At 40.5% G+C, this 72089-nt stretch overlaps 1 protein-coding gene across 1 annotated transcript; it reads left to right on the forward strand.

Moving 5' to 3' along the window:
* Positions 1–5732: 5732 nt before the first annotated feature.
* TXLNB (taxilin beta) lies at positions 5733–55198 on the forward strand. Its single transcript, XM_047101719.1, has 9 exons — positions 5733–6181; positions 15654–15745; positions 21491–21661; positions 29320–29514; positions 31337–31456; positions 35831–35905; positions 42741–42833; positions 53082–53177; positions 54404–55198. Exons 1-9 carry the CDS (start codon positions 5755–5757, stop codon positions 55196–55198), a joined length of 2064 nt encoding a protein of 687 aa, XP_046957675.1. The 5' UTR covers positions 5733–5754.
* Positions 55199–72089: the final 16891 nt, after the last annotated feature.

A 72089-nucleotide genomic window follows, 5' to 3' on the forward strand; every position in this document is an offset into this window, starting at 1 on the left:
AATGTTATTTTCAAAAAATATATATTTCTTACAATAGCTCAAAAGTTTATTTTATAATAAAACACTCAGCTCTATTTATTTGTTTTCTTTACCTTCCCAGTTCTTTGGGCCTCTACCAGGCCACAGAAGGATTCTAGAGAGCTACAAGTTTGTGTGTTTGTATTCATTTCAATAATAATTGAAAATGTATAAGCCTATTCTGGATCGTCTGGATAACTGTCATTTTGGTGCCATCACTATTCTATTATGTGCACATCTAATCAACTTAGCTCCAAGTAGCACTACTTTTTTTTTAAGTTTTTATTTTAATTCCATTTCATTAACATAGACTGTAATATTAGTTTCAGGTGTATGATATTGTCATTTAAAACTTCCATACAATGCCCTTGCTCATCACAAGGGCACTCTTTAATCCTCATCACCTATGTGACCCAATCCCCCCACCACCCACATCTCCTTTGGTAACCATCAGTTTGTTCTCCATAGTTAAGAGTCTGTTTCTTGGTTTGCCTCTCCCTTTCTTTTTTTTTTTTTTCCACTGTGCCCATGTGTTTTGTTTCTTAAATTCCACCAATGAGTGAAATCATATACTGACTGACTTATTTAGCTCAGCATAATACTCTCTAGCTCCATCCATGTCATTGCAAATAGCTAGATTTCATTTTTTTATGGCTGAGTAATATTCCATCCTTTTTTTTTTTTGTATTTTTTCTCAGATCTAGGGTTAGGGTTTTCTCAGATCTTAGGGTTAGGGTTATGGCCCAGGTGAGGGTATATAAGTAGCACTACTTTAATAATTGCAAGAAAATGAGGGGCGCCTGAGTGGCTCAGTTTGTTGAACATCTGACTCTTGATTTTGGCTCAGGTTATGATCCCAGGGTCATGGGATCAAGCCCTGCATCAGGCTCTGTGCTGAGTGTGGAGCTTGCTTAAAATTGTCCCTCTCTTTTTCTCTCTCTGTCTCTCTTTCTGCCCCTCTCCCCCTCTCGTGTGCTCTCTCAATATATACGAAAAGAAAGTAAATCTTTAAAAAGAAAAATAAAATGAGAAACAGCTATAAATCATGTTAGAATCAAAGGAAGTCCAACTGAAATTATGGCAGTTAAGATCAATGAAACTTATGTAATAATTTGTTTTTTTTTTTTTTCAACGTTTATTTATTTCTGGGACAGAGAGAGACAGAGCATGAACGGGGGAGGGGCAGAGAGAGAGGGAGACACAGAATCGGAAACAGGCTCCAGGCTCTGAGCCATCAGCCCAGAGCCCGACGCGGGGCTCGAACTCACGGACCGCGAGATCGTGACCTGGCTGAAGTCGGACGCTTAACCGACTGCGCCACCCAGGTGCCCCCTTATGTAATAATTTGAATGGACCAAGTGTTGAAGAAATTGAGTCATTTCTTCAGGCACATTGTACAAGAGTGTCATGAACTCAATAGGACCAGCAGGCAGTACCATATTTGTGTTGCAAGTGGCAATTTGGGTTCAGCAAAATACCATCTGCCACATAAAAGTAATATTTTCATTTGAATTACACTTGTTCATCTCATAAGGTTCTTTAAATGATGTTCTAAAAATTGGTACCATATAATAATTATAAGCAGCAGATGTTTATATGTATTTTTATATTATTACATACTGGTACAAATGATAATACAGTAACTTAGTGCAATCACGGTGAGTTCTTTTTTTTCCTTTAAATTAATTTCATTATTAAAAATTCTGTTAAAAAATATGTACATTACTTAAATTTGAGAAGCACTGACTTACTGTTTATACTCACTGAGAATTCTAACTGGGTCAGTTTAATGCAATCCAGTATGGTATGCCGCCCAGTTCTAGGTCCTCACCAAGAACACATTAATTTAGAAAGAGGTACTTTTTTTCTCCCACCCATTTTAATTTACCAACCTTATCATCAAATGATGCAGTAAACAGCTTATTGTCTTCATTATTGTAATTTCTTTATCCTGACCCCTATTTGTTGGGAACACTCATCTAATATATAACTTATGCCTCCTCCCCCGAACTCAGAGAAGGGGGTGAGAAAATGTTTGGGGGCAGGATATTTTAGTTTTCCTTTACTAAGGTAACAATTTACCATGAATCTGATAGCACTGAAACAATACAAATTTATTATTTTATAGTTCTGGAGGTCAGGACTCCCCAATGAATTTTACTAAGCTAAAATCAGGTGTCTGCAGAATTGCATTCCTTCTGGAGGATCTAGAGAACAATCCATTTCTTTGCCTTCCCCAGCTTCGAGAAGCTTCCCAAATCCCTTGGTTTGTGGCCCCACAGCACTATGACCTCTTTTGGTGTCTTTTTCTGACACTGACCCTCCTGCTTCTTTCTTTTGTTATAAGGACCCTTGTGATTACATTGGCCCACCCAGATAATTCTGGATAATTCCCCCATCTCAAGATCCTTAATTTAATCACACCTGCAAAGTCTCTTTCATTGCAAAGTAACGAATTCACAGAGTTTCTGGGATTAGGATGTGGACATCTTTCTGGTGGCACTATTCTGCATACCACGGCAGGTGTCATTATGCCCACCCAGTCCCAGAACAGAAACTCTAATGGAGGAACACGTTCTCCAGAAACAGAAAATAAAGGGCATGGTTGTAAGTCAAGAGAAAGAGGCAGAAGGTTCTTTCTCTGAGGAGGGTTATGGAGCAAGTTGAAGACCTAAGAAGGGTGGAAAAACTTGGGAAAGCAGCAGTGGAAAAGTCTCCAACTCAAAAAGAAAAAGTGACTGCCTCCCCATAGGGTTTACCTAAAATAGATGTGAAGGCAGTGACGTCAGTAAGACGTGGGATGTGAGGCCACGCCAATTACTGTGTACGTGAAGATGCCACTAAACCCAGCTCCAGGACACCACTTCGATTTTTATTTCAAATTTTACAAACCAACCAATGACATCAGGATTTAAGGAGTTCTACCACCTCCTTTTTGTTATGCCATTGTCCGCCCCCCCCCGCCATGATTCCCATAAGAAATCTGACACTAATTAGACTAGCATAAGAAGGAAAAAAAAATAAGATGATTCATAGACCACACTGGAGATAAACCCAGAAGTAAGAAAAACTGATCTCTGCCCGAAAGAACACGGGTGAAAAATCGCTCTAACAGAGGAGCATCTAGTGAGAGTTAAATTTTTTTAAGGACAAAACACAGAGAGTTTGATAAGATATACCAGCTGCTTCTCTTTTCTCAAGACGTTTGCCCAGGAGGCAGCCACTGAAACTTGGGTGTATTTCTCTCTTGCTGTGTCACACGCTGTTCCTTTCCCTCCCCACCCCCTCGCTGCTCTCCTGCTGTGCCTGTGGGGTGTGTGTGTGTGTGTGTGTGTGTGTGTGGTTTCTCTCTCCCTTTCAAGAACACAGCCGCCTGCCTGCCTGTCTCCTGCTGTCGGGGCTCCTCTCACTAGCTTTTTGCTGCCTTTTGCCTCTTCTCTTTCTGCTTAGCTCCTTGCCTTCTGGTAAGTGCGACAAACGCTCCCCCCAAGCCCTGTGAGAAGCTGGAGGGTGCGGTTTGTGGTGTTCAAAACTTGCAACTTTGAGACTGCCAGTGAACTGTGGAAGAACTTTCCATTGTTTTATTTATAATTGAAATGTGTTGCTCAGAAAGGGATGCGTGTGATAATTGGCTGGACTACCAATACAAGTGAAAAATTCTTAGAGGAGAAAAAAATAAAGAAAACGAGGCAATAAAGTTTATTAAGAAGATAAAATTTAGAAATAATTTCTTGCTGTCAAGTTATTCATAGTGAAAGGGACAATTTAAAAGTAGCAGAGTTTCTTGAATTTGTTTTTTTCTCCCCCTTCTTGTTGATTTATCCTGAGGCTACTTTTAGGAATTGAGTTGTCTCGTGGTTTACAATGACTCAGTCAATTCTGTTTTAAAGTAAATGTGGGAGATGAGTTTAAGGGATATCCATGGAATTAATATTAAAAACATCAATGACTGTGGCCTCTGAGGAATGAAGAATAAATCAAATACAACCAAACTTTTGCATTTAGACTAACTGTATTAAAACTCCTGTGAACAGTTTTAAATTCATTGCTTTGAAGTTGGGTTTACTTTAGATTTTATTTCATCCCAAGAAGCCTCCCTAACACGTTAAAACTCACATACGTATTTAAGCCAGTAAATGTTTACTGCTTTTAGTTTTGATTTAAAAAGGATTCGCTTCCCTTGATTTTCAAAGAAGTGCCAGATGCCACGGCTACTTTTAGAAGAGCTTAAAATAACTTCTGGCTGGACAGCGGGCGCTGTGTGTCTTTCTTGGAGTTTCGGGGAGGCAGGAGTTATATATAGATGAGTGTGCCCAACAAGTAGGGGTCAGGACACAAAAAAATGCCGGTGATGGAAACATTAAGGCTGTTTACTGTATCATTTGATAATCAAGTTGGTGAATTAAAGTGGATACGAGAAAAAAGTGTTTCTTTCGAAATTAAGGAGTACTTGATGAGGGCCATAAGTAGGTGACAATGACTGTAGGTTGAATTTTTCCTGCTTGTTGGTGCTCAAGCACTTGACCTGCCCTTCCCTGAGAACAAGAGGAGGAAGCTGTGCAAGGCATGGAAGAGTATGCTTTTGTTTTTGCTCTCATCCCCCCACCACAGCAGAACCTATGCCCTAGGAGGAGCCTGTCATATTTTTATGCTAAGAATTAGCAGCATCACCATTAAATACCATTGACAAATAAAATGCACCGTAACTTAAAGGCCTAAGTCAATTCCACTGTGACCTAGAAACGGTGATATCCAGAAATCCTGGAATTCTTGACTCAACTTGTACTTCAGCACCTATTTCCAAACAGCCCCTATTATATGTCGATTATTTCCCAATAATATTGGGAACATTGCTATTTCCTAAAAATTATGAAGTTATCCTAGAGCTTCTTGACTGAGAGAAAAGATTTGCAATCTGTTTTTTTTTTTTTTCTAAAAGAAAGCCTGTTTTTACATTGGAACAAAAAAGTGTTATAGAAATTCAAGAAATTGTTATCATGACCATCACCATGGTCCCATATTAGTCTGTTGGTTAATTTATACCCTCCTTCATTCTCCATCTTATTCCAGAAATGAAGCTAGTTTGAACCTCAGAAAAAGTGTCTTCCTGATGGATAATTACGTGTTGCTCATCTGGGAAAAGGAAAATACCAGAAAAGCCAGAAAGTATTTCCTGTATGCAGTATAATAATTCATTTACATCATGTACTCATATTTATCAACTCTTCACTTATGGGTTAAAACAGAGTTTAGGACTACAATTGTTATGAATGATTTTAGTAAGTTCAGTGGCTCTTGTATTAAATGTCTTAACTTTGAAAAAATAACACCACTTTAAACATTTTTAATGTAGACATTCATGTCCTTCCAATGATTGTAAGGCTGTACAGAGTAATGTCAGAGAGAGGTAGTACAAATTGGCTTAAGCAACATGACAAATACAACCTGAAAAACAATATCTTGAATTACTCCATTAGTGTCAATAATAGGAATTTCTTCTGGAACTTAAAGACCAAAACCAAAAATATGCTAGTAGTATGACCCACTTTGGAAAAATGGCTCCCCACTGTTTCTACCTTAACTAACTGCAATATCGATGTCTTGTCAAAGTACATTCATTCTATGTTAGAAACTGTAATCAGTAGGTGCCCTTGTGGGGATACCCTTACATTTTACATGTAACTGTATTAACTACATAAAACCTGACTATGCTTACCACTAGATACTGCTCCCAGTATGGAGATGAATCAGTCTGTACAGCTCTCGGGGGAACCCCAATCAACACCTCCAGGGGACAATTCATTACCCACTCAAAATGGTCTGGAGAAGCAAGATGAGAAGGATTCCTCAACCCTACTCCAAGCACCAGAGGGGAAGGCAGGTATGCAGTCTGAACAGGGAGCTCATGATATCTCTGAGGAGCTGAACCGACAACTGGAAGACATCATCAATACATATGGGTCTGCTACTGAAAAAGAGGGTCCCACCAAAGCAAAGGAGCAGCCTGAGAACACAGAACCACCCGACCATGAGGACGGGGACTGTGATGAGGCCACTGAAGAGACCGAGAGAGAACCCACAGCTTCTGGAGAGCCAGCCACAGCCAAAGAGCCTGTCAGTAATAAAGAGCAAAAATTGGAAAAGAAAATCCTGAAAGGATTAGGCAAGTAGTTGTGTTCTAATGCATGCATGACTTTTCTTTGAGGTATTCCTAAAAAGGGACACTTCCTCCAACCTTTACTAAAAGCCACATCTCATTTTTGGCTATTACTGTAATAGCTTCCTTCAGGGTCTCCTTAAACTTCCCTTGCTATAATTGTGTTTAGCCACTTCCCCGCAAAAGAGCTAAAGCAAACTTTTCAACATGTTACTCACCTACCCTCTCTCTCCAATGGCTTCCCACTGCTCTTAGGGCAAAACCAAAATTCTTAACATGGTCTTTCAGGCCCTAATGGTCTAACCCTAACCAGTCTTCCCAGCTTTATCTCCCATCACTCTTGCCCACAACACCCCTTTTCTGAACTCTCTGCCCCTATCAGCACCACAATGAGTACTGCCTAATTGCCAATCATTCTGATCTTCTCTTTCCTTTGTTTGAACACACCATGCGCTCCATCCCCCACAAAGCCCACATACATCCTATTTCCTCTACCTAGAAATCCTTACCCATTCAGCCCTTTGGGCACTTAACTTAGTATTTAGCTTACAATCCAAATGGCATTTTCTTAGCCCAACCCTACATAAGGTCTTCTTGTTTTCTATTTCGATTGTACCATGTATCTTTCCTTCCTAGCATTTAGCAGCATTTGAGAGTGTGCATTTCCTTTTTGCCATTATGTGGTTAATGCATGTCTTCCCGGCTAGCTTTTTTCGATCAAGAACAGGGATTGTGTGTATATTCAGATGCCATTGGATGCCTAGCATCTAAGATAGTGGGTGGCACATGCTAGGTACTCAGTAAATACTTGTTACAAGGAGGAATGAGTGAGTAAATGAATGAAAGAGAAATTGTTGAAAGCAAAGCTAGTGGAATCTGGATTTAAACAAAATATAAATATAGAGATGGTTTGTACATGAAATGATCACCAATTAGATCACTTAGTACGTTCTATTACTACGTGAAATATTTTTTATTAACAAAACTCTTTAGAAATCAATCAATTATAGAATGTCAAACATTGCAGAAAACATGTTTACTCTCATTCGCTTATTGATTCAGCAAATATTTATGAATGCCTAATCCTTATGAGGTACTGCGTTAGGTACACAAAGATAAATAAGTCATTATGGACCTTTGGTTAAGGAGCTGGAGGTATGGAGAGAAAAACAGACATTTAATCTAATTGTTATATAGAAGAAGTGCTAAGAACAGGCACAGGAAAGTTGTTGGGAGGGATTTTATACCAGAAATGGCTGTGAAAAAAGAACGAAAGGGTTAAGCTTTTAGCTACTGGTAGAAGCATGTTACTATACCCAGGATAGCCCCCCTGCCTGTCTTCCTTGGTGAATTCCACTGTGACACCACAAATACCACCTCTTATATGGTACCTTCCCTGACATGCCCAGGTAGAGTTGGCATCACCTTTCTTACTCCTCCACTCAATCTTCTGAAGCAATCATTTGTTTATATACCTGCTTCCCAAGGAAGGTAGAGAATCTATCAGGAGAAGCTGTAATGTCTTATTCATTTCTGGAAGATAACGTGGCAAAGTGAAAACTCATGGGCGCTGGAGTCAGTGCGGGGTTCAGACTCCAATAACGAGCTATCTATAACCCCCCAAATATGCCAATGCGTGGGATATGACTATGATGCTTTAAACCCACTGCTGGCAATGATTTCAAGAAGGGCTGAAAGACACATTCAAATGGCGCACTTGGCCCACCCAGCATAAAGAATAAAATAACCCAAATAATACCTTGAAAATATCTACCCAGTTCCAAAGTGCAAGATTGGAATCCCTCAAGTGTTTTTGGATCTTTGGGAAAGAGAATAAAGTTGCTCTGCGTTCAAACACTGCTTTTCCTTATCTATCCAAGCCATCTCAGGAAAGTCCCTTTTGGATTAGTCCCTGTGTAACTTCCCATAAGACGACACAAAGTCACATCTCAGAGGTGAATGATTTCAAGTGTTCCTACCCAGGAAAGTTCTTTTGCTTTCTCACTCTAAAACAACTTCTATAGAGGAATGTGTCTGTGTTGTATTGAGAGGATATGAAGAAAATAGGAGTAAAGTCAAAGAAGACCAATTGTGGTTTCTTCTCTGTCTTCCAGGAGTTATTTCAAAATCCATATTAACCATTTAATTACCAAACAATCAAAACCATTTTAAAGAAAAAAATTCCACAATTCTAATCCTCCCACTATCTACAAAGTTCCCAGATTTCAACTGAGCCTGTGGTCAGAACCAATGTTTGTGAAGCAGGGTGCCCACTCGTGTCCACTCTTAACCGCACGTGTATAAACGCTGACCCTTCCATGCCATTCCCCTGAACACCATCAGTACGTTCTTCTAACCACTAGTGTTTCAGCTACGTTATGATGTTAAAAAAAAAAATTTTTAGGCTAATTGAAATAGGTAACCACCGATGTATTTTTTTTTTAAGTTTATTTTGAGAGAGTGAATAAAAGTGGGGAAGGGGCAGAGAGAGAGAGAGAGAGAGAAAGAGAGAGAGAGAGATCCCAAGCAGGCTCTGCACTGTCAGCACAGAGCCCATTGAGGGGCTCCATTTCATGAACCGTGAGCTCATGCCCTGAGCCCAAATCCAGAGTCTGATGCTCAACCAACTGAGCCACCCAAGCTCCCATTGTAACCACCATTTTAAACATTATTTCAGCCATCTGCATGTAGCGTTAGCAGGCTTATTAGCTGTTTATCAATTAAATGGCTCTGTACTATCATCTACACCAGTGGTTCTTAAACTTCATTGTGCATTAGAATTGAATACTGAATTTATAAAAAATGCTATTCCTGAGCACAGAAATTCAGAATTTGTAGGAATGGAGTGGAACCAAAGCACCCTGGGTAATTTTGATACAAACAGATTGTGGAAACAATGATTCTGATGCTTTAGAAAGTGCTTCTTCCACCCTCTTGGAGACAAAAAAAAAAAAAAAAGTGAAGTGTTGACTATGGTCTTCGTTAGAATCTATTTGGACTTTTATAGAATTTTAGTAACTCATTTGACCAGTACCTGAAAAGATATCCTTAGACTTTGCTTAGGTGCTTAATCGAAGATGACTCTCTAATTATTGCATGCTTCTCAGATAATTTTTGTTTTGTTGGTATTTTGACGTGATGAAATGTTCTGGCTCTCTAACCCAAATTTTTCCCATAGTATATATTTTGGGACATTTCAGATTTCAACAAAGCTAAAGTTTCATTACTGCCAGAATTTTCTGACCTTTAATGTATACAACAATGAAAATGTCCAATAGTGATGGGCATAGTTTACAACATTTCCTAGATTTATTGGACCAAAGAGACCCTTCTTTCCCAAACACTTTGAATATTTGGGAAATGTCTCTACAACCCAAGTATCTAGGACTTGTTTTTCCTTTAGAGACTGCATACCCCCTCACAAGCAACACACTATGCACCAAAGCAGTTGGGGAAACATTTTTAAATCTCTTTAGTTGGTAGAGTCACTTTCTCCTTGGCATTTGAACTGAAAGAAACAAGAACATATAAAACATTAGACAGCACCATGGCACGCCCTGTCAGCATCTAAGTATTCCCCCTTGCCTCCCCCACCCCATCCTCCAGACTCACATGTGTCTTAATAATCACTTGTCTGCCAACAGGACGTGGGTTGCACAAGCACCACATAGTAATAAGCACAAAACAATGACAGAATATAATGTCCATTCTGATATTTAGGTAGATAACTGATTGAGTAGGAAAGCATAGGTTTGAAGTGTAAGCCTAGGAGGAAAACAAAGCTGATCCACAGGTCCAGTCTGAGCTCAGAATACATCTGGTCAACCCACTAATTTTATAGACAGGGAAATTGAAGCTTAGAGAGTTTAAGAGTCTGCAAAAGAGGTTACTCAACTAGTTGATGCGACTGTGAGATTAGTCACAAAGAAAGCAAGGGAGCAGAATTGAAGTCACTAATATTGCAGGACTGAAGATACACAAAAACTAAATGGGGTACTGGTTGAGGAGCATTTATTAGAGCTCAGTGAATGGGTTTCATCTTTAGTTACAGGTAGACTTTCAGTTCTATCATCTAAGGACCTTGACTAGGACAATGGAGGCTGAAATGTCTTTAGAAAGTCACTTACTCTTCCTTAGAATGAGCACTTTCCCAGAAGATGTGTTTCATCCATTTTAGCTTGATTTCTAGTTTCACTGTGAAAGAGGAATAAACTTTTGCCTTGATACAAATGGTAATTTATTTATTTATTTATTTATTTATTTATTTATTTATTTTGGAAGAAATGGTAGGAGACCAGAGGAATTCAGGGGAAAGAGGAATCAGCAAAGAGTGAAAGGTTCATGAGTAGATTCACAGGAACGCTAGATCTCGGGCCAGGTCCTAAAAGGAGAGAGGGGTTTAGAGAAGTGGGTAGAATAGGATAGAAAAATACAATTTGAGCAAAATGATTAGTATTCTCTCTTGATCAGAATTAGGAATAGATGCATTCATTTTTTCCTGCTCTTTCTGGTATTTTTCTTTCATTATAAGGTTTTGTTTTGTTTTCCCTTGAGTAACCTCCTTGTTATTAGACTCTTAAAGGTTTTTCCTTTTAAGAAAGTTTTCTTTATAGTTACAGCCAAGAAATCGCTAACAGTTTAAACATATCACCGCCTGATCTAATAAGAGGTCCAGGTCCAGGGGCCCCTGGGTGGCTCAGTCATTTAAGCTTCTGACTCTTGATTTCGGCTCAAGTCATGATCTCACGGTTAGTGGGATCCAGCCCTGCGTTGGGCTCTGCGCTGTCAGCTTGAGATTCTCTCTCTCCCGCTCTCTCTGCCTCTCCCCCACTCATGCTTGCTCACTCTGTCTCTCTCTCTTACAATAAATAAACTTAAAAAGAAAGAAAGAAAGAAGTCCAGTTCCACTCCCCAACTGAATAAGAGGCCGAAGTTCCAAACACATACAACAAGGTGACTAAAAACACAAGAGAGATGAAATGTTGGCCAAATAAAAACAATGTAACAAGAAAATACAGGGCAGGTAGTATTTTCAAAGCCTTTAGGTCATTAAAACCAAGCACAACAAACAAAACCAGACTATGAGAGGAGATAATGAAGGATAAGAGAATCTTGATAAATTTTTAAAGTGGACAAAAATATTTTGGAAAGACAAATATACCATCCAAACATTGCTATTTTTGTTGTTATCTAAATTAAGCTAAAAATGGTTAAAACTACTCTAGTCATGGAATCAACAAATCCTAAGTCCTAAACTCAGAACCCATTTAGTCAACTTACTAATTTTATAGACAGGGAAATTTAGGCCCAGAGAGGTTAAGACTCTGTAAAAAGTCTCAACTGTCTGTAAGTCTGTAAAACAGACAGTCTCAACTGTCTGTAAGTCTGTAAAAAGTTACTCAACTTCTCAATGGCAGGGTGAGTTCTAGAACTCAGGTTCTAGACCTTATCCTTAGTCCAGTGTGACTACATTATCCTTTTTGTCTACATATGCAAATCTCGTTTTCTTACAAGATATCTATAGATGCTCAGGAATTATTTTTACCATACTCACTATTTTTAAATTTTGTTAGGAGACAAAATTAACATTAAAGTATGAATCTGGGGTTGGGGGGGAGCACCTGGGCAGCTCAGTCAGTTAAGTGTCCGACTTTGGTTCAAGTCATGATCTCGCGGTCCAGAAGTTTGAGCCCCGTGTCAGGCTCTGTGCTGACAGCTGGGAGTCTGGAGACTGCCTCAGATTTTATGTCTCGCTCTCTCTTTGCCCCTCCCCCACTTGCCCTCTGTCTGTCTGTCTGTCTCTCTCTCTCAAAAATAAATAAACATTAGAAAAAAAAATACGAATCTGGGTCTAACACTGAAACACAATATTCATGATCTTTTTCCAGCTTTAAGCTTCTGCCACAACACATGGAAATTAGGGAGGGGGGAGAAAGGCACATGTGTGTAACCAAGATGAAATTTTAGCCCCCAATTTCTAAAAGATAATTTTGGAAGAGAAAGAACAAGGTTTTAGACACGCATCAAATCTGCGTGAATTTAGAGGGCGCCTGGGTGGCTCAGTCGGTTAAGCGTCTGATTCTTGGTTTCGGCTCACGTCACCATCTCATGGTTCATGAGTTCAGGTTCCACATTGAGCCCTGTGCTGGCAGCACAGAGCCTGTTTGGGATTCTCTCTCTCTCTCTCTCTCTCTCTCTCTCTCTCTCCACCCCTCCCCACTCACACTGTCTCTGTCTCTCTGAATATAAATAAACTTAAAAAAATCTGTGTAGGGGCGCCTGGGTGGCGCAGTCGGTTAAGCGTCCGACTTCAGCCAGGTCACGATCTCGCGGTCCGTGAGTTCGAGCCCCGCGTCGGGCTCTGGGCTGATGGCTCAGAGCCTGGAGCCTGTTTCCCATTCTGTGTCTCCCTCTCTCTCTGCCCCTCCCCCGTTCATGCTCTGTCTCTCTCTGTCCCAAAAATAAATAAATGTTGAAAAAAAAATTAAAAAAAAAAAATCTGTGTAAATTTAGTTTAAATGGTTATCGCTATGCTGGAAGTTTAAGAAAAATCCCAGGTCATATTTATATAGCTGACTTCATTGTCTTAAGTGTTTTAATGTCTTTGATGTAAGAATCACGTCTTCATATTACAATACTCCCTCGGTCTACAACCGTGCCACAGGTGCAACACACCCGTTCTTGTTGCTGAGGCGGTCCTACCTTCCTGGGGACCGACTACTAAATGCGTACTTTGTGGAGGGGTGGCCGAATGCCCTTCACATGCCGTCCCCAGCTCGAATGGGGACTCAGGTCTGTCCCTTGCTTTCTTTATGACGAATCTCACAATCCCAGTGCTTTGGAATGACACACTGGGGGGAAAGGCAGTCATTCCCTCCCAGTAAACTGGAAAAAGTCAGTTTGTCTCTTGGGTCTGACACTATCACCAAATGACCCCATTTCTGTGGAACTGTAATTACAGCCTTTATGAGAAGCGGAGCAATCTTTGTGTCTATCCCTCCCTGCCACGGTAATCCCCCACAGCATTCTAGTCCGGCAAAACCGATGCAAGTTTACAAACTAAGCTCTCTGGTGTCACGAGTTTATTAATTCTGCACATGCTTGTCTCCACTTTCCTGGATTTGGTTGTCGTCGTTAAAGGGAGAAATCATTTGGGAAGGATAGACTGTTGCTTGCGAATGTTAACTTTCTAAGTGTTTATTTTTGAGAGAGAGCACACACAGGAGAGAGACAGAGAGAGAGAGAGAGAGAGAGAGAATGAGAGGCTCTGAAGCGGGCTCTGCGCTGAGACAGCAGAGTGCCCAGTGCCGGGCTCGAACTCATGAACGGTGAGATCATGACATGAGCCAAAGTCAGGCGCTTAACCCACTGAGCCACCCAGGCGCCCCATGAATGTTAACCTTCTACGCAAAATAACAGAATATTAGAACCGAATATTAGAAACCTCAACGGGACCGAAACAAAACAAGACAAAAACCCTCTTCTCGCAGTTAAAGAAAATAAGAAGGAAAGAAGATACTTCATGTGAAGACGAAAATGTCCCCATCTCCCCCAGATGAGACACGCAATGGTTTTACACGTCGGTACCCTTACTGAGGGGTGATCCTAGGCATACAGTAAATGTCCCAGGGGAGAGGAAGACCCATCTGTCCTCGGGTCCAGCACGAAGTTGTCTTTAGGGCACTGATCGTTTAATTTACGTGGCACTAGTGTGCACGCCTTGGCTTGGCTTTGTTCCGTTGTTACCAACCCTTCCTGAGCACTGGCCACAGAACAGACCCGTGCAGCGTCCTGGGCCAAATCTGATCTTCAGCAATCTCTTTCCTCTAACAGATGACAGAGGCTTCACGGGGGCCCCTTCCACAGACTGAAGGCAAGGGTGAAGGGATGTCCTGACCAAGGCACGTCCGTCCCTGCGGCTAGAGAAATAACTCAAAGCACAGGCGCAGTGGGGGCAGGGCGGCAGTGATGACCAGGGTAAACGCAGCACGCTAGGCCGCAGCCCATAATCGGAGAGCTGGCGGGGCCCCTCTCACACCCACCCTCTCCCCTGTCTTAAGCCACATCTCTAATCTGAACCGACTCACTGGGCAAAGATGGACAAAACCAGCTGTTAGGAATGAGGTCATGTTTTTTAAGAAGAAGTTTCTTATTATTTCTCTGGGTTTCCTGGCATCAAAATTCCACATGGGAAGGGAGTGATTTAGAGCAAGCAGACAACCCTTGGACTCAAGCCTTGGCTCTGCCAGTACCAATTATGTAACTTTGGGCTTCTCTGGGGCTTCGATTTTTAATCTACAAAATTGAACCAGTTGGCTGGATGCTCTCTAAAGTCCTTCTAGACCTAAAATTCTTTGATGCCATTAGAGTTACCAGATTCAGCAAATAAAAATACAGGAGGCCAAGGGAAATTTGAATTTCGGTAAACAATGCAAAATTCTTCAGTACAATCACGTCCCACGTCCTGTATTTCATCTGGCAAGCCTAATTCCATGATTCATACGCCTCTCCGGGATAAAAGCAGATATTCCAGCAAAAGGGAAATGCCCGTTCTTGGGGTAAGGTTGTCAGAGCTGTTAATATTCTTACATAGACTTACATCAGGAACCATGACCTCTACTGTGTGTCTTGACCTTCCTATCGTGACTAGACCGACTTATCACTCTGTTCCACCTTGACCAGACTGTTTGAAAAGATATAATCAGTGGTACCTGCAGAGCTCAGGGTCCCACTCCTCCCCACCAACACTCAGCCCAATGGCGACTTGAAAACCAGATTTCCAGGCCCACAGAAAGGCAAGTGGGAGGTTGGGCTGAAGAAGACAAAAGGAAGAACAACGAGGAAAGAGGAGAAGCTGAGGTTCACAGGCAGATAATCGTGAAGAGATGAGTCTTCAAATGTAGCATGAACTTCCACGGGGACCAGAAAAGGAGACCGCCAACAAAGATGAAGACCTGGGTGGCGGAAAGGAAGGCCCAGGAAGGCGGATCCCGTTGTCACAGCGACACAAAGAGGCCTGTGGAGAAGGTCCTCTGCCGTGTCTTGGCTCGCTTTTCCTTCTAGGTTGATCTTGACTCTTATTCTCTGCTACGTAGGAAGCATGATCAGAACACTCCCACCCAAACCTCGCGGAAAGCATTCCTGCACAAAAACAAGAGAATTGGTTCCCCCAAAAAAGAGAGAAGAGAGGGACTGAAGGAACAAAAACAAAACAAAGAAAGAAGTGGCCTACTGAACTGTCAAATTTCCGTGCTTTGGGCTGGAATTCTAAAACTGCACATCTCCAGGCCGGCAGTTTGGTGGTAGTCAGAAATTTCGATTGGTGGTTTTGCTTCTTTTTTTTAAAATTAGCCAATGCAGGGAAATGGGTGATTTATTCACATATAAAGTCAGTGTTTTTTATTCTTTTGAATATTTTCAAAATATTTAAAGCCCTTATTTTTTTAAATGTCTGTATGGCTTTTTGTTTTCTTTCAAGGCAAAGAAGGCAACCTGCTCATGCAAACACTGACCAAGCTGCAAACACCTGAAGAAAAATTTGACTTTTTATTCAAGAAGTATGCTGAATTGGTAAGATCTCTGATTAGCTCTTTTTGTCAGAAAGATTCAGGCTCCGGTTAGAGCTGAGAAAAGAAGGCCGTTCGCTTTTCCTGTACCTCACTATAGACCATAGCTGGCTATCTCACATACGCCAGAGCGGGGATCTGGAAAAGCAGAATTTTTTTTTTTTAAAGGAAAAAGAAACAAAAACTGAGGGCAAACAGCAAAATAAAAAAAGAGGACAGGGATGCCTGGGTGGCTCAGTCAGTTAAGTGGCTGACTTTGGCTCAGGTCATGATCTCACAGTTCAGGGGTTCAAGCCCCATGTTGGGCTCTGTGCTGACAGCTCAGAGCCTGGAGTCTGCTTCAGATTCTGTGTCTCCCTCTCTCTCCCCCTCCCCCCCCCCCACATGCTCTCTCTGTATCAAAAATAAATAAACATTAAAAAAGAAAGAAAGAAAGAGGATAGAGTTGGAGTCTACTCTGCCTTCAATTATATGTATAACTTGGGGGGTGGAAGAAAGAATTATAGATAATTGAAAGCTGTGGATATTTTGAAGTTCTTTTGGCTTTGTAATATAACAGAAATATACTCCACATAAGGGCAAACTTTTGTTCAGTTCTTGTTCCTACGTGTTTTGAGGGGCCCCCTCAGGAAGGCAGAGGGATGAGTTACCCTCAATTTGGGACACATTCTCATTTGGTCTTGAAAACTTTATTTGTGCACTCACTCATTCATTCATCCAATCAACCATTCATTCATTCATTCATTCGTTCAACCATTCATTCATTCTCTTTGATCTACATTCTTCTCCCTGCCCCCACTGTGGCAAAGTGTCTGATGTGGATTACTTTGCGCCCAGTTCTAAGACCTCCTCGTGCAGGCTCCCTCTGGATAAGAGAGGGCCATTGGAAGGCAGGGAAGCCACCCACAGACATCAGAGAATCCGGGAAGTGCCTGGTCCCCCCACCAGTACTCCTATAATGGGGCCACTTGGGAAAAAGAGGCGGGTTCAGGGAAACACCACTCCTGCATGGTCACTCCCTTATGGAACCCGCGGCTGGGATGTGACATCCTCTCAAGTGGGGCTAGCCAACGTGCTTCTCCTTCATTCCTGCTTGCTTTCCTTAAAAGAAAAAAAAAGTTTCATTATTCCTGTTGGACAAGCTGTCACAGGAGAATGAAACTAAGTCCACACACAGCAAAACAGTTCCTCCAGGCGGCAGGTTGAAGGTAGATGGACCTTTACCACTAAAGCAGCTGGATTCAGAGCCTCTCCCTGGTATGGGCCCTTCTGAGACCCTGGACGTAATTCTCTTTTCTTGATTTTGGGTTTTTATGTGTCTGTGTTGTTTTCATGATTTTGTTGGTGTTGGTGTTTTTTTTTGTTTTTGTCTTTTTTGTTGTTTTTTTTTTTTTGCGTGTGTGCTTTGTTTTAAAAAAAGGGGCCTCCAAACTCCTTGTCTTATCCCTATTGATGGAGTGGAGTTTAACAAGTGACTTGTCTTTCTTTTTCACTTGGACTTTGTCCCGTGATTCCCATCCTTCCTTTTCTTCCTTTCACCTTGACGCGTTCTCTGTGCTGAACTATCCTGCAGTAGACCCAGAGGAATTCTGAGGCCCTGAGGGACTGCCTGGTTGTTTATCTCTGCCAATACTTTTTAACTGGCTTATAATCACATAAACCCCACATCATGATGATATAAGAAATACTGAATACACACAGAAATATCTCTAATCCCCTAACCCTTAAACACAAACTTGGATTTATCCCTCTTCCTTCCCAGTTTTGCTACATAGGCAGAGATAATTTTATAATAATTACTATAAGGTACTTATGCTTTGGAATCTGGCTGGGTTTTTTTCTTGGGCTTTTTGGGGGGGGTTTTGTTTTTTGTTGTTGTTGTTCTTGTTCTTTTTTTTTTTTTTTTTTGTCTCATAGAACATTTTCCCATGTCGTTTAGAGTCTTTATAATTATATTTTGTAACAAGCTATGCTATTTTCCATTAAGTAGCCATTATCTACCGGTTCCCTAATTTGGGGACATTAGATTCCTTCCACTGTTTGCTTTACCAAATATCGCGGCAGTGAACACCCTTCATATGTGTTCCTTCTTCATTTTATGATCTTTGGGAAAAGTTCCAGAATTGGGATTATTGCATCAAATAGCATGAATGCCTTTTGTTTGTTGTTGGGCTTTTTTAACGGTCATATTACTTTCCGAAAGAATGGTAGAAATTTATGAAGCAGGCATCATTGCATCAACTTGTTTTTATTGCAACTTATTTAACATTAGCTATTAACCTTCTATGAACAATTTCGATGCCATAAAGTAAGTTAGGTTTCAAAAATACTTTTCCCAAAAGTAAGGCCCCCATTCTGACCTGTCCATCCTTGCTCTTTTCAGTATTTTCCACATCGTTTTTCTCACTTTGCCCCTTCAATTTACCTCCTCCTACCAAGGCCGTTCTTGTTTAGTTTCTAGTGCTATGCTCCATACTTGGCTGGATTGAGCAGCATTCTCGCCTCACACAGGAAGCCATGTTCAGTGCCGCAGCCCACAGCAGTAAATCACTTCGCCCGTCAGTCCAAGATTTTTTCTTCCGGAGCCAGGGCTGTTCACCATGGGATCTCCCTCCACCTACTCACTCTCCTAGTCAAGAGTCACCTCACGGAGGTTCTCTTTCCAGACAGCCTACTCAATTCAAGCCTTACTTACTCTACCTTGGCATTTATGTCCTGTCCTGTAATAGGACACGATATAAACGTTAAAACCCAGAAGATCATTCTAGAAAAAATGAATAGGAGAAAATTGGCCCCAAACCCATTACATTTCCTTTTCAGAAAGGAAAAATTTTGAATAATTTCAATCTTTTACCTGGAGACTAAAACCTATTTCATTGCTCACTGATTTGGGTATTAATATAGAAGATGTTTTGAGAACAAACTGAGGGTTGATGGGGGGTGGTAGGGAGGGGAGGGGAGGGAAGGTGATGGGTATTGAAGAGGGCATCTTTTGGGACGAGCACTGGGTGTTGTATGGAAACCAATTTGACAATAAATTTCATATATTAAAAAAATATATATATAGGAGATGTCTGATGTGTAGGTGTTAACATAGAATAAATCATCAAATTCAAAGCTGTGAATCAAACAGCCTCTCTAGCTAACTCACCCTTACAGATTCTGAATCCTGTAATATAATCTACTACTCTTTTCATTAATAAATAAAGATACCTCATGACTAAATGAGGAAATGACCTAGGAGAAGTATTTTTTCTAAGTTTCCTCAGTTTTAATGTAGTTACAACAAATCACTAACACTATAGTGATTTGGTAATTGGCATTAATTTTATTTTTTAACTTAGTAATAAACAAGAAGATAAGAAAAATAGCAGATGAAAATCCATTCGGCCTGTTACAATTGTACAGAACAGCTGTGTCTAAGTGCATTATTAAATCACTAAGCCAGCAAGTATTTGACTGAAGTTGACTCAGCTGCAATACGTTTGCTTCTGTTCATTAAGAAACCATATATGTGTTCACAAGTCGGAAGCACTTAAACAAAATTAGCCACACTCTTTTAAAAAGTGTCAGAAAGTTAAGCATTTTTATTTAGAGCAAAGCAAGATAGACCGAGCTAAATGTCAAATGTGTATGACCTTGGAGGACAAGACATGGTTGATAAGCGAGCAAGTCCTTTCTTCCAACTTATGAAACACACGTAGGGTATCTTCCTCCTGATGCTCAGATAAATCCATATTGGGCAGTGTTCCCCAGTCAAGGGCAGTTGTGTTCACCATGGGCCAAGAGTAAATCTTTCTGGAGATATTCTGGGTGACACGATTGGGGGGTGCTACTTGCTTCCAATAGGTTGGGGACAAGGATACTGCTAAACAGCCTACAATGTCCAAGATGCCCCCCCCACCACAAAAAAATTATGCTGCCCAGTATGTCTAAGTGCTAAGGCTGAGAAACCCTTATGATTTAATATAATTATATTAAATAATTAAATAATTATATGATTTAATCTTCAAAAGATAAAGACTAAATCATAGTGGCGATAACAATAATAACAATATAAATTTCAGCAAGAGATAATAGGTCATTTAAAATGCAAATATAAGCACAAATATAACCGTGGTGCAAAATGAAAAGACCTCATCTCCTAACAGGAGGCTTGCATGAGAAACATATAATAAAATATCAATGATTTTCCAATTGAACCTCAAGAAGAATATCAATTTCAATCGATGTTTATTTACAGTAATACAGGTCTAGTTTTTCCCGATTCTAATCCTCACTAATAAATAAAAATTGCCCATAAATGTGAAGACAGAATATCTTGTGTGGATATCCCCAGCTTGATCTGGCAATGGTCATTTTAGCATGGCAGGAGGGAGGGAGGAAGGGAGTAAAATAAGATGTGAACTGAAAAAAGTGCAACAGTCCTGTTCAGCTAGTTCAGAAAGAACAAATGCTTTTTCAAGACAGGGAAACTGAGGTACAAATGAGGGCTCATGTCATGTATGTAATCACTTGCATCAGGCTCTTCAAGGCTCTAGGAACACCTGGGGTCACTCCCCAGGGCTTTTCCTCCTCTTGAGCCCACAAGGTCCTAACCAGGACAAGCACCTACTTGGATTAAGCACCATTCAGACAGGCAGGGAACCGAGCCCAGCAAAGGAAGGGCTCTGGACAAAGGGCTGCCCTTTGCATACAGTCTCACTGATTGTCAGTCTGAGATCGAAATGCCTGGAACATGCTAGGCTCTGGTGGCTCCGTTGGTAGATCCCCAAACTCCTCCCACCAGAACTAGAATTCCATTAAAATGTTGCCAAATTTGGCAAAAAAGAATACAGAACACCCAGTTAAGTTTATTTAATTTAATTTATTTGTTTGAAATTCAAATTTAACTGGGTGTCCTACATTTTATCTTGCAACCCTATCCCAGAACTTTAGCATCCCAAGATGGAAAGTCCAGTGGAACATGGGTATCATTCTCCATGCCATCCCTAATACTTCGTGGTAGCTGTTGGAGGAGGGTGAGAAGAGACCCCAGCTGTGGTTGGCAAAAGCCAGTGTCCTGATTTACTAGCCATAAGCATGGAGGGTGGGGGTGGTTGGAGGGCAGGGCATGTTACAGATACTTGCCCTTCACGCTGTGCAGTGGCTACTTCTGAAACTGGTGGAAAATCGCCAATCGTAGATAGTCGATAGGTACTTTCTCTTCTCACCCTTTTTCACGACACCCAGACTTCACCTTCCATTTACAAGGAGACTGTTTTATCCTTTTTTATTTTTTAAAAAGATAGTTGCTACAAGCTTGTTTTGAGAAAGAATTCTGAGAACAAAATATAAGCTGAGCAGACACACTGTTGACCATTGCCCCAACACAAGGCATTATCATGGATTCTGGCAGCTTACAGATTCCAAGATATGCCTTTCTATATCGACTCAAATCACTGGATAGAATCAAGAGAAAGAAAACTATTTCTAGACCACCAAAAAGAAGATCAGAGCAAAAAGAGATCATTATAACCATAATGATAAGGAAAAACCTATCACTGACATGGTCTAAAAGCCGTATCTACAAGTATTGCAAAGTCCCATTTGTGAAGTTTATTTGACTGCAGGGGGCAGTGATGACAGCAAAAAATGTTTCCAACAACCACAGAGGGGTCTTTAGGTACTTCCTCTTCTGCGTCTTTTCGATCCACTCAAAAGTGATCCCCGCCATTTTGTTTTTCATGTCTGTACCCCTCACGTCTAGCTGGATGAACATCGCACTGAGCAAAAGAAGTTAAAGCTCCTACAAAAGAAACAGGTACAAATGCAAAAAGAAAAGGACCAGTTGCAAGGGGAACACAGCAGAGCCATCCTCGCTCGAAGCAAACTGGAGAGTCTATGCCGGGAGTTGCAGAGACACAACAAGACGCTGAAGGTGTGTACTACCACCTGTCTGAATAACACGCTTGCATGCTGCACAGACACAGCCTTCTGCTACTCACGGCAAGAGTGCAAGTTTCTGACTTTCAATAAATCATTTTACCTCCCCAAGCCTGTTTCCTCAGCCCTAAAACGGGGATCCTACCAACGTCACTGGGTGGCGGGGGGAAAATTAAGTGAGGTCATGTACTGAGAGTGCTACACAGGCCCTGGCACAGAACAGGCTCTCAGTAAAACGTGTGGCATCCCCGCTTACCTTTTTCTTACCTTGAGTCTGTATTATTTTATTTTTTTCAAGGCAGACCTTAGTACTACACTTGAAAATACAAATTTTCAAAAATCAGAGTTTTGTGTTGTAATGAAATCTGCATGACATGAGAAAAATGGGCAAAAACTAACTGACCCCATAAAGCAAGATTGAGAGCCAGAATGTCAATAGTCCACTGAAAACAGAAGCTACTTGAAAAAACACGGACACTCTTCAGACTTAATGATTCAATCTAAAAATAATAGACTGATCACTTCATTCAGGCTGCATGGGTTTCCTTAATTACAGCGCAAGCCTCTAGCAGTGTGCCTAATTTGATTACACACAGACACTAGTTTCATTCAACAAAGCAAGATGCAGCACTCTCCAAGATAATACCGCATGCGTCCATAGTCTCCTTTCCAGCTGAAGATCTTAAAGCTTTTGACAAAAAATAATTAATTAGACATCAGTATTCCTGTGAGATAGTTATTGTCACATGTGTTTAAAAGGAGATACTTTAAGAAGCAGAGAGATTAAGATCACTGCCGTGTTTGCACAACAGAGTTGGGAAGGAATATGGCTCTGCACATTCCAGATGGTTTTTTGATATCTGGGAAATGGAAGGCCAGTGTGATGAACTATAACTCTCAAATCACAAGGTGTAGGAGAAGGACTCCTGGCATCTCTTCAATCACTGCACTAGGGACAATCGGAAACGCGGGGTACATGGCAGCCTGGGGATGGGAGCATCATTCTCAACTCAAGATACATATTCAAGTCAATAGCACCCTGCGTTTACCTAAGTCTGGCTTTCAGTAGTGTTGCATTGTAAGGAGATAAAAATTAAATCAGATACAGTGGAAAGAAAGATATATCAACAAAGATATTTAAAGAATGAAATGGGGTGGCTTGGGCTCTTTGGGTAGCATTCAAAGACAGAATGATGGAAGTGGCAAAGACCCTGTACCTACAGGGTCCACGCCCTCACTAACAGCTTCCAGTTGCGGACAATGAAATATCATTATTATGCCAGGACTTGTGCTAAGTGCCTTACATAGGTCATTTTATCTAATTTTCAGAATAACCTTAACAAGGGTTAACACCTCCATTTTATTGGTGAATAAACTGAGACTTGGCAATCCTAATCAGTTGCCCACGGTGTAATGTTGCACAGGCAACAATTAGCTCTGGAGCATTTGTCTTTATTGAATTTTTGTCTAGTTGTTCTATCAACTGCTGAGGAAATCTCCTAGTATAATTGTGGAATTGTCTACTTATCTTTTTAATTATGTAAATGTTTGCTTCATGTTTTTGAAGTATTCATATGATGTGTATGCACATTTATGATTGTTTTTTATTAAAAAAAATTTTTAATGTTTACTTATTTTGGAGAGAGAAAGACAGACAAAGCATGAGTGGGGGAAGGCAGAGAGAGAGGGAGACACAGAATCCAAAGCAGGCTCCAGGCTCTGAGCTGTCAGCACAGAGCCTGATGCTGGGCTCAAACTCGCAAACTGTGAGATCATGACCTGAGCCAAAGTAGAGCGCTTAACCGACTGAGCCATTCAGGTGCCCCTCACATCTATGATTATGTCTCCTTGATAAATTGACTGTTTTATCATTATGAGATGTCCTTTGGTAATAATTGTTATCTTGATGTCTATATTATCTGATGTTGACATAGCTCCTCCAGTTTTCTCTTACTGTTTGCATGGTATATCTCTTTCCATGCTTGTTTCTAAGCCTGTACCTTTGTATTTAAAGTGAGCCTCTTGTAGACAGTATATAGCTGGACCTTACTTATTTTCATTCTTACAATACCTCACTTTTAGAGTACCAGTCCATTAACATACAATGTAATTGGTCATGTGGTTGGATATACTTTTACTATTTTATTATTTATTTACTATTTGTCATCTCTGCTTTAGGGTCCTCTGTTCTTTTCCTGCTTTCCTTTGGATTATTCGAATATTTTTAATAAAATCCCGTTCTAATTTACCTCTTGGATTTTCAGTTATACTTCTTTGTATTTTCAGTGGTTGCTCCATGATTACTTATACATTCTTAACTTTCCACAGCCTACCTGGAGTTAACACTGTTATCTTTTCACATAAGGTGTAGAAACACTGCAACCTAAATTGGTCCATTTACTGCCCCCCACCTTCAAACTATAATTGTTATGTGTATTGCATTCACATACATTGAAAAAGCCCATGAGGTACTATTATCATTTTTATTTTAAATGATCATATGCGTTTTTTAAATTTTTTTTTCAACGTTTATTTATTTTTGGGACAGAGAGAGACAGAGCATGAACGGGGGGGGGGGGGGCAGAGAGAGAGGGAGACACAGAATCGGAAACAGGCTCCAGGCTCTGAGCCATCAGCCCAGAGCCCGACGGGGGCTCGAACTCACGTACCGCGAGATCGTGACCTGGGTGAAGTCGGACGCTTAACCGACTGCGCCACCCAGGCGCCCCTCATATGCATTTTTTTAAAAATTAAAGGCAAAGGGGCGCCCGGGGGGCTCAGCCCATTCAATGTCCAACTCTTGATTTCGGCTCTGGTCATGATCTCATGGTTGTGAGATCAAGCTCCACGTTGGGCTCAGTGCTGAGCATGGTGGCTGCTTGGGATCTTCTCTCTCCCTCTCTCTCTCTCTGCCCCTTCCCTGCCCCTGCTCTCTCCCAAAAGAAAGAAACATTAAAAATAATAATCATAAATAAAATAACATAAAAATTAAAGGTAAAAATTGTTTTTTACTTACTCATATATTTAAATTTTGGACATTTTTTATTCTTTCTGAAGCTTCAACTTTATGTCTGCCATCATTCCCTTCAGCTTGAAAACCTTCCTTTACTATTTCTTGCCATAGAAGTGTGCTGGCAATTAATTCTCTTATGTATTTATCTTTAATCTTTAAAAATGTCTTTATTTTGTTTTTATTTTTGAAGGTTATGGTTATTGGATATAAAATTCTGGATTGGCAAGATTTCCCTGTTTTTCTTCTCTTTCTTTCTCTCAGCCTTTTATAGGTTCTATATTCTGTAATCTAACCTCCCATAGTTTCTGATGAAAATCAACAATAATTTGAATTGCTGTCCCCCAGTATGCAATAGTGCCATTTATCTCTGGCTACTCTCAAGGTTTTTCTACTGATCATTGGTTTTTAGAGTTTTGACCTCTTTATATGCTGAGCTACAGTTTTCTTCATATTTATCCTATTTGGAATTTGTCAAGCTTCTCTGCATCTGTAATTTATGTCCTTTACCAATTTTGGTAAAGTTTCAACCATTTTTCTTCAAGTATTTTTTATGTTTCATTCTCTCTCCTTTCCTCCTAAGATTCTAACCTCATGTGTGTTCAACCTTTTGCTATTGTCCCACACACGTTCCTTGGTCTCTCTTCATGTTCTTCACCAATCCTTTTTCTTCTAGCTTCAGATTAGATCGTTTATATTGGTCTAGCTCCCATTCACTGATTCTTTCCTCTGCCATCTCCACTCTGCTCTAAGTCTGCCCAGTGATTTGTGAATTTCATATTTTGTAACTTTTAACTGCAGACTTTCACTTGGTTCTTTCTTATAGATTTTTTTCTGTCTTAGATTTCCTATCTTTTCATTCATTAAGATAATACTTTCCTTTATAATCATTAAGCATACTTATAACACCTGTTTTTATATTCTCCCTTGCTAATTCCACATCTGGGTCATTATGGAATAGGCCTCCTCCGATTATCTTTTCTTTTGAGAATGGGTCACATTTTCTTAGTTCTTCATATATCTAGTCACTGTAGACTATACTCTGGATGTTGCAGCTGTTGTGTTGTGTAGCATATAGATTCTACTATACCCCTTGAAGAATGTTACTGTTGTTGTTGTTGTTGTTGTTGTTGTTGTTTTAGGCAGGCAATTAACTTGATTAGAGTCAAATTGCAAATTCTCTCTCTTGGGCAGCAGCTCAAACTCAGTTCATTTCTTTTTTCTTAATTAGGCTGCTTTGAGTCTGCCCTGCACATATGTGGTTCAGGGTCAGCCAAAGATTTGGGCAGAATTTATTCACAGAATTTAAGGCTCTCTCTCTGACTCTCTCTTTTTCGGGAATCTCCTCTCATCTTTCTTTTCTGTTTTTTTTTTTTTTTTTTTAGTCTTTTTTAATGTTTGTTTATTTTTGAGACAGAGGGAGACAGAGTGCGAGTGGGGGAGGGGCAGAGAGAGAGAGAGGGAGACACAGAATCTGAAACAGGCTCCAGGCTCTGAGCTGTCAGCACAGAGCCCGATGTGGGACTCAAACCCACAAACTGTGAGATCATGACCTGAGCCGAAGTCAGACACTTAACCGGCTGAGCCACCCAAGTGTTCCTCCTCTCATCTTTCAGTGGCTGTAGTTGCCCGTAACTCTTCATTCCTCGGACCAGAAACATGGTAGGTAGGTTTTCGATGAGAATTTTACCCATCCTATGCAACTGCCAATTTCAGTCTTCATTCAAGCTAAAAGCTGTTTTAAAAAATTGAGAAACTTACAGTATACTATTTTTTACAGGGGTCAGCTTCCCTCTAGCATCTGCCTGATTCTATCTTCAGTTCTCCAGTGTTTCTAAGTAGTTGTTTCTTGCATCTTGTCCAGACCTTATAGTTATTATCTGTAGAAGGGTCAAAGTGGTATGAGCTTCCTTAGCCATACTAGTGAAACAACCTAAGTATATCTACATCTAAAATCCATGTGCTGAGAGCTTGGGAAGATATAGAAAAAGAATGCATGCCAGGCTCTTCCCACCAAAAAAACTTAACTATTACTATTTTTTTTAATGCTTATTTTTGAGAGAGAGAGGGTGAGCAGGGGAGGGGCGGGAGGGGGCGGGGAGGACAGAAGATCTGAAGCAGGCTCTGCCCTGATAGCAGCAAACCCAATGTGGGACTCAAACACATGAACCGTGAGATCATGGCCTGAGCTGAAGTCAGACGCTCAACCAACTGAGCCACCCAAGTGCCCCTAACTATTATTGCTCTTTATTAAAATTGATTCTTCAGTGAATCAAAAAAAAAAAAAACCCACAAAAGCTCATAATTTAGAATAATTTAGAAAAAGACGAGTGAAGTTCTGAGACATGGGTTTATTTCAACAAAATATTCATATATTTGAAGCAATAAATGTGAACTTCAAACTATACTGAGAAAGAACTGTCCACTAAGAGATGGCTAAGTGTTTCAGGAAACACGATTTTAGTAAATGAACAAGTAAGATTGGTTATGAGAATATCACAGAATTTTAAGTGGAAAGGACTATAGGACTCATCTAGTCCAAGTTACTCATGTCTGTATGTAAATTATTAATTTATTGGTTCATTGAATAAACACTTACTGAATACTTCCGAAGGATGTGCCAGAGCATAGCACCAGTTCTGAGATGCACAGTGATGCACAGTGATGCTTGCAAAGTCTGTTTTCTTAGTTATTTCAGACTTTGCCTCTCAATCTTACTGGCATTACTAATTTCCACTTGGAATTTCCACTTTGAAAATTTTACCTCTGACACCGTCCAAAAATTGTTACAAATTCTTTATCATAGAATCAAATTTTATAAAATTTTGCTAGACTTATTTTTCTCTCAAAAGAAACTACTATAAAATGCAAAATGCTATTTTTTGGGGCCAGGATTAGGTGCTATGATGGTTTGACCTGTGTTTAATACCACCCTAACACCCACACCTTCTTTCGGTAGCCAGTTGCCAGTGACAAGCTCAGACTTGCTGACTATCACGGGATGGTTCTTTCATTTACTCGTTCATTAATGGATGGAATACAAATGCAAATGGCATTCAGATCATAGTCTGTAGTTCTAGAACTAGGAACCCGTTGACCTCTAAGCTAATCTGGAGCAGTAAGGAGACAATCACTATCATAGGTATATTCGGTGACTCTTAGCAGCTGGCCATAATCATTCTTAGTGAAATATATATAGTAAGCGCTAGCCTACAAAGTTCAGGGAAATACCTCAGTTAATTTCCTCAGATTAAGAAGGGTAGGTATTTCCTATAATAATCCTAAAAAGTTGTCATTCAATGTTTACACCATGACTTATTTATGATTCAGATATCAGGAATTCTATAAGAGTTGGAGAATATGTTAATATTGTAGCGTAAAAAGGACACTTACTGATAAATTCCTATATTTCCAGAGCATAATTTTTAGCATCCGTTTTTATTTTGATCACATTATTCAACTATTATAAAAAAAGATTTGCACAATTCCTTCTATTTAAATCATTATTTCTTTTTAAAATTCCTATTACATAATTTGATCATGGGAGGCAACTAAATGTAGTATAATTTTACTTGCCAACCATGAACAAGCTCTCATAATAACAATTAATCAGAAGTGAAAGGCATCCTAAAATGTCTGGATCACTTTTCAGCAGTGTCTCTATCTTTGGTATGATAGAGCAAGATTAAACCCTTTGATTCTAAAAGAATGAGAGGAATCATCACAAAGCAAACAATTCTCAATATAGATATGGGGGAAATTTGGGCACATTGTTGGTAGTTAGCAATGAAGGCAAAGTTTGGATTTAGGAGAAAAGAGAACAGAAATGATATAAAAGTTAATTTCCAATTCTTACATGTTAACAAAGCGGAAGAGGGGAAAATTAGATGTTTCATTTGAGAGTTAAAAAAGATTTGAAACATAATATTGCTTTCAGATTCAAAATTTACATTGAACATCTCAATTACCCTATGTGACACATGGACTGATTGTTCTTTCAGAAATAAAACATCCAGCAAATTTTCTAAGATTTCTTTTTACATTCTTGAATTGCTGTAATTGATCTATAGCCATCTTCGCTTCCTTTTCAAGCTTTTTGATAAAGTTTTTCTTACTAAGAGAAAGTTTGCATTGCGATCACTTCTATTTACAAAACTTGGGTAACACAATTATGCAGTTAACATGCTGTAGTTTTTTTTATAGAGGAATATAAGATCTATTATTCTTCTTTCTGCACCAAACCAAGGAAACACAGGATCTGTCTCATCAATCAGTAAAGCCGAGTGGCCTTTTTTCCAGGCCACAGACAAGAAATCAAAACCATGTTACTATGTGTTTGTTAGGAATCGCTACAGCTTATGCACTCAGCAGGAGACCCGTCATCTTTTAAAACAAGCCTATTCATCACCAACTATCAAATTCAAGGCCCTCATTGCACCTGCTCTGCGTGACTGTGTATTTACAACTGAAACCTTTGCTCACACATTTATTTTGGGGCTGAGCAAGGTTAGCTCCAGAGAACTGAGAAAAAAATGTCCTGCTTACCCTACACACTAACCTCCTTTTATGGACCTAACCCTGCGTTCTATAAACCCAGGTGCATGCAAACCAGCATAACAAAAGACTTTGCTTTTTATCCACAGGAGGAAACCCTTCAGAGGGCACGTGAGGAAGAAGAGAAAAGGAAGGAGATCACAAGTCATTTCCAGACTACTCTGACGGATATCCAGGCCCAGATTGAACAGCAGAGTGAGCGAAACATGAAGCTGTGTCAGGAGAACACAGAGCTTGCAGAGAAACTGAAAAGCATCATTGATCAGTATGAGCTCAGAGAGGAGGTGAGAAACACATCAAACAACTTAGGGGCACTATATATAGATCCAGATCTGGGCTGTGAAGGTGGAGAACTTGGTAATAAGAAAGTTATGGCCAGCCCTCTCAATTGATTAGTATTTAGGATCAGATGTCTTTTGGTAGCCAAAATTAAAACAGGAGGTATTGCAAAATACCTGGCTGAAAGTCATACGGGATTTCTTCAAAACTGGAATCATTGCAGAGCAAAGCAATAAATAGGAAGTAGTAGGCCATCAGCACAGTTATCCTTGAAAACAGCATTTGTCGATTTTAAAAAACATTGTCTATAGAGCCGAGAAATATCTCACACACTCCTTCTTAAGAATCATCATGTCATGGAAATGAAGGGTCTGTATTCTATATGCTCCACAAGCCAATAATAGTATTACTGATGTAATAATTATAATATTAATGGTATTATTTATTCAGTGCCAGGAAAGGTGCTGAGTACTGCACTTTACATACAATATGTCATTACATTGTCTCAACAACCTTATTCCCTAGATGATACCCTATTACCCACATTATATAGATGGGAGGCATAGTCTATGAGGTTAATCACCTACCCATTGTCACAAAAGCCAAAAGGGTTTTGCTTTCAATAGCTTACATTAGGGAGACTAAAAGGGCCTTTTATTATTTCAAAGTTATATCTGGATATTTAATACATTTTGAAGACTTCTGAGGCCCTCTCAAGATCTTTATATATATTATTTTCCTCTTCCCACCCAAATATTAAAATGTCTGCCTTAAATGTCACATAATATAATCAGAGTGGCTCTGTTGGCAACATGAGGATTTTATCAAGAAAAAAAACTGAGCCAGTAGCACACAGAAGCAGCAGTTAGATAGTTAGATAAGTTGAGGAAACCCCTTACAGTAAACCAAAATGCCGTGTTACCATTTTGTCTTATCACTAAGATCAATCCTACACCACGTGGGGAGGCTCAGGCAGAAGCAAAAGGGAGGAAGCTAAAAAAAAAAAAAAAAATCCATACTCTTCAGAGGGATCCCAGAGAAGAACAGAATAGACCCAGTAGACCAGTTGTACATTCTTGGGATTGGTTCTAGATGAGCCCCAAGGCTAGAATTCCTTGCATCCTCTTGCCGATTAGACTTCCTAATGACTAAGAAATTCGCTGCACTAAAGTAGAATTGGAAGCTTCTCTTCACTAAGCCAGTTGAGAGGTCAAAAGAGGTAGAGGAGGAAGTAGCAATTTGCATATCAATTCACCTGTGACCCTTAGCCTTGTTTTGCCCAGCATCCAACAGAGTTGAAGTGGGGGGCTCCCCACCCAGTCCCAGACTCTGGGCTACATGCTGGTACCCCAGAGCTGCCTCACAACCCTTGAGACAAGAATGTGGAAGAGAATCCACTACAACAAATTGTATTAATGTGATTGAAGGTGGTTTTTTATCTATAGATCTCACCAAGATACTGAGTGATGGTGCCATAGCCCTTCCTTGCAGTATGCATCACCTTGCTATCTAGCATCATAACTAACCTTGGTATCTAGTCGTTGCTAAATTCAGAAAAATAACGTTGGGAGCTTCTGGGGTTAACATTACTGAACTCTGGCACCTCTGCCTTTTGCAGCCACCTTTGCATAATGCAAAATGCAGGGGACTGCACCACCTTATGACTTTTATATAGAGCCATAAGTGATGCCAATGCATTTATCCCCCGCCCCGTGTTTTAAATCCTGAAACCCGGAAAACATGTGTGTCGATACTATTTTTTTTATTGTACGTTATTCAGCACCAATAATAAGCCAAGCTTGACATGTGCAATTTATTTTTCCTTAGCATCTGGACAAAATATTTAAACACAGAGAACTGCAGCAGAAGCTGGTGGATGCAAAACTGGAACAGGCACAAGAAATGATGAAGGAAGCAGAGGAGCGACACAAACGCGAGAAGGAATATGTACTTATCATTTAGTCAATGTGCTTGTCTGGTCTGCCTGGGGGTCAGGACCCCCTGAGAAAGTTGTTTTTGATCATAGTCACAGAGCACTAGACCGATGGGGAGAACCTGGGCTTCCCTGGAGAACTACACTGGCCAGCCAGTAGAAGGCACTGTACCCACATGGTTTTTTACATAAAATAGTCATGCACCCATTCAACAAATCTTTTTCAAGCACCTGCCCTGTGCTAAGCGTCACCCGGGGCACCGGGGTTGAGCAGTGAACAAGACCAAAAAGGCCATGTCCCGGCATGGAGACTAGAATCTAAGAAAAGACAGGCAATAAGCAAGGAAATGAACAAAGAAGTAAAATTTCAGATAATAATAGGTGCTAGTAGAGAAATAAGGAGGAACTGCAAAGGGGCAGAAGGAGGGAGAGGCTACATTAGACTGGGTGGCCAGGATGCCTCCCAGAGGGGAGGATGCTTGAGCTGAGCCCTGCCTAGCGGCAGGGAGGCAGAGAGGAGGCCTCCAGCAGCAGTATCTGTAGCTGCAATAAAGACCCTGATGCTGGAACTAGCTTGGGGTCCCCCAGATACAGAAAAATGTCACAGTAGAAAGAGCATGTAGACCCAGGAGGAGAAAGATTCCAAATGAAGTTGGAGACATAAGCAGGGGCAAAATTGTGTAGCTTTATAGGCTTGGGAAAGTAGTTTGGATTTTATTCTAAAAAAAAATATTTTTTTTAACGTTTATTTATTTTTGAGACAGAGAGAGACAGAGTATGAACGGGGGAGGGCCAGAGAGAGAGGGAGACACAGAACCGGAAGCAGGCTCCAGGCTCTGAGCTGTCAGCACAGAGCCCGACGCGGGGCTCGAACTCATGGACCGCGAGATCGTGACCTAAGCTGAAGTCAGATGCTTAACCGACTGAGCCACCCAGGCGCCCCTGGATTTTATTCTAAATATACTGAGAAAGTCTGGGTAGTTTTAGCTAGGGAAGTAACATGATCTGCCTTGTATCTCTAAACGATGAATCTGGCTCCTGGGTGGAATGTGAACTAAAAGGGGACAAGGAGTCTACTGTAGCAATCTGGAGGAGACACGATGATGGCTTGGCTTGGGGACATGGCAGTGGATAAGGAGAACTGGACATGGACAGAAGTTACGTTTTCAGTACAAAACCAACAGTCTGAAGATGGTGGCAGTGAGGAAAGGGAAGAGTCAAGGATGACTCCTGAGTTTTGGAGTTTAAGAAACTGAGTGGTGGCTTTTAATGACATCTCATTAACCCCAAACCTTCTGAGCCAGCTGTAGGGCCCGTCTCCAGATGAGAGAATTGAGGCTCAAAGAAGATATACCACTTGTTTAAGGTCACACACTGCTAAGTGACGGATATGTGTTGGTCACACTGCCCAACACATCACATCTCCAATGTGTCTGTCTCCAAAGCCCAAGCTCTGTGATAATACATCACACTCAGACATGTGTTTCAGAGGCATGAGTCGAAGTGTGCGTCTGCTGCTGGGAAAAGGGATTTAAAATGCAATCAATGGACTAATCATGCAAATTTGGCCATTTAGTAATTGATCACAAACTTTGCAATTACCGAAAATCAGACTAGAAGAGCAATTTAATAATAACTATGGTTATCACACATGGCAGCAAAAGGGCGAATTTTGGAGAACATAACCTGGTGGACATTGGATAATCTCAAAGCAGAAGCCCATGCGCTCTTAATAAAAAGATTAAGTTGTTAAATCCATCTACAAGCTACCTCTCAAAATAAGAAAGCATTTAATTATTATTCAGAATTCAAGAAAACAGATACCCCACTATTGGCATAATTACCCTGTCAGGCAAAATATGCTTCCTATAGGATATCATTACATTTGGCACATAACACATGAGACATGACAGAGGAATAACTAGGCAGAGATTCATTTGAAAGAGAGTAGGGGTCGTTTTGAGGTGACCCAGCCTTAGCAAGAAGTTAACATACTCCCCTATTTTTCTACCCTGGTTTAGCAAAACAGCAGATTTAAGTAAAAAAAAAAAAAAAAAAGAAGAAAGAAAGAAAAAAAATTAGCCCCCTCAGTTCTTCAAAGACGGCCACCTACCCAGATTCCAGCTATGATGCTTCTTTTTGAAAGTAATGAAACAGCAAATCGGAGCTGGAGGGTTCCTTCATCCCAAGCAGAACAGGCAGCCATCTTCCTCTCTCGGCCAGGGAACCACCCCCCACAACTGGCCTCCTGAGCCTGCTTAGTGAAGAACGTGCCACATGCTCAGATGGCCAGAGGGGACCCTACAGGTCTTGTAGTCCACAGCTGCCTCAGACCTCCATGGGGTGGGTCTTGGCGCTTCTATAACAATGAACTTTCACCATTCTCTGGGAGGCATGGAGGAAGAGATACAACCCATTTTCACAAATGGAGGCGTGAGCCATGAGAAAAAGATAAACTTGGATAAGAAAAGGGATGCCTCCGAGTTTTTTTATGTAATGATTTTATCATTTTTTGTTTTGATTACCAAAAAAAAAATGGGCATTTTTTTAAATAGGCATAAAGAAAAAATATATGTCAGTCAATCTTCAAAACCACTAGAAACTTTTTTTTTTTTAATGTTTATTCATTTTTGAGAGAAAGAGAGAGACAGAGCACAAGCAGGGGAGGGCAGAGAGAGGAGACGCAGAAACCAAAGCAGCCTCCAGGCTCTGAGCCGTCAGCACAGAGCCCAACACGGGGCTTGAATTCACAAACCATGAGATCAAAGTTGGATGCTTAACTGACTGAGCTGCCCAGGTGCCCCTAGAGTAGAAACTTCTTAAACTGATGGCCACCTACTTGACTAATCAGATTAACTCATGATGTCCACCATTCTGTCTGTAAATACACTAACAGATCCCTCAGTATGTTGAATACTGTGACTGGACAGCTACTCCAGTGTCTACACATGGGTTCCCAAGTTAAGGAAGACGGCACTGACCACAAATCAGCTCTTTGCACCCAAACCTTTTCTTTCAGTTATCCTTGATTTTGTGTTATGAAAACCGACAGAATGATGTAGAAACTGATGAAATGTAAGTGTGAAAAGAAAGAACTGTTTCTATGAAAATGATGCTTAATGCTTTGAAATGCCAAATAGCACAAAACAATTGTCAAGTTAGATGGGAGTAGCTATAAAGGACTTGGAGAAAGTGGTAAAACTCTAGAGAATTATCCAATCAAGCTTCTTCACAAATAATCTTAAATCTTTAGGTTTTAGTACTATTGTTTAAAAAACTAATGTATATACAACAACAAAAAGCTTCTCTGAATGCCAGTCAGAAGACCCATACCCAAGGGTGGCTCAGTTGGTTAAACATCCGACTCTTGATTTTGACTCAGGTCAGGATCTCACAGTTCATGAGATTGAGCCCCGCATCAGGCTCTGTGCTCATGACACAGAGCCTAAGATTCTCTCCCTCCCTGCCCCTTCCCTCCTCACACACTTTCTCTTGCTCTCTCTCACTAAATAAATAAATAAATAAATAACTTAAAAAAAAAGAAGACCCATACCCAAAACAAAGACCATAGCTTTATATAAAAATCAATAAGTAAACATACATCTTAAGTTCAAATAACATGTTTTACATATGTGTGTGTCATATTTATGTCTAGAACAACATTTTCAATTTAACCTGTCAGCTTCCAGTTCTGATTATCTTTGATATGAGAGCCTTGGTTGTATTTGAAAGGCTGCCTCGTGGAAGAGGAATGAGACTTCTTTTGTAAATCTTATACAAGATTTGGAATAATAGGTCAAGTTTGTAACTCAGTGTTTCTCAAAATATAATCCATGGACCACCAAATCCCAAACCATCTTGTTTATTTGCTCTAACTACAGACTTGAATCACACCTATACTTCCTACCTTACATTCTTTGAGAGGGATCTGCATTTTAACATGCTCCTTAGGAGACGCTGGTGCATGCTATGGTGGAGAACTGTGGTCTAGGAGAATAACCTTGAGTTCAACATAAAGCAACAGTTGCTCACAATAATGATCTGGCAGGGGGAGGGGGGGTTCTGGAAATGTTCAAGCAGGGACTGAATGATGACTGAACAGGATTGCTAGACTTTTCCAGAATTTGGTGGGAGGTTAAATTTTGTGTGATTTATGCTTGGGTTGAAGATTATTTTTCTCTTTTATCCCTAAGAACCACAAATCTTTAGTTGAGAATAAAACTTTTTAGACGCTGTTTTCTTAGCTTTCTTAGATACTTTGCCAAGCTCCCAAAAAACGACTTAAGAGGGTTAATTAGCAAGTTATTCCATTTCATCCACAAATTATAACCAAATGGTAACATAAAGAGCAATCTGACAATCTTTCCACGTGTTCTCTCTTCTCACAGTTGCTGAACCAGGCAGCAGAGTGGAAACTTCAAGCCAAAGTGCTGAAGGAACAAGAGACAGTCCTGCAGGCTCAGGTGAAATGGGGGGTTGCGGGGGGACAACCATGCATGGGGTGTGCTCTCCTTGTTGCCACATTAACACGCTGTGAACCAAAGGTACTCTCCACCAGGCCTTAACATGTGGCGGGGGCGAGGGGAGCAGGAGTTAGCAATGAAGAATAACTTCATATTTATTATTTTAAAGTAAAAATAAAAGCACCACATTATACCTGAGAAAAATAAATGGTCCGCAACAACAACATTGAGTCAAAAGGTTTGCTGACATACGAATGAGGGCACCCGACGGGCAATCGGAATGAGTTGGTGTCCTGGTTCCTGCCTATCTGTTCATAATATGTCATCTCTCTCTCTCTCCTCCCCGTGATCCTATTAAAGTAAGAATAAAATGTGAACGGATCACATGCGCCATCTAGAACTCTCAATACTGAAAGTATCCTTACCTATTTGATATTATTTATAATCAAAAAAAATGAGGAAGATAAAGTCAGCACCAAAGTTCTTGTGCTATCGGAGGTTGGCCTTGTCGGTGATAAATGACTAGGGATGATGGACAAGTAGGGAACAGTTTTGATCTGGCTTTGTGATGTCCTGTGTGTGTTTTGATTAGACTACAAGAATTCATATTTCAGACTCAAAGATAAAAAGCCTCGTGCGACAGACGACTCTATCCATCCCTCCCTTGCCCTTGGGGCTCTGCCCATTCTGGCAAAAGTTGCCTGTCGGGTTCTGGGTTAGGCATCCTAGGTCTGAGCCAGAGAGAGAGAGACACTAGCGCCCCTGCTGGGAGAAATGCGCCAGTGCTAAAGACACTGTAAAGTCACGTAGAGCAAATTCACAGAAAGTGAGGAAACCGGAAGCCTGGCGAGCTGGGCAGCTGTTAATTTAAGATTTGGATAATTCACTTGTAAATGTTTATGTGCTGACTGCTATACACTTGTTCACTGTAAAAACAAAAACAAAAACAAAAACTTTGTTCATTATATGAATGAACAAGTTCATTGAAAACTTGCTTGTGTGAATACTTGTTCATTTTTTACAAAGCATATGAGAAAAGATAAGACACTCACAAATAAATTTATTTGTGGGTAATAAAATCACAAATTATACCACTGCAGACAAAAATGCAGATCGCATTTTCATAGCTCACTTTCCTAATGCATAGTTTTTCCAGTGTGTGTCCCGAATGTATTGATAAATTGTTTTCCCTCAATAACATAAAATAACATATCAAAATCATTTGTAAATACTAACTACATAGAGATTTGAACCATGTTTCTTACTGTTAATAAAATCAGCAGGTCCAGAATTAAAAAACTAAAATCTAGAGTTACAAACTCAAGGTCATCCTTTAGGGAATCCCAGAACCATCACATCATGGTTGTGGGGTAGGCGGCAGGCAGCGGCCACTCTCTAAACAGAGGCAGGCAGGGGGAAAGGAGGTGTGACCTCACAGTCTTGAAGAGACTCCAGAGAATTGAGGCAGGGCTCCTGGCCCTATCTCTGTACTATTCTCAGCACAGAGCCTTGAGGGGTACAAGAGACAATATTTGAAGCTATTCATTGTTCATATCATCTATGACAAGCAATCTCTACTCCTCTCTATAAATGGTGATAATGAACTTGAGAAGAGATTAATACCATTAGACATGGGGTTAGAGAGTCATTCATTCAGCTGGCATCAGAATCTAGGCCTTAAATGACCTGTGGAATGAAACATAAGGGTATGATCCAATGCCACACCTCAAATTTGAAAAAGCATCTACCAGGAGTTTTTACACTTGCCAATGTTCCTCATTCGTTCCTTGCTATTGACAGAGTCCAGAGACCAGGGTCAGGGTCCTGGCTCTTCTGCTCAGAATTTGTCTGACCTTGTGTAATTCATCGAAATCTCCCTAAACCTAAATTTCTTTGCCTGTAAAATAAGAATACTGTAATGCACCCATGATCCCAAGTTGGAGTTCTCTAACCTCTGGGAGGCTCATTACTTTTCAGTATTTCCAAAACATAACAGCATAACAGCAGCTACTATTTAAAATATAGTTGTTTTAGGGGGTGCCAGGGTGGCTCGGTCAGTTGAGCGCCCAACTTTTGATTTCAGCTGAGGTCATGATCCCAGAGTCGTGGGATTGAGCCCCGCATCAGGCTCCACACTATGCATGGAGCCTGCTTTGGATGCTATCTCCCCCTCTGTACCTCTTCCCCACTCACACACACTCTCTAAAAATGAAAATAAAAAATGATAAAAGAAAATAAGATATAGTTGTTTTTGACATATCAGTTCTCACTCAGCAGCTATATGGCAGTTGTTCACATGTTTGGTTAAGTTTATAAAAGGAAAATGAGTTAATGAATATGTAAGATATGCAGTTTGCCTTCAAGTTCTGCATGCAAAACACTTAGCCCCATACCTGGCCCATAATTAGCATAATTAATTCAACCAATATTTATTGAGCACCTACTCAGTGCTAGACAAGGTTCTAGGTGCTGCAGATAGACTAATCCATAAGAGAATCAAAAGTCCCTACCTAATTAAACACAGTGGTAATACTACTAATAAAAATGCTAACAATTAGTGTATGAGCTAACATTATTATTATTTCATAGGTGAGGATCTACATAGAGATATATGAGACAAAAGGAGTCTTTGGTTACAAAAAAGTTTATGAACCCCCGGAAAAGATGATCTCGAGACCTTGTGCAGCTCTACTTCCTGAATGTAGACAGCTTCCAGAGCAGAAGCAGTGTGGCCTAAGCTGGGCTAACCCCGCCTTTTCCTCCATTGCCTTGTTTTCTGTGGCGTGTGGCCCTCTCTGCAAGGACACTCCTTTGTCTCCTGTCTTCAAGGCACTTTTCAAAACTTCAACAATGACTTCAAGAAGAATATAGTAGCCCCCAAACCCTATGTATAAAAATGTTTAAAAATTCCTCTTGAAAACTGTCGATGTTGTAGCTTTAAAACCTTTAAACCTTGAAAAACAAAATCAATCACAGATTTGATTGCAGAGCACTTGAACCCTTCCTTCGGGTTTAGAACTGCTTTAAAGGAGTGGGGTGGTAGGAGGCAAGAGGGCTCAAGTCCCCATTTCCACATTCTGAGCTAAGGAAATATCAAGGACAGATTACGTTTAACTAGATGAAGTCACCTTCAACCATAAGACAACAGCTTGCCAGGTTGGGGCATGATTCTCACTTAGCAAAGAGATGTCTGGCTTTCAATTATACAAACCATGGCAACGGAGTAAATGTCAGAAATGATCAATGGAATACAATTGCCACTACAAATAGAGTGTTCACTGGATCGATAAGGATGAAGATGGTGGATGTGGAAAGTCAGCAATACCAACGCAGCCACGCAGCCACAAAAACACTGCCCAAGGGGAAAGATCATTGAGTAAATTTGGTTTGGCTTTATTCAGTTTTTTCTTTTTTCTCTCTTTCTTTTTCCTTTCTTCCTTTCTTTCTTTTTTCTTTCTTTCTTTCTTTTTTCTTTCTTTTTCCTTTCTTTCTTTCTTTCTTTCTTTCTTTCTTTCTTCCTTTCTTTCTTTCTTTCCTTCCTCTTTTTGGTAAATTAAGGACAGCAATCACAGCCTTTAAACCGGAAGTCCTCACCTTATGTATCTAGGATGAGAGGACATTACTCTGCAACTGCTATTATAATTGGACGTGTTCCCAAATCAAATATCACAAGTTCGCTAAGACAATTCCTGGACACGCTTTTGTTTCCTGTATGCTGTGAACGTTTGTAATTAAAATTTGGTGCCCCATTAAAAGAACGTATGAGTCGCTCACCCACATAACAGTGAAAATGTTGCAGCAACTGTTGTGGTGACTCACCCTAGAACAGTCCGTTTCTATTTCTGCCTCTGGCAGGAGTACTGTGGATGACCTCTGGATGTCCCTTCCATGCTTCTCTGAAATACCAAAATAAGAGCAGGAATATGACACATGAAACCAAACATGCATCATGTCAGCGTGATAGTGAGAGGGAACATATACCAAACAAATATCCACAAAGTAAACAAGAAGTGTCCATTTTGAGTTAGCACAAGTAAAGAGTTTTAGAGTTGTTTACCTGAGACAAGCATAATCCACACAGGTTTTGCCACCTGCCACAAAGAGGTCAAATAGGAAGAAAAGCTGAGTATGAAAAACAGTACTTAGAAGGGGAAATGTGGAGTTACTGTTTCATGGGTAGAGACTTTCAGTTTTGCAAGATGAAAGGGTTCTGGAGATTGGTTACACGACGGTGTGGACGCAGTTAACAATACCGAACTGTACATTTAAAATAGTTGAGATGGTAACTCTTACATTACATGTATTTGCCCCAATTAAAAAGAAAGAACAACAGTGGAGAGAAGAAAAAAAACAAAAACAAAAAACAGTCACTAGAAAAAGGCCAGAAGAAGTGGTAATGAAATGAGACACTTCTTCCTGGCCCTCTGGGTGTGTCTGCCTTCCCCCATGCCACAAGAAAACATGAGGAAAGGAAACAAAACCTGCCCGATGTATACACCCAAAAGACCATTTTTGCCCAAAGGAAGGGGAGAAGCTGGCCGAGGTGGGCATGGTTGCTCCTGCTGATACTGTCAAGGTTGTGCCAGCAAGATGGGCTGTGCACGCGCCCACTCCTGCTCTGCCTGTCTGCAGCCTACAACGACCCGGCTGCGTGAGCGGCTTTGAGAGGACCTGCTCCAGGGACGGTAGTATCTGCCACCCTCCCGTAACTCTGCAGGAATTCCCGAGAAGTGGGGAAAAGAAAGGAGAGAAAGTAAGAAAAAGCAACTTCACAGGATATGTAACCAAGAATGCAAATGAAGGTGGAGAGGATCAGCTGGGAGTAGCTGTCCTCACCCTGGACCACTAGATTATGTGCAGTAGTATAGATAGCCAGTCCAGTAGAAGTTTATCCTCAGATTAAGGACTTGACCTACTCAAGGGCCCTGAAATCAATTCAGTGGATCCCAGCCACTACTTCAAAAAAAGTGAAACAAAACTAAACAGAACATGTCAAGAGTGCGTTGTACATAATGAGTAAGGATTGTCTTATGCAGTGTGTGTGTGTGTGTGTGTGTGTAAAACCCTACTACACCTTCCTGGCCATGAACTCCCTGGTGCCCTTTTATTCAGTCTTCTTTCATCTGTGTGCCAAGGAATCATGAGAAAAAAAAATGTAGGCCACCAGAGTTGCCCCCAAGCTCTGTCACATATGCATGGAACCAACATGTGATTTCAAAACAATACTCAGATGTTGTTTGACTTTTCTTTGGAAAATCTATCCTACAGAAAGGTTTTACATTATCATTCTGTTGTTCTTGTTTACTGCAGTGAAATCTCTGCTATTCTACAACATTTGAGAATGACCCCTTCTCGATCAGCAGATTTTCAGGGTTCTAGGGGTAGTCTGATTCCCATACTCTCTACCTCTCACCCCCAAGACCAGGAACTCTCCAGTCTACTGGCTTCCAGTTAGTAGATTTTCTCTTTCAAAAGGACAGTGTCCCAGGTACCACCAGCTAGTCATTTGGTGCCCATTTGAGGAGCTGGGGTTTGCTCCAGCATTCAACAGTACCAAATACTCATTCGAAAATGGAGGCTTTCCTAACATGTATCATCCATATTAAATCTCCACTCATAGCATGCTATTCTAAAATCATTTTTTTTTTAATTTTTTTTTCAACGTTTATTTATTTTTGGGACAGAGAGAGACAGAGCATGAACGGGGGAGGGGCAGAGAGAGAGGGAGACACAGAATCGGAAACAGGCTCCAGGCTCTGAGCCATCAGCCCAGAGCCTGACGCGGGGCTCGAACTCACGGACTGCGAGATCGTGACGTGGCTGAAGTCGGACACTTAACCGACTGTGCCACCCAGGCGCCCCCTAAAATCATTTTTTAAAGCAAGATTGAATTAGTGTATTGCTGTCTCTAGCAATCAAGTACTTAACACACTCTCCTTCCCTGTCCTGCTTTATTCCTACTTCAAATTACCTTATTCCTTGGAATAAGGATATAGAGGTAGAAAGTACTCCTGAAGTGAACCACACGCTTGCCAATGCTAACCCATACAATGTTTTATACTGTGTGCATATTAGAAAAGGCATTCCTTCCTCGAGACTCATTCTTTCCATCTGTAGAAAATTCGTATAATAAACTGATTTTGATGAACAGGGACATTTAACTGCTATTGGCTATAACACTGTCTTCTAAACATACAAAAGCAAATGGACTGAAATGTAAATGGTTGGTTGCTTAGCGTGGCACAACGGGTATGATTGCAGCCACCCATGTCGGGTCCACCTTTTCTACCACTTCTTTTCATTTCTCTACATTCTCACTTCTTTCAAGACCAAGTTCAAGGTTCGCCTTCTCCACAAAAACATGGCTTACGTGGTCACCTGCCATGCTCACTTCCTTCTCTGACTGACACCATCCTGAACAGACTTGGCACTTTGTAGTATTCCCTGTCCCATCGTCAAGTTGTCTTTGAGATTATCTTCCCATCACGTGTGCATGTCTCTCAGAAACAGTAGCCACATGTTCAATGCTTTGCACATAGAGTCAGTGTGTATGTTCGGTGCTCAATAAAAGTGTGTTGGGAAAAGTTAGGCTGTAATGAAATGGTGATGACACATTTTCTTATTCCATTTTTTCTTTAAAGACGTACTTCAATCATACTCACTGACTTAGGTTGATGTCATAGTAAACAAAAGAACAGAACACATTGTTAACATTGTGTTGAGGATTCCTTTAAATCAACTTTCTTCTCAAATAATGAACGATGCCATGTTGTTTTGTTCTGGAAGTATGCTTAAAGCAGCTCTAAAATAGATGTACTTTTCCCCTTATTTACAGCTTACTCTCTATTCCGGAAGGTTTGAAGAGTTCCAGAACACACTGACAAAAAGCAATGAGGTGTTTGCCACTTTCAAACAGGAAATGGATAAAGTGAGTAGTACTTATCCCCCACAAAATACTGACATTTTCTATTTTGACAGGCAATTCTCCTTTGAGTTCATTTCTGTCACGTTAAGATCCTTTGGTGCATTTCATGAAGTAATGAAACATTTATACATGCAAATAAGATTTGGGCTGTGTTTTTTATTGGTAATTATCTGGTGAATTAATCTTACGAAGAGTCCAAAAAACACCAGGATCTATTTTCACCCTGAGAAAAAAGTATTTTCCTTTTCTAGTCCATGGAGAGCTAAGAAAAAAAAAGACAAAAGCTAGCAATTTAACATTATGCTGTTTATACTGAAATTTTTAAAAATCTAATTTCTAAAGATTAAAAAAACAACTTTCATACAAATGTGCAACAGAAGAAGTTTAGAGTAGAAAATACCATTTCATATAATCCTTCTTCGAAGAGAATATATGTAGTATGATATAATTGACAGAGCCTTGAATGAGAAGAAGGAAGCCTAAATCCAAATTCTGGGTGTGTTCTTCTCCTCATGTAGTTCTAGATGATCCACTTAACGTCCCTCCAATTTTATTTTTCTTATCTATAAATTAACATACTATTTCCCTTGCCTAATACAGAGATTGTAAAGTTCAAATACATGTTTTTTAATGTTTATTCATTTTTGAGAGACAGAGAGAGGCAGAGAGTGAGCGGGGGAGGGGCAGAGAGCGGGAGACAGAATCTGAAGCAGGCTCCAGGCTCTAAGATGTCAGCACAGAGCCCAAAGTGGGTCTCGAACTCACAAACCACGAGATCATGACCTGAGCGGAAGTCGGACGCTTAGCCAACTAAACCACTCAGGCGCCCCATATTAATTTTTTTTTTATTTTTTTTTCAACGTTTTTATTTATTTTGGGGACAGACAGAGACAGAGCATGAACGGGGGAGGGGCAGAGAGAGAGGGAGACACAGAATCGGAAACAGGCTCCACGCTCCGAGCCATCAGCCCAGAGCCTGACGCAGGGCTCGAACTCACAGACCGTGAGATCGTGACCTGGCTGAAGTCGGACGCTTAACCGACTGCGCCACCCAGGCGCCCCCCATATTAATATATTTTTAAAGGGTTTTAAACTTTCTTACACTCTTTTACAAATATAAGGTGCTAAATATTATTGGACATATGTTCAAAATTTATTTAATCCAGTGTTTTCCCAAAACAAAATCACCATCAGAATTGTGCTTCTTAATGGGCATAGGCATTAACTTTTTTTTTTTAATTTTTTTTAATGTTTATTTTTGAGACAGGGAGAGACAGAGCAGGAACGGGGGAGGGTCAGAGAGAGAGGGAGACACAGAATCGGAAACAGGCTCCAGGCTCTGAGCTGTCAGCCCAGAGCCCGACGCGGGGCTCGAACTCACGGTCCGCGAGATCATGACCTGAGCCGAAGTCGGACGCTTAACCGACTGAGCCACCCAGGCGCCCCGGCATTAACCTTTTTTAAGTGCAAAAAGGATCCTTTTAAAACCACTTTCTTAAAATGATATGATAAATTTCACAATTCAGTGAACAAACATAAGTAGGTCAACACTTGTTAGAAGTTATAGCTTTCTCACTCTGGGATTGATCTATCCATTTTTAAAAACCTCTCTTCATTATAGAGTGTTAAGATTAGAATAAATATTAGAGCAAGAGAAGTGTTTTTATTTATTTCGAAATTACATAGTTTTAAGATTGGAATAAATATTAGAATAGGAGTTTTAAATCTGGAGTTTATTTATAGACTTTTAAAGTTGACTCACAATTAGCAAAAAAAAAAAAAAAAAAAACCAGCAAAAAAACGATGTGCATATTGCATTTCTTTGAGTATGGTCCCATCAAATCCTTAAAGGGGTTGATGACTTTTAAACTAAAACTACTAAACTTGGTTAACAAATGATCAAAATTAAAAACCATTCAAGGCTCACCTAGCTTCTCTATAAAGCCCAGGGGCTTAGCCCGGGCCCAGCCTCCTGCCTCCAAGTGTACTCAGCCTCAGGCAGCATGGCACAAAGCAGCAAGGGCCCAGGTATGGCTCATCCAGGCGAACACAACCTGATGATTACATTGCTGTCCTTTGCTGCATCCAAGCAGAGCAGAGATCCAACCGTTTCAGTTTCAAAAAAGATGAGCTGCATTTTATCCACTTCTGTTCCCTCTACACCCAACTCCCCACTGATGACCGGCAGACGCTCTTCACACATTGCATTAAATGCAATGAAATAACTCTAGTTCCAGTCTTCTGCTAACTCGCCTGAATATTCTTCCACCTCTCTGAGCATCAGTTTCCTCAGTGAGAGTGGAGGTGAAAACAGAACCTTCCTTATGGGACTGTTTCAAAGATGAAATGAATGATGTGTGTAATCACATTCTGTGACTCCCACCACACACTACAAGTGTGAAGATTGAGAGGGAGCAGGAAGATGGCAATGGAGTAGGAGGACGCTAGGCTCACCTTTCCCACAAATACAACTAGATAACTATCAAATCATCCTAAATACCGCAGAAATTGACCTGAAAACTGGTAGAATGCACTCCACAACTAAAGGGAGAGAAGAGGCCAAATCAAAGATGGTAATAAATGCAAAGCCATCATTTGGGGGAGAAATAGATCACAGCTGCTATGGAGGAAAAGAAGCTGTGGTCTTGGAGAAGAGTGAGAGAGAGAGAAGTACACAGGGGAATACACAAGGAGAACATTTCCCCAAAGCCATTGGCTTGGAAAATGAAAGGGGCTGAATTTTGGACGTTCTTGCAACCAGCAGGTCTTAAAGCCTGGAGTTTTAAAGGTCAGTAGGCTTGGATAGGATAGAGCTGGAGGGTACTATACTGCTCCTGGAGAGAAGGTATACAAAAAACCTGTGGCAGACAATGTGGAAACAACTATCTGAAGAGTGCCTGGGGAACACCGTAGGGAAATTATTCCCTCTTCTCAGAGTGTGTCTCTGAGAGGCAGCATTCACGGAGACATGTCTCTGGGAACAAAGGAGTTGGCCAACACCATTTCCCTCCCCTGCCCCTCAGCATATACACAGAGCCACCTGCAAGAAGCAGCACATCATGGACACTGGCTGCCTAACTTGCTTACACCAAGCCCCACACATCCCCTCCCCGCACCCCAGTGGAACTGCTCTTCTCAATCACACTTGCCTCAGTCTCAGCATGGCAGGTCCCTCCCCCCAAAGACCAGCACAAATCCCTGCCTGCACAACATCTTCTGACCAGAGAGTTCTGTAGGGCTTCAGTTCTGGTGGAGGTGGTCAGGTCTCACTTCACAAGCAGACAAGAACACACCTAGTTAAAGCTGACCACATTCACACCAGGGACCAAACGCTGCCCACAGCAGGTAAGGGAGAGCCTCTGCAGATGACTGGCCTGAAGGACAGAGCAACCAAAACACAACAGCGGAGCTCACATAGCACACACTGGAGACACTTCCTTGAAGCGCCAGGGTCTCAGCACTACATGACCTCTTCTTCATAAAGAAGCTCCTGCTTCTTTCAGGAGCAGGAGACCTAACTGGATTTTCTAACCCAGAGAAGAAATAGAGACTTAGACAAAATGTGAAGACAGAGGAATTTCTCCAAAATGAAAGAACAAGATAAGGTCACAGCCAGAGATCTCAGTGAAACAGATACAAGTAACATGTCTGATGGAGAATTTAAAGCAACAATCATAAGAATACTCACTGGGCTTGAGAAAAGAATGGAAGACATCAGTGAGACCCTTACCACAGAGATAAAAGAGTTTAAAAAGAATCAATCAGAGATGAAGAATGAGACAAACAAGATCTGAAACAGGCTAGATGCAGTAAAGAGCAGACTGGAAAGAAGGAGACCTAGAAGTGGAAAGACCTAGAAGCTGGAAAGAAGTGACCTAGAAGACAAAGTAATGGATAGTAATGAAGCTGAACAAAAGACAGTAACACCAGAATAGAATTCGGGAAGTCAGTGACTCCATCAAATGTAATCACACTCATATTATAGGAGTGCCAGAAGAAGAGAGAAAAAACGGGGGGGGGGGGCAGGAAATTTATTTGAAGAAATAATAGCTGAAGACCTCCTTAATCTGGGGAAGGAAACAGACATCCAGATCCAAGAGACACAGAGAATTCCCATCAAAATCAATAAAAGCATGCCAACACCAAGACATATTATAATTAAATTTGCAAAATACAGTGATAAAGAAAAAATCTTAAAAGCAGCAAGACAAATGAAGTCTTCAACTTCCAAGGGAAACCGCATAGGCTAGCCGGAAAGTTCTCAATAGAAACCTGGCAAGCCAGAAGGGAGTGGAATGATATATTCAAAGTACTGAGTGGGGAAAATCTGCACCTAAAAATATTCTACCCAGCAAGGCCACCATTCGGAATAGAAGGAGAGATCAAGAGTTTCTCAGAAAAACAAAAACTAAAGGAGTTCATGACCACTAAACCAGCCCTGCAAGAAATATTAAAGAGGACCCTTCAAGTAGAAAAGAGAGACCAAAAGTGACAATTTAAAGGCAGGAAATACAAAAGCAGTAAAAATTAATATTTCTGTAATAATCAGTCAAGGATCTCACATACTAAATGGTATAAAATAAAACATATACCTAAAATGTAGACAGGAGAGGAAAAAAGAATGAGTTCAACCTTGAGTGAACATCATCTTCATATAGACTGCTATTTGCAGAAGAGGTTATGGTAACCATATATCAAAAATCACTAATAAACATGCAAAGAACAAAGAAAAAAATCCAAATATATCACTAAAGAAAATAAGCAAAACATGAAAAAGAGAAAGACAAGAAATGATCAGAGAAAATCTCCAGAAACAACCACGAAATAAGTAACAAAATGGCAATAAATACATATCTATCAATAGTTACTTTGAATGTAAATGGACTCAATGGTCCAATCAAAAGACATAAGGAGTCCTAATGGATAAAAAAAAAAAATACCCATCTATATTCTGCCTACAAGAGACTCATTTTAGACCTAAAGACACCTGCAGATTGAAAGTGAGGTAATGAAGAAACATTTATCACGCAAATGGATGTCAAAAGAAAGCCAAAGTAGCAATACTTATATCAAACTAGACTTTAAAACAAAGACTATAACAAGAGACAAAGAAGGACACTTTATAATAATAAAGGGGGACAATCCAACAAGAAGATATAAGAATTGTAAATATTTATGCACCCAACATAGAAGCACCCAGATATATAAAACAATTAATAATAAACATAAGGGAACTAATTGATAATAATGCAATAATAGTAGGGGACTTCAACATACCATTTACATCAACAGACAAATCATCTAAACAGAAAACAAACAAGGAAACAGTGGCTTTGAATGACACACTGGACCAGATGGACTTAACAGATACATTCAAAACATTCCATCCTAAAACAACAGAATACATATTCTTTTATAGCACACATGGAACATTCTGAATAGATGTCACATATTAGGTCATAAAATGGGCCTCAACAAATACAAAAAGATTGAAGTCATGCCATGCATCTTTTCTGACCACAATGCTATGAAACTAGATATCAGTCACAAGAAAAAATCTGGAAAGACCACAAATACATGAAGGTTAAACAACATGCTACTAAACAATGAATGGGTCAACCAGGAAATCAAAGAAGAAATTAAAAAATACATGGAAACAAATTAAAATAAAAATATAACAATCCAAAACCTTTTGGATACAGCAAAAATGGTCCTAAGAGGGAAGTGTATAGCAATACAGGTCTACATCAAGAAGCAAGAAAAATCTCAAATAAACAACCTAACCTTCCACCTAAAAGAACTAGAAAAAGAACAGCAAACAAAGCCTAATGTCAGCAGAAGGAAGGAAATTATAAAGATTAGAGCAGAGAATGTAAGGGTGATCTGGCTGAGACATTTGTCACTCCATTGATCACCAGGGTTGATTCACCTGATCTGGCTGGTTAGGTGGGTGTCCAGATAGAGAAAGACCATCCTTCTTAGTCAGGGGTGCATAAGTACCTGCGCTCCCCTGCTAGAACTTCCAAACAAGCTCTCTAGGTCCATTTGTAGGAAAATGTAGGGTAGTCAAGCTTCCAAGAACCCAGACACATCCAAATGAGGTGCTGAATGTGGCAGTCCGCAGTTCTTTCAAAACAAAAAATAATAATAAAGACTAGAGCAGAAATAAGTGATGTGGAAACTAAAAACACAACAGAACAGATCAATGAAACCTGGAGCTGGCTGGTTCCTTGAAAAACTTAATAAAATTTATAAACCTCAATTCAGACTTCTCAAAAAGAAAATATAAAGAAAAAAAAAAAGAAAAGAGAAAGGACCCAAATAAATAAAATCACAGATGAGAGAGGAGAAATAACAACTAACACCACAGAAATTATAAGAGAATATTATGAAAAACCATGTGCCAACAAATTGGACAACCTAGAAGAAATGGATAAATTCCTAGAAATATATAAATTACCAAAACTGAAACAGGAAGATATAGAAAACTTGAACATACTGATAACCAGCAAATAAATTGAATCAGTAATCAAAAAACTCCCAACAAACAAAAGTCCAGGACCAAATGGCTTCACAGGAGAATTCTACCAAACAGTTAAAGAAGAGTTAATACAAGGGTACCTGGATGGCTCAGTCGGTTAAGCATCCAACTTCAGCTCAGGTCATGATCTTGCAGTTCGTGAGTTCAAGCCCTTCATAGGGATCTGTGCTGACAGCTCAGAGCCTGGAGCTTGCTTTGGATTCTGTGTCTCCTTCTCTCTCTGCCCCTCCCCATTCACACTCTGTCTCTGTCTCTGTCTCTGTCTCTCTCTCTCTCTCTCCCAAAAATAAATAAACATTAAAAAAAAATTAATGAAGAGTTAATACCTATTCTTTTTAAACTATTACAAAAAAAATAGAAAAGGAAGGAAAACTTCCAAATTCATTCTATGAAGCCAGCATTACCCTGATACCAAAACCAGATAAAGACACTACTAAAAAAGGGAACTACAGACCAATATCTCTGAAGAATATAGATGTAAAAATTCTCAATAAAAAACACTAGCAAACCAAATCCAACATTACATTTAAAAAATCATTCACTACAATCAAATGGAATTTATTCCTGTGTTGCAGGAGTTGTTCAATATTTGCACATCAATCACCATGACACATCACATTAATAAAAGAATGGATAAGAAGCATATATGATCATTTCAATAGATGCAGAAAAACCACTTGACAAAGTACAATATCCATTCATGATAAAAACACTCAATACTTTAAGTCGATTTAAAGGGAACATACCTCAACATACTAAAGGTCATATATGAAAAACCCATAGCTACTATCATCCTCAATGGGAAAAACTGAGAACTTTTCCTATACAGTCAGGAATAAGACAGGGATGTCCACTTTCACCACTTTTATTCAACATAGTACTGGAAGTCCTAGCCACAGCAATCAGACAAAAAAGAAGGAGAAGGAGAAGGAGAAGGAGAAGGAGGAGGGAGAAAGAAAGAAAGAAAGAAAGAAAGAAAGAAAGAAAGAAAGAAAGAAAGATCCTAGCCACAGCAATCAGACAAAAAAGAAGAAGGAGAAGGAGAAGGAGAAGGAGAAGGAGAAGGAGAAGGAGAAAGAAAGAAAGAAAGAAAGAAAGAAAGAAAGAAAGAAAGAAAGAAAAGGGATCCAAATTGGCAAGGAAGAAGTAAAACTTTCACTATTTGCAGATGACATGATGCTCTGTACATGTCTAGAGGTGACAAATAAATTCATTAAAGTCACAGGATACAAAATCAACATACAGAAATCTGTTGCATTTCTATACACCAATAATGAAGCAGCAGAAAGAAAAACTAAGGATCCATTTACAATTGCAGAACAGAAACAGAACAGAAGCAATGATACCTAGGAATAAACCTAACCAAAGAGGTAAAAGGCCTGTACTCCAAAAACTATAAAACACGGATGAAAGACATTGAAAATGACACAAAGAAACAGAAAGACATTCCATGCTCATGGATTGGAAGAACAAATATTGTTAAAATGTCTATACTATCCAAAGTAATCTACATATTTAATGCAATCCCTATCAAAATACCAATAGCATTTTTCACAGAGCTGGAACAAGCAATCCTAAAATGTGTCTGGAACCAAAAAAGTCCCTGAATAACCAAAACAACCTTGAAAAAGAAAAAGAAAGCTGGAGGTATCACATTTCTGGACTCGAAGTTCTATTACAAAGCTATAGTAATCAAAAAAAAAAAAAAAAGTATGGTACTGGCACAAAACACACACAGAGATCAACAGAGCAGAATAGAAAACCCAGAAATAAACCCACAACTATATGGTCAATTCATCTTCAACAAAGCAGGGAAGGATATCCAATGGGAAAAAGAATGTCTCTTCAACAAATAGTGTTGGGAAAACTGAACAGCAACATGCAGAAGAATGAAGCTTCATCTTCAACAAAGCAGGGAAGGATATCCAATGGGAAAAAGAATGTCTCTTCAACAAATAGTGTTGGGAAAACTGAACAGCAACATGCAGAAGAATGAAGCTGGACCACTTTCTTAAACCATACACAAAAATAACTTCAAAATGGGTTAAAGACCTAAATGTGACACCTGAAACCATAAAAATTCTAGAAAAGAACACAGGCAGTAACGTTTTGACATTGGCTGTGGCAACTTCTTAAGTATGTTTCCTGAGACAAGGGAAACAAAAGCAAAAATAAACTATTGGAACTACATCAAAATAAAAAGCTTCTGCAAAGGAAACAATCAACAAAACTAAAAGGCAACCTATGGAATAGGAGAAGATATTTGCAAATGACATATCTGATAAAGGGTTAGTATACAAAATATATAAGGAACTTATCAAACTCAACACTCAAAAAAATGAATAATCCAATTAAAAATGGGCAGAAGACATGAACAGACATTTTTCTACAGAAGACATACAGATGGACAACAGACACATGAAAACATGCTCAATATCATTCATTATAAGGAAAATCCAAATCAAAACTACAGTGAGATATCACCTCGTACCCGTGAAAATGGCTAAAATCGACAACACAAGAAATATGTGTTGGCGAGGATGTGGAGAAAGGGGATCCCTCTTGCACTGTTGGTGGGAATGAAAACTAGTGTAGCCACTGTAGAAAACAGTCTGGAGGTTCCTCAAAAAGTTAAAAGTAGAACTACCCTATGATCCAGCAACCACACTACAAGGTATTCACCCAAAGAATACAAAAGTAAGAAGTACTGATTCAAAGGGATACATACACCCCAATGTTTATAGCAGCATTATCTACAACAGCCAAATAATGGAAAACAGCCCAACTGTCCACTGACTGACGAATGAGTAAAGATGTGGTGTGTATATATACACACACATGTATATATACATATATATATGAATATCATACTACCCGCCATAAAAAAGAATGAAATCTTGCCATTTGCGATGACATGGATGGATCGAGAGAGTATTATGCTAAGTGAAAGAAGTCAATCAAAGACAAATACCATATGATTTCACTCATATGTCAAATTTAAGAAAGAAAACAAACGAGCAAAGGGAAAAAAAGAGAGAGAGAGGCAAACCAAGAAACAGACTCAACTATAGAGAGCAAACTGATGGTTACCAGAGGGGAGGTGGATGGGGGGGGATGGGTTAAAGAGACGATGCGGACTAAGCAGTGCACTTGTGAAGAGTACCAGTGATGCACGGAAGTGTTGAGTCACTATATGGAACACCTGAAACTAATACTACACTGTATGATAACTAGCTAGTATTTAAATTAAAACTTTAAAAAAAAAATGTAGACTGAGAAAATAGAAAGCTGTAGCTTTGTGTAGCTACTTCTCAGATGTGCCCAGATAGTCCCAATATGTTAATGGCTAAAAAGCCAGACCAGCTTTCTCGCTTGCAGTTTCTATTCAGTAAAGAATCTAAATTGCAAGCTTATTCTTGGGACTAAATAAAGCTACTTTTACTTTAAAGAATAAGCAATGACAAAACAGGGTAACTCTAAGTAGTTTCCTTTTTCCTGAATTGGTGCAAGTAAGTTTGTTCACCACGAACCTAGATGATTCAGGAATAAATAGTACTCTTCCCACTCAGTCTTCATTCCGTGACATCAAACTTCTGTTTGTTTCAGCAGTTAGTGACAAAGAGACTTTTCTTGGCATCACATATGGAACTAGTAGTTTTTTTGATATGTTAAGTTTCAGGATTAACATTAAAATACTCTAATTTCTGTAGACAACCAAGAAAATGAAGAAGTTAGAGAAGGACACAGCCACGTGGAAAGCCCGGTTTGAGAACTGTAACAAAGCTCTGTTGGACATGATTGAAGAGGTAAGGAAGCCTAGCCGCTAGCTTATTTTCCCCTATCTAGTCCAAATATTCATATTCCGAAAGTAATTATAACCTAATAGTGCGAATTATTATCTTGGAAAAAGAGTTGACTTTTTTTCCTGAGGTGTGATATGTGAAATTGTAATAAAAATATTTAGAGCAAAAGAGAATTGGATCCAGGCTCACAAAGAGCTTTGTGACCCTAAGTCACATGCCTACGTGCTGAGTCCAAAGCTGTTGCCAAATCAGCATCATGCCTGCGCGACTTCATTCCGTAAAGGAAAGACAAGTGTCTTACTTGTCTTTGAATTTCCCCAGTGCCTAGCACAGAGCAGGTGCAGAATAAAGTAATGAGTTAATCTGAACATACTGAGAAGACACCAGCCCCAGCACCCAGGGTATGTACTACTGTATAGACGGATATGGAGATGTATTGTCTAATTCTTCCAACAGGCATTTAATTACTGATATTATGTCAGGCTCTGTAGGTGTGGAGACAATAAAGGCAAAGATATATAGCCCTTGACCTGAGAGGCAGAGCTTACAGGTGAAGGTCTCCCCACGTGCACGAGCAACAGAAAAACCCTCAAAGGGTACAGAGTGGCACAAAGGTGGGGGCAAGGAGTGAGACGATTAGGAACGATTTCATGCACAAACACACCAACATTTCCGCAGAAATGGAGAAGAACTGAACAGTTTGAGCAGGCAGCGTCATGAATTAGTGTGTGGGGAGTTTCTGTCGTTATAATTACTGTTCTAGCAATTCATCCCAAATAGCAACCAATTCCAAAGAGATGGGCTTATTATTCACTGACATAAATCAAACAGTCGCCAGATTAGCATACAGCAGTTTATCTATAGACTAGATAAGGCTCTGCTGACAGCCAGGTCCCAGTCCATCGCATTCATTGTGCCATTGGAAGACTTAAAAGCAGAAAATGCATCTACTTTAAGATTCCGGAGGCCTTGGACTGAAGCAGAGAGATGCTTTGCCATCTTTCTTTCCCACAGAAAAGGATACAGGGATTAAAATTCTACCAGGGTCTCACCCACAAGGCAAAAAAACGGAAGTGATTCCCCCTGACCGGGGGTCTGTTCAGCCACCAGTCTGCGGTGGCTCCAGAGTCTGGCAGACAAATTCCTGGGCAAATGGTTTTGCTTGTCTCCAGAGGGCATCCTGGCAATTTTGCTCTGGTGTTTTACGTGTGTGTGTTTTCAACTCACAGAAAGCATTGAGAGCCAAGGAATATGAGTGCTTCGTGATGAAAATTGGGAGGCTGGAGAACCTCTGTCGAGCTTTACAAGAAGAGAGAAACGAGCTCTACCAAAAAATCAGAGAAGCAAAAATGCCTGAAAAAGATGACCAAAGTCAGCACACCTCCGACGAGGAGCTAGAGTCTGCTGTTTCTGTGGGCGGTGAGGTTGATGCAGAGGAAGCCGACAGTGTTCACAATGCTGTGAAAAATCTGGCCACAGCCTTCATGGTCATCCGTCATCCGGAGTCGACCTTCGAGCAGTCCAAAGAAATCCCACCAGAATCCAGCAGTCCTCAAGGGGTTGGTGACTCGGCCCTCAAGGAGCCAGAACAATCCCCTCCGAGCCCTTTATGCCACTCAGAGATTTCCCTGCCTCCCCCAACTCCTCAGGCTGAGGCCGAAGGAGGCAATGAGGCAGAACCGCCCCCCAGGCCCAGCAATCCCCCCGCGGGGTCGGCAGCAGAGGCCCAAGACCAGGGTCTCCTTACAGCAGCCCAGGCTGATCAGCAGCCCCAGAAGCCAGAGGCAGAAGCTTCGAGTCAGGCCCCACAGTCCCCGGCAGAGGCTTCCCTACCAGTGATGGAGGCAAATGGTCCTGCTCCACCACCCACAGCAGGTGAGCAAATTCTAGTTGGGGAGCTCGGATGTGGGCCCAGTAGGCAGCCACCCCCACTGGAAGCAGCAGCATTGAGGCCACCAACAGGGGTCTCGGTGGAGCCCCAGCTGCCCCAGGTGGCTGACACCAACCTGGAAGGAGTAGACTAAGCCTCGCCGTGGTGCCTTCCGAGCTTAGTGCCTTCCCAGCTTCACGTCTTCGTCGTGACAGATTGTCTTCTGAAAGGAGGCATTAAGGGCCAGGGATGTCTAAGGGAAGAGACTTAATTAGAATCAGGACATTTTTAAATGTTATGCAGAGCACATTCAGCCTGTGCTATTTGTTCTCAATTTATAACTGATTTGGAGCTTTTCTATTTAACGTTCGTTGACAGTACAATTTTCCCAAATGGCAACAAAACATACAAATAGCAAATTCATAAGAATTTTCCACTGAGATGGTATTTATTTCAATTTTTTAATCAACAGTAGGATTTGGTGTTTAAAGACTTCTCCTACAATGTGTAAATGCATAAAAAGTGATTGTTATTTATTTCCCTATATATTTTAGTAAGTTCTATAGTAAGTTATGGATGTCCAGGTTTCATTTAAGCAACATTTACATAATATGTGCATATGTGTAGATGTATATATATGTATACATGTGTGAATGTATACGTATGTGTGCGAATATATACCTATCCGAGTTTATGCACCTATATGTACATGTGTGTATTATATATGTGTTTGTATATATATACAAATATATTATATACTAATATATATTACACATACATTTCATCCCTCTTTGGAATTCTCTCATGCAAAATATTTAGACAGTAATCAAAAAAATTATCTCTTACTTGCTTGGGATGACAGTAGATTAATGCTCTATGAATCAGAAGTAGGTTCAGAATACGAGCATTTAGGCCATGTAATGTAGGGCAAAAACAAGTAACCAAACGGTAAGTCAATAAATTCAATCAGTTGATCCAAAGATAGAACAGCAGTTGGGTTAGATTCTAAGTCTGCAGAACACATAGACACAAAGGTGCCACAAGGGGCAATAGACAGAATAGGGGAACGATCACAGCCCTCGATGGCTCATCTCTTCCAGCGGCCTCTCGAACACAGCTCGGCCCATTGCCTTGCCACACCATGTGGTGGGGCAGCCCACTCATGGCTACCTGCAAGGAAAGGGTGGGAAGTGGGAGAGCAAGCAAGGGCATGGAGGATTTGAGTGCCCGGGGACTGATACGAGGCTATGCTCTCGTCCCCTGGCTCTTGTGCTATGGAAGTCTTGAAAAGGAATGTTCGCCTGGCCCGGCCACGTCCTCAGTTCTCTCGCTGTCATCTTCTGCTCTCTCCAGAGGGTTTCCCACCATTTCTTGCTGTCACTGCCTCAATCTATATTCTCAAAGCACCTTCACATTTTTTCCAACCTTCACACCCTTTACAGGAAATTATACCCCGTCCTCATCTCAATAACTGATAAGTAAAAGCTATTATTTTTACAAGACAGAAGTCCACATAGGGTCTCAATATGAGTGATGAGGTGCACCAAACAATATATTATCTGCTTTGGGGAATTCTTTACAACCAGAAGTACAAATGGCTTGAAAAACAGGTGAGGATTCAGCAGGAGGCAAAAGTTAGACGGTCTACAGGAGTATTACATTATTATTGGACAAGAACCTCTAATACAACTGACAGCATAAATTACTCTACCAGATTTACCAAAACCCGGTAAATCCAGTAAATCTGGTAAAGGGAGACTGGAACAAAGAAATAGGAAGGAAGGGAGGGAAGGAACGGGGAAAGGGAGAGGAGGGAGAAAAGGAAAAAAAAAAAAAAAAGGTCTAACCCAGCCCTACCTCAAAAGTTGAATTCAAGTAGAAAAATGGATAAAAGCAAGATTCTCTACTATTCATCCAGAAAATCATTCTTCAGTGTTGCATGTGGCTGTCTGCCAAGGAACACAAAATGCTTGTAGGCAGCAACCATATGCTACAAGAATTGTAAACTGCATAAAATTTGTTTGAAGTCGACAGTGAGGGTAATAACGAAATGCTAATCAGGAGAAAAAGCATATCCCTATTGAAGAACCAATGTATTTTTATTTATTTTTTTCCATATATTTTTGAAGGCTTGCAATATTATAACCACAGACTATCCAGCCAAATTCAACATTACTGGAAATCTTAGAGATTTAAACATTCATTTAATTCAGAGCTAAATACTCACCATAACAATCCAGGAGGGTCTCCTTCTGTTTACAGAAGGTAAACTTCCAAGAATGGAGTAAGATTAGATAATCATAGTAAAGTCTCAGTCTGAATGTTTAGCAAGAGAAACAGGCAGGAGAGGGGCCAAAATTTGGTAAATCAAGTATTCTAATACCCAAAGTTCATTTTTTTCATCCAAAAAACTTTCACAGCAACACATTACTCACTACTGTGTATATCTTGGGCAGAATTTCAATACACCTTACCTAAAATTTGCAAAGCTTAATTTAGACTTTGGAAGGATTATTTTAATATTCAAAGAATGTTTTACTATAGTCTGTGTTAGAATTCGGCCTTGCTAATTATCACAATAATTCATACGACCTGAAAGAGTAAGGAAGTTCTGTTCTTTATCAAGTTCGTGTAACTATTTCTAGAGATGCCAAGTCTACTTTTCCAGAAACACCAGTATTGTTTGTGTTTTCTTAATTAAATAACTATAATTTATGTATCTATTAAAGTTACTTCTCTTCCCACATGCTTACTTTTGTTACTTCTATGTTTCAATAATACCTAACAAAGATTATGGTTTTATTTTGTTGTTCGTTAAATTTCTGGTCTCTGAGTAGAACGTACATGTAAGGAACACTGTGAACATCTTGGGTGTGCGTGTGTGTGTGTGCGTGCGTGTGTGTGTGTGTGTGTGTGGTGTGTGTGAGAGAGAGAAGGAGGGAAACAAGGGAAAGAGACAGAACATGATTGCCTGGAACTAATGAGAAAGCAAAACCCCGGCTCCCCTGCCCAGTCCTCAGCTTCTGACAGACAGTTATCCCATGGCCAATGTGTCTCTTCAGTGCCAGTCTCCAATGAGACCATTTCCATAGGTTTCTCTGCCATGGGAGCTTTCAGAAATACTCTGAGGAGTAAGGGGGCAGATGTCGAACGTGTCAGCTTATTTTACCTCCACCCAGTCCTTCTTTTTTTTTTTTTTTCAATATATGAAGTTTATTGTCAAATTGGTTTCCATACAACACCCAGTGCTCATCCCAAAAGGTGCCCTCCTCAATTCCCATCACCCACCCTCCCCTCCCTCCCACCCCCCAACAACCCTCAGTTTGTTCTCAGTTTTTAAGAGTCTCTTATGCTTTGGCTCTCTTCCACTCCAACCTCTTTTTTTTTTTTTTCCTTCCCCTCCCCCATGGGTTCCTGTTAAGTTTCTCAGGATCCACATAAGAGTGAAACCATATGGTATCTGTCTTTCTCTGTATGGCTTATTTCACTTAGCATCACACTCTCCAGTTCCATCCATGTTGCTACAAAGGGCCATATTTCATTCTTTCTCATTGCCACGTAGTACTCCATTGTGTATATAAACCACAATTTCTTTATCCATTCATCAGTTGATGGACATTTCCACCCAGTCCCTCTAACTACTCCAAGAATTCTCCCTAGTAGGAGCCAAAGAGGCCCAACTATTCTGCCTTTCACTTATTCTCTCTTCCCAGTCTATCTTCAACCAGGAGAGGCTTCTTGAACAAAGCATTTCCTAGTATGCTTGGAGAAGAGAACTAGTTAGCTAAAATTGGGAAAAAAATTAAACCCTGCCCTTAAGGCTGTTTTTGCTCCTTTTTGCATGGTATAGATATGCATTTTTTAATACTTAAAAAATTGTTTTAACGTTTACTTATTTTTGAGAGAGAGAGACAGACAGACAGAGCGTGAGCAGGGGAGGGGCAGAGAGAGAGAGAAACACAGATTCCAAAGCAGGCTCCAGGCTCCGAGCTGTCAGCACAGAGCCCAATGAGGGGCTCGAACTCAAGAACCATGAGATCGTGACCTGAGCCGAAGTCGGACACTTAACCGACTGAGCCACCCAGGTGCCCCAATACACATTTTTAAACAGCTCTTTTTTTTTTAAGCTAATAAAGTATTATGTGTTCGTTGCAAAACTGAAGCTGCTTGTCAGTAAGACTAAGATATCATTAGGGGAGAAATCATTTCAGGAAAACATCCTCAGCTCCTTCCCCTCCAACCAGTAGTTAAATCCAGTACTTAGGATACATAAAAGTAATTTAAAATGTAAAGAATTGGGGCACCTGGCTGAATCAGTCAGAAGAGCATGCTCCTCCTGATCTCGGGGTCATGGGTTCAAGCCCCACGCTGGGTATGGCGCTTAGACAAAACGTAAAGAATCTCCTAAAAGAAGATACGAAACAAAAATGATGACTCTGGCCTCTAAAATTTGTTGCCACCATAAACTGGCAAGTAAGATTTAGGATTCAAGTCAAGTATCTGGGTAAATCTTCACAAGGTTTAAACCATTTATATTTCTGTACTTTATGACCTAAAAGTTAAAGTTATCATTAGATCAACCATAAGGGCATTCCATTTGAATAGAAGCATTCATAAATGATAGTGATAAAGATCTCCCCCAATCTTGTTAAGTTGTACCTTCCACACTCGAAGTGAAGTCTCCTCGGTGGTATCCCGAGAGAAGTTGTGCAAATGCCAGTTGCTGCTGTACATGTGTGTGAATGTTCCCACATACACACATACGCACGCACATAAACGCACATGTATAAAATTTGTCCTAGATTTAATGCTGTTCCTGTTGGTGGGCCTTTACACCTATATTTTCAAAGGATATTCCTATTATCTTTCCTGACAAGGACAAACTATAAAAAGAAATCATTTCCTGTATAAATAAGGATATTTGATAGAAACACTTAACTCACAAAATAAGCCTACAGGCTCATTGATCCATGGCACAAAAATTATTCACAGAAGCTGATTCACTCTTCCAGGAGATAAGAGATGAGATAAATCACCAACCACACAATCGAGTTGGCAACAGCCAAGTGCAAGTCCTTCTTCCTGCTGGATTTTAAAGCCTCCACGACCAGCAACGTCTATCCCATTTTATAATGATTTTTTTGACAAAATGATATATCATGACATTCAATTACTCCATGTCATAATTAAAACATACCTGGGCATAAAACTCATTATTTCAGTGCGGACAGTCAATGTGACATTTTATGTCAAAGAACACGAAACCACAATGGAAGCCAAGTAAGAAGATATTGTGTTAAGAGAGGGACAGCAGAGAGAAAAAGAGACTTTCAATCTGACAGCCATTACAAAAATGAAAAACAAAAAGATAAAACCTTAAGAGCAATAAAAGGAAGAGGAACATAAATGGGTGGGACCCTTTTGTGAAAGCAGGATGCCAACAGACGACAAAAGCCACAATGACATTAATACACTCCCACACAACACCCTCCACCTGGGGGATTCTTACAAACATGTTTCTCAGTGTTGTTGTTTTCTTGTCTTTCTTCTTGTTTGCCTTTCGTTTAAAATAATAAATGCATTCTTTTCAATAAAAAATAAATAAAATACAATTACATCATGGAACATGCAGAAAACAGAGAAGAGAGAAAATGAGTGTTAATTCCATCACCCTAACTTAACCGCTATCAGCGTTCACTGCGTCCTATCCATTTGTATCTTATCTACCATTTGTATTTAACATGTTAGTTTGTCTTTGGGGAAGGGAACAGTAGTTGAACTGAGAGTCATAGCTATTAACAGCTGCCAGATTTGACTGTTTACACCATGTATTCAAATTTGATGCACTTTACCATATAAACATGGAAGCATATAATGTTATTTATAGAATAAACACGACTATGCAAATACAAATACACAGCATTCTTACACGTTGTTTGGAAAGTTTATGCCACGCACTGCACTTAAATGCTCCACCGCACATATACCAAGTTTCCAAGTAAACCTGGACATAGCTAGAGTTAACTCAGCTCGATAAATAAATAGCCAATGCAAGAGTGATAACAAACACGGTAACTAAGAAAACAAACAACAGAAAGGGTCAAACTCGGGTTTGCGAAGTGACAAGAAACATACGGTATTACCGTAAATCACAGCCTTGGCTAACTAAAGGTCAGTGTTCTGAAATAAATCTAAACTCTTCAAAATGAATGAGACAGAGCTTTGGTTGTTCTAATGAGATGGTGGTCACCAACATTAGCTACAACACAACAAGTAGGGCAAGGCTGAGAACCAGCGCGAACCTGAGACTGGTCTGGCATCCACCAGGCAGAGGCAACCAGCCGTGGGGCATTCAGAGACCCTATACGCTCAAAAAATTTGAAAGTCAGGTCTCGAATTTATAGGAATAGGGTAATAAGGATGCCTTTCATGGTGCCCAAAGTCATGAAGTTAAAAATATGTCGGATGGGAGCACAACCCAGGTGACCGCATAGACTAGATTTATTAGGACACTGCAAAGCTCTGGCCAAACCAGTATAATCCCTCACAGACTATTGTAATGCTCTGGGTAAAGAATTCATGTTCAATTCTCTTGTTTTCTTAACATTCTTCCCAGGGAGTTATTCCCTGGAATAAAAATCGCTGGAGTCTAATCAAGGTGAAAAGTGGGGGATAGCACTAGTCCTAGGATCAGGCCATTTGAGCCCTTAGTCCCGGTTCTGCTGCTAACTAACTGGGTGATTTTGGAGAAATCACTTAACATCTCTGGGCCTCAGTTAGTTCACCTATAAAATGGGAGCCTGGGACTAAATGATGTCTGAGCGTTTTGGCATCTCTGGCTAAATCCTCAAGAGACTTAAGAAGTTATGTAGGACTGTCCCCTCCCCAGGGAGAGATTTATTCTAAGAAATCTACACATCACTTTGGGCACTTCTATTAAAAGCCAGGCAAGGGGAAAGAGACAAGATATTACCCAAATAAAAAAAAATGTTTTCATTTTAAAAATTAGACAGAAGTATGAAGAAGGAAATCACAAATTCTTGGATTTCTTCAACAAATACTGAAGACTTTCTGTGTGTGAGGTTCTGTGCCAGCACCTGAGATGACAGTGGTTACAAGCCTGAACAAAGGCTTAGAACCACCCATATCTTGACTCGATCTGCTCAGCGCCAGAGGGCATGGTTGGGCCCGAGGATCCCTGGGGACTCAGTACCAAAGGAAGGGGCTGCAAAAGGTGCTGAGAGGCCCCACCTGCCCCCAAAAGTTCCACTACCAAACAGCAGAATGGTGAACTGCAGCAACATTTTCATCACAAATGGTACCCAGATCTCCAAGTGGAAAAGCTGTGTTCCTTGCAGAGAAGGAGGTTTTGTGTGTGTGTGTGTGTGTGTGTGTGTGTGTGTGTGTGTGTGTGTTCATTTATTTTGAGAGACAGAAAGCTCATGAGCAGGGGAGGAGCAGAGAGAAAGTGAGAGAGACAGAATCCCAAGCACAGAGCTCAATGCGGGGCTCGAACTCACTAACCACAAGATCATGATCTGAGCAGAAGAGTCGGACTCTCAACCGACTGAGCCACCTAGATGCCCCGAATAGGAGGGTTTTATGAAATACGTATGTAGTTATTTATGTGAATATATATGAGTGCACACGTGTGAGGATATGTATGAGCATATATGTGTAATATGTGCCAGTATATATGCGTACTTTTGTGTGTGTCGTATGCATACAGTTCTTTTTTAAAAAATTTTTTTAATGTTTATTTTTGAGAGAGAGAGAAAGACAGCATGAGCGGGGGAGTGGCAGAGAGAGAGAGGGAGACACAGAACGTGAAGCAGTCTCCAGGCTCTGAGCTGTCAGCACAGAGCCCGACACGGGGCTCGAACTCCGGAACCGTGAGATCATGACCTGAGCCGAAGTTGGACGCTTAACCAACTGAGCCACCCAGGCGCCCCATCGTATGCATACAGTTCCGTGTGAGTGTTTGTAATTATGTGTGTCGGTATTTATGCATAATAAATCAACATGAGCCTACGTGTAAGTGTGTGTAGTTGTGTGTGAGTTTATGACATGTGTATGATAAGACTGGGAACTGAAAACCTGAACACCACAGATGTGATTTTAGTCACGTGGCCAGCTTGTTTTTCATAAGATCAGGTCTGGTTGCAGACTTCGTTTGCACAACTAATCCTCTTTTGCTTCCAGCGCATAGAGCCCATTCTTTTCTGGCTGACAATCTGCCTTCTAAGCAAACAGGCAGGTGGGTGAGGTTGCAGATACAGCGACAGCTCTTCATGAAATAATTGTACACACTACAAGGCCAAGGTGATGGCCCCTGCTGACACACAGCTGTCATCCTCAGGCAAGGCAAGGCTATGTCTTGAGAAATTCTCAGCACTATTCTTCACATAGACCAGTCACAGCTTGAGCAGAGAATATATATATATATATATACTATATACATATATATACACTATATACATATATATATACACTATATACATATATATATACACTATATACATATATATATATACATTATCATCCAGCTGAAACCAAACCCCTGAATATTATGAATGTTATGAATGTTTCTCTGAATTAAAAACCAGAGAGAAAGTGTCCAATCCATTGACGCTTAAATCAGTGAGTCAGAAGGTAGCAAACCAGAGTTAACTATAGATGCTACCAGCCAATCAGTCATGACCATGACTCATCCTTTGTGCAGGGAGATTTTTTGCTGTGACGCAATTCATCTCCCCAAAATATCTAGTACTGACTAGCTATGCTGTCATAGCCGGACCATCTGGCTTCTCCCTTGCCCATTATTAGAAAACTGATCCAGAAGTCCTCCAAATCAGTCTGGGAGTAATTTAAAGCAATACCCAAAGGAAGGAGAGTGAAAGCTTTTTATAACAAATTAGTTGCCTGCCATACAAGTTAACTAATGATCTTCAAAAGTTAAAGGAAACAAAGCAACCAAACATAAAGCATATTTGACACAAGAACAGAATGGGAGAAAACAGTCACAACAAATACAATAGAGCATTAATATCCAGGATACAACAGAAATCACAGAAAGCAATAAGAAAAGACAAACAACACAGAAGAAAGTGAGAGAGGCAGGGGGTGTAGCCTACCTGGAGCAGGTGATGAGGGGCAGGGGCATTGTCTCTACAGAATTTAAAAACAGTAATAAAATCAACTGCAAGACAGTCTGCTTTTTACGACCATCATGCACAGCAACCCTGAATAAGACCAGGGGTAAAATTGTCCTCCCTGCCATAGATGATCACTCCCACTATGTGTCCCCCATTTGCGTACCACCTGGCATGAGATATGATGGGTAGTTCGCAGAAGAAGAAACGCAAATGACCAGAACATATCGGGCCAATTTACAATAAGGAGATATTCTATCACTTCTGCCCATTGGACTGACAAAAACTTAAATATTCATGATATCCAATATTAGCAAGGGTGAGACCAAATAGATACGCTCAAAAACTGTTGGTATAATATTAAGTCATCTGTCTTCTTCTTGTCCATTTGTAGGAGTTCTTCTGAAGGGCAATTTGGCAGTATGTACTAAATTTTCCTAATGTGCAAAAATAAACATTATTTGGCAAAGAACAGACATATGGCTCTCGCCTACCCACATCTTTTCCTTGGAGGAAGCACTGTGCCCTCGATACCTGTAGCCTGGAAGGGATCATCAATAGAGTCCTAACCCCCTCAGCCAGTCCTGGCCTCAGGGCTGGGCCTAAACCAGCGTAACATTTGATAGTGTATTTAGTTCAGACAGCGCCCGCTCCAGGATTCCCACTGAGAAGCTTCTGGACTACAATCTGCTTGAAAGAAGGGCAGGAGGCTATTTGACTTGTCTTGAAGTTGCATTTGCTTCAAGGCAACCACACTGTTTTTACTCCTGTGTTACCTTGGGGTCTGTGGGCATTTGAAGCCCCTCCAATCCAGCATGCCTAAACTTTACCACCAAGGGTCCAATCTAGTCTACTGGTTCTTTCTGCTTGAATTCTGCTGACCATGCGAAGACAGCCTGTCTGCAGGATAAAGTCAAGAGGAAATGAATGGAGTCACAAGACGAGGAGAAACATAATCCTGGTAACCCTACTATTTGGGCCCTGGATCCCGTTGGTCTTTTCAGATCAAATAATTTCCCTTTTTGCTCAAGAGGGTGTGAGGCAGGGGGCTGTCATTTGCATCCAAAGAACTCTGAGCAACAAAGACGAGACGCGCAAATAGCTGAAGTATGGCACACCAAAAAGAAGAGTTTAAAATTGTAATAACTGAGTGTATATTAGAGTGTTTTAAAAAATCTCATCTCTTGGGGCACCTGACTGGCTCAGTCGGTTAAACGTCCGACTTCGGCTCAGGTCATGATCTTGCGGTTTGCGGGTTCGAGCCCACGTGGGGCTCCGTGCTGACAGCTCGAAGCCTGGAGCCTGCTTCGGATTCTGTGTCTCCCTCTCTCTCTGCCCCTCCCCTGCTCGAGCTCTGTCTTTTTCTCTCTCTCTTAAAAACAAACATTAATTTTTTTTTAAATCTCATTTCTCACTTTAATTTTTCAACTTCCCTTTAGAAGCTTTTTATTGTAAAAATGATGAATTTGTATAATGTAAATTCTTTCCTGTAACCCACCACTCAGGTCAGGAAATACAACACAGCCCAGCATTTCAGAAACCCCCTCCCTTCCCTTGTGTATCACTACCCCCTCCCTCCTTTCCAGAGGAAACCACTTTGCTGATGAATAACAACATGGATTTGTTTTGCCTCTGTGTGGTGTGTGAGTTTGCATGTGTGTGTGTGTTTCATTTACCTTATAAAAAAAAAAAAGTATCTTTTTGTGTCTGCCTTCTTTTTGTTCAAACTCTATGTGTGAGATTCATCCACATTGGGGCTTGTAGGAGTAGTTTATTCATCTTCATTGTCATATAGTAATCTATCGTATGACTATACCACAATCTATCCATTCTAATGTGGACTGACATTTAAACTGTTTCCAATTATTGGCCACTATAAATAACGTTGCTGTGACATCTCCTAAGTATAAACTTAGAGAAACTTTTGGGTTATATGGCATGGGTCCGTTCTGCTATAGGAGATACTACCAAATAGTTTCCCAAAACGATCGTACAGATTGTTTCAACCACCAGTGCATTGGTATGGTAAATCTTCTTCCCTCCTGAAATGTTTAAAAGAACTATTTGGGTAAGCTATCTGAGATTTAAGTTAGGGATTTAATTTTTCTTCAATAGATTTTCCCATTGTTTTGTATGTTACTGGGTGCTGTATTTTTCAAGAAATTAATTGATTGCATCTAAATTTTCCAATTTGTTGGCACAAATTGTTCACGATACCTTTTTAAAAGTTTTTATAAAATTTTTTTTTCAACATTTATTTATTTTTGTGACAGAGAGAGACAGAGCATGAACGGGGGAGGGGCAGAGAGAGAGAGAGACACAGAATCGGAAACAGGCTCCAGGCTCTGAGCCATCAGCCCAGAGCCCGACGCGGGGCTCGAACTCCCGGACCGCAAGATCGTGACCTGGCTGAAGTCGGACGCTTAACCGACTGCGCCACCCAGGCGCCCCTTTTTAAAAGTTTTTAAAATTCTGCAGTATCTGTAGCATTTTTCACTCCTGATAGTGGTCATTTATACCTTCGTCCATGTCTTTCATTAGTCTTACCCAAGTGTTATCAATTACGGTGCATTATTTACAGAACCAACTACTGTCTTTGGTTTTATCTATTTTATTTTCTCTGTTGTACATTTTGTTTTCTGTTTCATTGATTTGTGTTAATGTCTTCACGTTTAATTGGCTCTTCTTTTTCTAACTCCCTGAGATGGATGGTTAGATCACCAATTTCCTTCCTTTCTTCTTTTCTAACATACGTATTTAAAACTACCTATGAATGGCTTTTTAACTGCATCCCACAAACTTTGACCTGTTCTATTTATCACCATTCAACATATTTTCTAATTTCCACTAGTTTTTCTTTGACATGCATTTAAATATATTTTATTTGATCCATTTCTAAGCAGAAAATATTCTATTTATCTTTAGCTTTGAATTAATAGCTTAATTCTGCTATGATCATAAATCATATTCTGTATGATTTAATTTATCTGAAATTTCTTGAAACTTTATCGCCCAGTATATGGTCAGTTTTGGTAAGAGTTCCATGCGCAATTGTTGAGTGCAATGTTCTATGTATATCAAACAGGTCAGTTTTATTGATTATGTTCAAATCTTCATCCTGTTTGATTAACTTAATGGTTTTTGGTCACTAGTTCTGTCAGTTACTGAAGTAAGGGTGTTAAAATATCCTACTATAATTGCATATTAATTTCTTAAGTTTTTAGTTAATATAACTGCATATTTTTATATTTTTCCAGTTTGTTCTTCGGTATTGCCTTACATCTTACTAGGTATATAATTGTGATATCCTTATGTTGGAATGACCATTTCTTTTTATGAAACATCTCTTTTGATTCTTAGTAATGCTTGTTGCCTTAAAGTCGACTTTGTCTGATATATAGGTAACTGAGCTTTGACTTAGCTAATATATACATGTTATGTCATTTTCCATCCTTTTATTTTCAACTTTTCTGAATTCTTGTAATGTCCACCATGCACTTGTGTACAACATTGAATTTAGTTTCAGTTTGGTTTGGGTTGTTTTTTTTTTTTTTTTTGTCTGTTTATTTTGTCTTGTCCAGTCTGACTATTTTTGTTTTTTAATGAGAATTTTTATTCACTTACATATAATGTTATAACTGGTATATATCAATTTAAACTCACTATCTTGGTATTTGTTTTAAATTTGTTCCATCTGCTTTGTGTTTCTTTTTCTCCCCCTACCCTTCTTTTCATATCTTCTTTTGGACTATGAATATTTATTATTTGTATTATATTTCCCCTCTGTTAACTATTAAGTACTATTAATACTAATGAATAGTATTACACTTACCATTTCCTGGTCAAAGCAAAACCTTAGTACGTTTAACTCCATCCAATCTCTTTCTTCCTCCTCTGATTCATCCTCCAGTTTATGATCTCTCTCTTCAACTATATCTAAGCCATGTTAAACCAATCCACTGAGTTCTTAATTATTGATATTAGATATTAATTTTCGAGTTTAGATGTTCCATTTGATTTTTTAGTTTCCAGACATAGTTTCCTGTGCACTTCTCTATCTCATCACTTAAATTATTGAACATCCTAGTCACAATTATTTCAATGTCTATGCCTGATCATTGCAATACCTGGACCTCTTAAGGGTTTCCTCTCCTCAGTTTTCAGTTATTTTGCCTTGAGATATACTAGATGATTTTTGTTTGAATACAGGGCATTTTCTATTAAAATTTTTTGAGATATATAGCTCTGGACAGTGTTATCTTCCTGAAGGGAGTATATTGTTGCTTCTAACAGGCAGTTAAGGTGAAGCAGGTTACCTCATCCAACCATAAATTGAAGTGATTTGAAGTTAAGCTTTTCCTTTTTAAAGAGTCATCTGTTTCTTACTGTGTAGTCATTTGAGGGTCCCAACCCCAAACCTGCAGTGTTTGCCAGGACCCTAAATCACTGGCTGACTCTAAACTTTAATTTTTCTGATACCCTGTAAAAGTGTAGGAAACTTTGCTTAGCTGCTCAGCCTCTCAGCCACAGCTTGGATATTTGCAAATTCCTGGAGGGGAAAACCAGTCTGAATGTCACTTCATTTCTCTTGGGGGGGGGGGGGTTGGGGTTTGGTTGTTGTTTTCCTCTTTCTTGAGGACTTTATCCCTTCACAATCTTGCTGCCTGGGTAGCTTTCCAATGCTTTTAAACAGATGTTGTATGTATTTTCTCCAGCCTTTCTAATTGTTCTTGGACAGAAAGTTACCCCTACAACACGTGATTCCACCTCTACCAAAAGTAGAATTCCCACTCAGCTTGTCTTTTGAGCATCAACTTCATTATCTTGAGATTCTGGAGTTTCATTGTATTTCCTTTGAGCTCTAAAATTAAATGACCCCCGGGGGCACCTGTGTGGCTCAGACGGCTAAGTGTCTGACTCTCAGTTTCAGCTCAGGTCATGGTCTCACGATTTCATGAGTTTGAGCCCCACATCAGGCTCTGGGCCAACAGTGCAGAGCCTACTTGGGATTCTCTCTCTCACCCTCTCTCTCTGCCCCTCTCCTGCCCACACCATCTCTGTCTCTCTCAAAATAAATAAATAAACATAAAAAAAAATAAATTAAATGATTCCCTATGACTTTGCCTCCTTCGAGTTTCTGTTTCATGTAAAAACCAACCATGAGGGATCCTTTTTGCTGTTTTAGCTAATATTTTGTCCTTTGTTCTTATATAGTGAAAATACTAAAGATGAACCATGGTTTGAAATGAGAAAAATAAGTTTTATCCTATGTGCCAAAAAACTTGGAGGCCACAACTAGTCCAGCAGGCAAGTGTGCCTGAGAAATTAACAATGCCTATCCTGGAGAGGCGTGGTGGCAAGCCTATGTGCCAAGCATTTGTCAGACACAGAAGAGACGATCCACAGAAGAGACGATCCACAGAAGAGACGATCCACAAGATGAATTCATCTGAGAAGTTGCTTTGTATCCACTTAAATTTTAAAGAGGGGCACCTGGGTGGCGCAGTCGGTTAAGCGTCCGACTTCAGCCAGGTCACGATCTCCCGGTCCGTGAGTTTGAGCCCCGCGTCAGGCTCTGGGCTGATGGCTCAGAGCCTGGAGCCTGTTTCCGATTCTGTGTCTCCCTCTCTCTCTGCCCCTCCCCCGTTCATGCTCTGTCTCTCTCTGTCCCAAAAAAAATAAATAAACGTTGAAAAAAAAAAAATTTTTTAAAGAGACATAACAGCTGGTGCCTCCCTCTTAAAGGTGGGTAAGGATTTGCTAACACGAAAGGTATTCCTCCCATAAACTGAGAGAGCAGCAACAACCAAATCCCAAGGGCTCATGGGTTCCCATCACTTTGTATAAGCATTTGAATTAGAGGGGCGCCTGAATGGCTCAGTTAAGCATCTGACTCTTGATTTCAGCTCAGGTCACGATCTCACCATTCATGAGTTCGAGCCCTGCATTGGACTCTGTGTGGACAGTGGGGAGACCGCTTGGGATTCTCTCTCCTCGCTCTCTGCCCCTCCCCCACTTGCTCTCTGTCTCTTTCTCTCTCAAATAAAAATAATCCTTAAAAAATAGGTTTGAATTAGAAAAGAGGGGACATCCTGTTGGTTGTCTTAGTCCATTCAGGCTGCTATAAAAAATTATCATAGACTGAGTGGCTTATAAACAACAGAAATCTAGTTCTCACACTTCTGGAGGCTGGGAAGTCTAAGATCAAGGTGCTGGCAGATTCGGTGTTTGCTGAGAACCTAGTTCTTGGTTCATAGGTAGCCATCTTCTCACTGTGTCTTCATATGGCAGAAGGCTCTCTGGAGCCTTTTATAAGAGCAGGACTACATTCATGAGGGCTCCACCCTTACAACCTACTTACCTCCCAAAGATTCCACCTCCTAATACCATCACACTGAGTGTTAGGATTTCACATACGTGGGGCGCCTGGGTGGCTCAGTCAGTTAAGCTTACAACCGCGGCTCAGGTTATGATCTCATGGTCCATGAGTTCAAGCCCCGCGTCTGGCTCTGTGCTGACAGCTCAGCGCCTGGAGCCTGCTTCGGATTCTGTGTCTCCCTCTCTCTCTGCCCCTCCCCTGCTCATGCTCTGTCTCTCTCTCTCTCAAAAATAGATAAACATTTTTTTTAAAAAAAAAAGGATTTCACATAGGAATGCTCAGGGAACACAGTCAGTCCATCACACTGGTTGAAATTCAGCTGTCAGAAAATGGAGGTAACTATGGTGGCCGTATTTTCTAGACCCCAGGTAGAGGCACTGTCTGTCAAGGGCTAATATTCTTGTATCAGCAGTAAGACAGAACATTAGAAATCAAGACTGACCGGGAGAACCCAGCACAAAGGTATAAAAAAAGACAATTCTGTCACTGGTTCAAGATCCCCTCGATTTTCACCAACTTGGTTCCAAGTTAGGGGGCTTTAAAGTTTGGCCATTTTTGTGGGATTTTCCAGACCAGAGTCACAAGAGGGAAGGGGCTGCCTGGGGTCTGGCCTCAGCCTCCAAGCTGCTCCCGGACCATCTGCAGGGAACCAGATAAATGCCTCCCAACCAGCTTATTTTAGACAGTGGTTTGCTTCCCAGCGTCTCCAGCGTCCCAGTCAGATTCCAAAGGCCTTTACTCTGAAACCGCCCGCAAGCAGGGACCGACAGCAGCAGCTGCCACCGCACTGATAATGGGTTTGTACAGCCGCTTGCCCAAGAGCTGCTTTGAGTCGACGATTTGCATTCTTGCCTGCCCAAACCCACAGCTTCCGCGCCGCTGCCGCCAGCTTCAGCACTCAGAGAACACGAGTGCCACCTACTGGAGCACCGGGGACGTAGCCGGCGGCACAGCCTTCCCCGGGCCTGCTGGTCACCCAGCAACGGGCCTGAAAACCACCTTTGTGCCGCGATCAGGCAGGCCTTCTGCCAATTTAGTGACTGTTTACCACAGTTAGGCTGAAAAGGTCTCAAGGAAGTTTATTCTGCTCCGAACAAACGAAACCAAGCTGCAGTTGGGACCCAGGCTGTATTCCACTTACGTGAGAAGTGGGCAAGCCAGCAGGTGCAGAGTTGAACGTAGAACACGGTTATTCCCTGCTCTGTACGGGACACTGGGCGAGGCACTAGGGCTAGAAGTATGAATGGCCTACCCAAGGCAAACAGTGGAAAGAGGAAGAACCTATATCCAGAGCTGACAAAATACACTCAAGAAACCCAGCCAGGATTTATTCCACAGAGAACGGAATTTGGGGGATCTGAATTTTCCATTTTTCCCTGAGGTCTATTGCCACTGTCCATAAGCTTAAGGTTAAGAAGTCATCCGGGCACTTGGGTGGCTCAGTCGGTTGAGGGTCCAATGTTGGCTCAGGTCATGATCTCGTGGTTCGTGGTTCGTGAGTTCAAGCCCCACAC

This window comes from Lynx rufus, unplaced genomic scaffold, assembly GCF_022079265.1.
Source record: "Lynx rufus isolate CCGP_SWC_20201006 ecotype Redwood Valley unplaced genomic scaffold, mLynRuf1.p SCAF_6, whole genome shotgun sequence".
Classification (NCBI taxonomy): Eukaryota; Metazoa; Chordata; class Mammalia; order Carnivora; family Felidae; genus Lynx; species Lynx rufus.

Bases quoted from the DNA above. Each gene is read 5' to 3' on its own strand.
- TXLNB (XM_047101719.1), top strand. From the start codon at position 5,755: ATGGAGATGAATCAGTCTGTACAGCTCTCGGGGGAACCCCAATCAACA. The intron at 31,457-35,830 runs GTACTTATCATT...CTCTTCTCACAG, and splicing joins ACAAACGCGAGAAGGAATAT to TTGCTGAACCAGGCAGCAGA. The intron at 42,834-53,081 runs GTGAGTAGTACT...TAATTTCTGTAG, and splicing joins TCAAACAGGAAATGGATAAA to ACAACCAAGAAAATGAAGAA.